Source organism: Tasmannia lanceolata, unplaced genomic scaffold (assembly GCF_043159265.1).
Source record: "Tasmannia lanceolata isolate RefF3 unplaced genomic scaffold, GAP_Taslan_0.1 ptg000006l, whole genome shotgun sequence".
NCBI lineage: Eukaryota > Viridiplantae > Streptophyta > Magnoliopsida > Canellales > Winteraceae > Tasmannia > Tasmannia lanceolata.
In genome coordinates, this window is record NW_027518683.1 from 137,200 (window position 1) to 200,000 (window position 62,801).

Here is a 62,801-nt window from a genome sequence, read left to right on the forward strand (position 1 = left end):
CTAAACCACTGATAAGCCTGTATAAACCACTTATAAACACTATAAACTACTGCTCACCCTGTATAAATCACTTATAAACACTTTAAACCATTGTTAATCCTTATAAACCAATTATAAACACTATAAACCACTGGTAAGCCTTAATAAACCACTACTTAGGATTATAAACCACTACTGAGGATTCTTAACCAAAGAAGCTATATAAACCACTTATAAACACCCACTTCAGTAGTGGTTTATCGTAGTGAAATAGTAGTTTAACTTAAGAAATTAGTGGTTTACAGTAAAATAACAATGATTATAAAGTGGAAAACAGTAGTTTAACATGGAAAACTTTCATTCAAGTTTATAAACATGCCTTATAATTGAAAGAGAAGGGAGAGGGCTAGAAATACACCATTGAATGGAGGCTTTGTGCAATGGAATGATGGTTTCTAATGAAGATTTTTGCGATTTCGGAATCTAATAACATTTTTTTGCAATAGTTGTTGTAAATGGAGGCGTTTTCCAATGCAATGAAGGGTTAGGGAGACTTTGACATCTAAAAATGAGGTTTTCAGCAATAGAATGGAGCTTTTGGCATCTAACAATGGAGGTTTTTGAGTTTCAAAAATGGAGGTTTTTGGGTTTTTCATACGTACGTAGGTGGGAGGAAGAAGAAGAAGAGAGAAAAAGGTGGGTTTTGGGATTTGTATTCTAAATGTAATCATTTCAAAAAGGTGATTTGATAGGGAGAGAGAGAGAGAGAGAGAGAGAGAGAATCAAGGGCATTTTAGTCATATGCACTCTTGATTGGTGATTTCCAAAACACCCCTCTTCAAATGTCATAGTCAGTAGAAACCCCTTCTATTTGGTCATTTTCCCTATAAAATTTGAATGGAAAGTCAACATTTGCGGCTCTCTCTCTCTCTCTCTCTCTCTCTCTCTCTCTCTCTCTCTCTCTCTCTCTCTCTCTCTCTCTGCATGTCTCCGACCTTATATGCTCTGTGGTCCCACTTCATATAAATGTTGTGGAATTTTTTGGCATTGGGCAGTGATATATTCACCCCCCTTGCACTACAATATTCACCCCTATACAACCCACACCATAGGATGATCCAAACCGTCTGTTTGATGGCCACATTTTAAATAGGTTGTGCCCCAAAATTGCTTTCCATAGGATGATCCTAGCCCTCTGATCTATAGAGAAACTCCATATAATCAAACCTCTATAGATCAGACGGTTAGGACCATCCTATGGAGATGATTTTTGAAGTGGAAGTTTTTGGCATTGGGCGGTGATAAATCCACCCCTTTCTACTACAATATTCACCCATTTTTTTTCAAATTGGACTATATAGCCCACACCACAGGATGATCCAAACCGTCCATTTGATGGCCACAATGTAAATAGGTTGTTCCCCAAAAATCTTTTCCATAGGATGATCCTAGCCCTCCGATCTATAGAGAAACTCCATACATCCATTTTGGGTAGTGTTGAAATGAGCCTCATTTACTTAATTACTCTAATTCTTTTATCTAATTCCGATTCTTAACTATTTACAAATATTGCTTCACTTTTGTATTTTATAATGTACTATGTAATACGAAGCTAGCAAGCTTGGTACTTTGTTTTTTTATCAAGAAGACCGACGCTATTCATGCCATGCAAACTGATTGAGAAAGTCATATGTTTCACTGAAAAAATAGAACCTGATTATGTTTATTAAATGAATTTGAGGTATTTGTTTTTAAGGGATAAATTGGCTTCCAGTAGTTTAGTCACATTTTTTCTTCCATCTTTGCTTTCGGATTGCCATTTAAGAGGCTTTGTTATGGTATGATCGTGTGCCTTGCTACCTTTTAACCTCTTTCAATCAAAAGTTCTTTATGTTGTATATGTCCGATTGAAATAATGATAATCAATGCATTTCCTTTTTTTTGTTGTTAAAGAATGGTAGTAAGACATCTTTTTATAACTATTAAATTTTTTCTAGCCCGCGCATCGTGCGGGGTGCTTTACTAGTATATATATATACACGTCCATTTTACCTCCATAAATCGTAGTGTTGGAATGATCATATAGAGCTGATTTTTTGGGCACACCCTATCTATGTGAGGGCCAATCAAATGAATGCTTTGGATCACCCAAACAATGTGGCCCCCACTATATTTTAAGCTAGCGTGTAGATAACTTTTCTACACTAGTGTGTAGAAACTGTTCTCTCTCTCTCTCTCTCTCTCTCTCTCTCTATATATATATATATATATATATATATATATATATATATATATATATATAGGGAAAGGTGTGCGTACTCGGTCGAGTAGATAAGCTTATCTACTCGGTCGGGTTAAAAACAGTGGGGGCCCACATTTTTGGGGTGATCCAAACCATTCATTTGAAAGGCCCTTACCTAGATAGGGTGTCCACAAAAAATCAGCCCCATAGGATCATCCTAACCCATGCAACAGTGGAGGGAAAAATGGGGAAAAATGGACAAACACAGCTCGTCCACAAATCTGCCCATTTTTCCCTCCGCTGTTGGATGGGTTAGGATGATCCTATGGGGCTGATTTTTTGTGGACACCCTATCTAGGTAAGGGCCTTTCAAATGAATGGTTTGGATCACCCCAAAAATGTGGGCCCCCACTGTTTTTAACCCGACCGAGTAGATAAGCTTATCTACTCGACCGAGTACGCACACCTTTCCCATATATATATATATATAGATAAAGAAAACGGTTCCTACACATATGTGTAGAGAGTTCTCTGCACACTAGCTTAAAATACAGTGGGGGCCCACATTGTTTGGGTGATCCAAGCCATCCATTTTAAAGGCCCTCACATAGATAGGGTGTCTACAAAAAATCAGATCCATAGGATCATCCCAACCCTACGATTTGTAGAGGTAAAATGGATGTCTTTAAACCTTTACAAATTAGTCCATTTTTTGCCTCCACAGTTCGAATGGTTAGGATGATCCTATGGATCTGATTTTTTGTGGACACCCTATCTATGTGAGGGCCTTAAAAATGAATGGTTTGGATCACCCAAATAATGTGGCCCCCACTGTATTTTAAGCTAGTGTGTAGATAACTTATCTACACATATGTGTAGGAACCGTTTTCTCATATATATATATATATATATATATATATATATAGAGAACATTTCCTACACACTTGTGTAGGTAAGTTACCTACACACTAGCTTAAAATACAGTGGGGGCCCACATTGTTTGGGGATCCAAACAATTCATTTGAATGGTCCTCACATAGATAGGGTGTCCACAAAAAATCAGATCCATAGGATCATCCCAACCCTACGATTTGTGGAGGTAAAATGGACGTGTATAAACCTTCACAAATTAGTCCATTTTTTGCCTCCATAGTTTGAATGGTTATGATGATCCTATGGATCTGATTTTTTGTGGACACCCTATCTATGTGAGGACCATTCAAATGAATGGTTTGGATCACCCAAACAATGTGGGCCCCCACTGTATTTTAAGGTAGTGTGTAGGTAACTTACCTACACAAGTGTGTAGGAAATGTTCTCTCATATATATATATATATATATATATATGAGAAAAGTGTAGCTACACATACGTGTAGCTAACTTAGCTACACCGACCGCTTAAAATACAATGGGCCCCACATTGTTTGGGTGATGCAAACCATTCATTTGATGGGCCCTCACATAGATAGGGTGTGCCCAAAAAATCAACTCCATAGGATCATCCCAACCCTACGATTGGTGGAGGCAAAAATGGACGGGTAAAAACCTTCACAAATCTGTCCATTTTTTCCTCCACAGTTTGAAGGGTTGCGATCATCTAATGGAGCTGATTTTTTGGGCACACCCTATCAATGTGAGGGCCTATCAAATGAATGGTTTGGATCACCCAAACAATGTGGGCACACTGTATTTTAAGCCGTCGGTGTAGCTAAGTTAGCTACACGTATGTGTAGCTTCACTTAACTCTCTCTCTCTCTCTCTCTCTCTCTCTCTCTCTCTCTATATATATATATATATATATATACGAAAAAGTGTTAATTGCTACTCGGTCTTATAGCTAAGCTTATCTACTCGGTCGGGTTAAATACAGTGAGGGCCCACATTGTTTGGGTGATCCTAACTATTCATTTGAAAGCCCCATTCATTTGAAAGTCCCTTACCTAGATAGGGTGTCCGCAAAAAATCAGATCCATAGGATCATCCTAACCCATCCAACAGTGGAGGGAAAAAAGGGAAAAAATAGACATACATAGTTTGTCCACAAATATGCCCATTTTTCCCTCCACTGTTGGATGGGCTAGGATCATCCTATGGGTCTGATTTTTTACGGACACCCTATTTAGATAAGGGACTTTCAAACGAATGGTTTGGATCACCCAAACAATGTGGGCCCCCATTGTATTTAACCCGACCGAGTAGATAAGCTTAGCTACAAGACCGAGTAGCAACACTTTTCCGATATATATATATATATATATATATATATATATATATATATATATATAGAGAGAGAGAGAGAGAGAGAGAGAGAGAGAGAAGTTTCTACACACTAGTGTAGATAAGTTATGTACATACTAGCTTAAAATATAGTGGGGGCCACATTGTTTGGGTGATCCAAAGCATTCATTTGATTGGCCCTCACATAAATAGGGTGTGCCCAAAAAATCAGCTCCATATGATCATCCCAGCACTGCGATTTGTGGAGGTAAAATGGACGTGTATAAACCTTCACGAATCTGTCCATTTGTTGCCTCCACAGTTCGAATCACTTCAAACGAACAGGTGATGCAGGTGCATCTCGCACGATCACGAAGATCATCAGAACATTAATCGGATCGTCCGAGACAAGACGTCTAAATCAACGGCCCACGTTGATCGCTAGTGTTTGATTTATTAGACCTTTTTTTTTTTTATTGGGACGAATTTTAGTAGGAGTAGTCGTCCAAAAGTAGCTTGGATACTTCTAGATATTTTAGGAGAGTCAGAGAAATGTTAGGAATTTAGAGATAATTTAGGGGTTTTAGGATTTTGATGAATTGGAGAGATTTTAGAAGTTTTCTTTTGTGTTTCCTAGTTTAAGTTAAGGCAGGAATTGGTTGCAAAAGTTGGACGTAGACGTTTTTTTTTATTATTTTGGTTGATTTAGGATTTATTTCTATACCAAAAGTCTAAAAATAGACTTCCATGTAAACGAATTTTACATCATCTTTATTGGAATAAAATTTGGTTGCCTCTTGTTGCTTTTTGGAGAACTTACACTAGAGCTATCTGCTGCTCTTTTGACCCTCTATGATAGAGCCATCTGCTGCTCTTTTGACCCTCTATAATAGAGCCATCTGCTGCTCTTCCCTCTCATAATTTTAGCCCCATATTATTACCCGATCTCCACCCAGCAAAACCTATTCTAAAATCAGCCCATTGATTTCGCTATCCACCCCTGCATTATTTGGTATCAGAGCATCAATCCGATGTGTCGCCCCTACGTTATTTGGTATCAAAGCATCAATCCGCTACGTCGCCCCTACTTTATTTGGTATCATAGCATCAATCCGCTGCGTCGCCCCTACGTTATTTGGTATCAAAGCATCAATCCGTTGTGTCGCTCCTACGTTATTTGGAATCAGAGCTTAGGAAAACAAGAATTCCATCTTCTTGTAATCTTGGGTTGTAAGATTAAGAGCCTCACCATGTCTCCATCATGAGCGGATTTAATCAAGATGTTAAAAATTATAAGTGAGATAGAAGAACGAGAACGGGTTCGCGGTGAATGACTTCAAGCTTAGATCAATGCACTTACCAAGCAAATCAAGGCGAGTAATGATGGACCAGACCGGCGTGTTTAGGAACATAGTTTGAGCGAAGCAGTTTCTCCTATCGTCATAATAGATCCACAAACGCCAAACGAACACCTTGAGGATTCCCTTGCACAAAATAAAATTCAAGGAGATGAGCAAAATACCAATGATAGTGAATTGATTGAAAACGATCTCACACCAGAAAAACATCCTGTCCATCTTCACGAATACAAAGCCACAGATTCCGATCGAAGTGAAAGCTAATTTTCCCGTCGCCACCAAAATTCGAAGATTACATCGAGAGCCTACTTTCCGATCGAATCAAATCCCACCGACAGTCAAAGCATGCCAAAATAATTTCCAAGTGGAAATATCAAATGAATGCTTTGGATCCCCCCAACAATGTGGGCCCACCCCTGTTTTTGCACTCGAGTTTAGAAACCCTTTACTCTATATACATACATACATACATACATACATATATGTAAGACTCTCAATCGGGATGGGCAAGCTCGAAGCCCGCCTGTTCGGCCCGCTAAAAGTCCACCCATAGTTAAAATGAGAACAAGCCAAACCAAGCTTGGTCAAAAGTTGAAGCCCGAACTCTAATTTGGGCTGAGCTTGATCAAGGGTCGTCCAGCCTGTTATAGGCCCGGACCCGATAATATATTAACTATATAATTTTTCACGATTTCTTATGCCCTTAAAAATCAGGAGATATTAATTAAATAGGTTACTTAAACATTAATATCCTATAGGCTATAGTTCGACATTAAATAGGTTTTTTTCTCTCTTTATTTTGCCCCTCTTCAGCCCACTCCATATGAACGGTTTGGATCATCATATCCTATAGGCTATAGTTCGACCTCAGATTTATTAAATGAATAAGACAAATCTGGCAAAAAATCAATCGGTGTGGCTTTTCTCACATGCCAAAGCCAACAAGTTTAATGGCTTTCTATGAAATTGGCTTTTCTGTGCTTGGCTTAGTCTTTTCTCGTGCAAAAAATAAGAGGTGATGGGCAAGCCCGAACTCGGCCTAAAGCCCGTTGTGGAGTTTGGGCTGAGTTTGGGCAATCAAATTTTCTAATTTAGTCAGGCCCGAACTCGGCCCTAAGCCTGTTGTATAGACATAGGCTGAGCTTGAGCACCTCAAGCCCGCCCAAGCTCGGCCCGATTGACAGTATATATATATATATATATATATATATATACACATATATGAGGAAAATGATTGTGAGCTTGAAGCTCATATAGCTTATATGAGCTTGAGGGCCCAAATACATGTGAGCTGATTTTTTGGATGGGTTAGGATGATCCTATGGAGCTGATTTTTTGTACACACCATATCTATGTAAGGGTCTTTCAAATGAATGCTTTGGATCATCCTAACAATGTGGGCCCACATGTATTTGGGCCCTCAAGCTCATATAAGCTATATGAGCTTCAAGCTCACAATCATTTTCCTCTATATACACACACACACACACACACACACACACACACACACACACTAGTGGGACACCCCGTGCGATGCACGGGGAGTAGGAAAACATTATATTTAGCTTCTCATGATAGACAATAGAGAAACTGCATATTACAAAAACCTTATAGATCAGGTTGCGATCATCCCATCGAAATGATTTTGGGGGCACAACCTATTTGCGTCGCGGCCCATCAAATGGACGGGTTGGATCATCCTATGGCGTTGACCGCAAACTTCATTTGAAAAATCTAGGTGGGGCCTACAATTTGGCCTTAATGTTAATGCACGACCCACACCATAGGATGATCGAAACCATTCATGTGATGGGCCAGAATGTAAATAGGCCGTGCCCCAAAAATCATTTCCATTAGATGATCATAACTCTCCAATCTATAAAGGTTTCTGTAATATGCAGTTTTTCTTTAGATCAGAGGGCTATGATTATCAAATGGAGAGTTTGGATCATGGGGCGATGCGTACAATGCACTTTGAAAAATACAGGTGGGGCCTACCTCGTTCAAAGATTTGAAGAAATTATTTTTTGGGCCCACCAACTGTGGGGGATAGACCAGTGCAGATTTGAAGAGATTAATTTCTTGGCCCATCAAAAAGATTTTGAAAAATATGGGAGGGTTTGACCCGACCCGTAAGGGTCCGGGTGATACGGGCCAGGTCAAAATGAACCGGGGAAATTTACGGGTCACGAATCTTGGACCCGTACCCTGCTCAAGAACTGTACGGACCACATCACAGGTTGATCCAAACCGTCCATGTGATGGAACACAACATCAACAGGTTGTGCCCCAGAAATCATTTCCATACGCTGATCCTAGCCGTCCAATCGATAGAGGTTTCCATAATATGTTGTTCCTCTTACATTGGACGGTTAAGATCAACCTATGGATTTTTTTATTACAAATGCATAAAAGAGGGGGGTAAGATTGAAATGATGTGGCTTTCATGGGTGCCTTTGTTAAAAAGCATAAAGGAGGGGGTAGGATTGAAATTATGTAGCTTTAACGGGTGCCTTTGTTAGAAAGCATAAAGGAGGGGGTAGGATTGTAAATATGTGAGTTGAATGGGTGCCTTTGTTAAAAAAAGTCAAAAAAGTGATGTGTAATTCTCACATATTTTTGGGAGAAATTGAAATAATTCCCTTAGTTTCCATTCCTCTATATATATATAATATATACTAGTAAAAAACCCGTGCGATGTACGGGCCGACAAAGAACTGTACGGACTACGTCATAGGTTGATCCAAACCGTCCATGTGATGGAACACAACATAAATAGGTTGTGCCCCAAAAATCATTTCCATAGGCTGATCCTAGCCCTCCAATCTATAGATGTTTCCATAATTCCTCTTAAATCGGATGGTTAAGATCACCCTATAGATTTTTTATTAAAAACCATAAAGGAGGGGGTAAGATTGAAATTATATGGCTTTAATGGGTGCCTTTGTTAAAAGCATAAAGGAGGGGGTAGGATTGAAATTATATGATTTAATGGGTGCCTTTGTTAAAAGCATAAAGGACGGGGTAGGATTGAAATTATATCAGTTGAATGGGTGCATTTGTTCAAAAAAGTCAAAAAATGTGATGTGTAATTCTCATGTAATTTTCAAAAAAATGGAAAAAACTCTCTTCTTTTCATCCCAGCTTATTGTAGTAGATATATATACTAGTAAAAAAAACCCATGCGATGCACGGGCCAACAAAGAATTGTACGGACCACATCATAGGTTGATCCAAACCGTCCATGTGATGGAACACAACATAAAAATGTTGTACCCCAAAAATCATTTCCATAGGCTGATCCTAGCCCTCCATTCTATAGAGGTTTCCATAATATGTTGTTCCTCTTAAATCGGATGGTTAAGATCACCCTATAGATTTTTAATTAAAAAAGCATAAAGGAGGTGGGTAGGATTGAAATTATGTGGCTTTAATGGGTGCCTTTGTTAAAAAGCATAAAGGAGGGGGTAGGATTGAAAATATGTGGGTTGAATGGGTGCCTTTGTTAAAAAAAGTCAAAAAAGTGATGTGTAATTCTCATAGAATTTTTAAAAAATTCAAAAAAATCTCTTCTTTTCTCTTATGCTATATATATATAATATATATAATATAGACACACACACACACACACACACACACACACACACACTAGAAAAAGACCCCATGCGATGCACAGGCCGACAAAGAACTGTATGGACCACATCATAGGTATGTTGCTTTGGTTTTGACACAAATTCAGTTTTTAACTCTTCGCTTTAATGAGTCTCACCTGCACTAACAGATGAAGCATTCATCATATGCAATCTTGATTAAAGTCACTTGAGATGTTTCAAGAAGGATACTGATTAATGCTTTTAATCGTATTCCTCTTAAGGAAAACATGGCTATATGCCTCAAATAAATCAACTTTACTCGGGTAAAATGCATGTTAAATCAGCAATATCACTTTCCAATTTTGCCTCGCCTCCGTGCGTCACACTAGTACATACATCTGTATACTATATAGCAGAAGAGAAAATGAGAGAATTATTTGAATTTCTCCCAAAATTCTATGAGAATTACACATCACTTTTTTTTACTTTTTTAACAAAGGCACCCATTCAACCCACATATTTTCAATCCTACCCTCTCCTTTACGCTTTTTAACAAAGGCACCCATTAAAGCCACATAATTTCAATCCTACCCCCCTCCTTTGTGCTTTTTTAATTATGGGAACCTCCATAGATTCGAGGGCTAGGATCAGCCTATGGAAATGATTTTACAGGCACAACCTATTGATGCTGTGTTCCATCACATAGGCGGTTTGGATCAACCTATGATGTGGTCCGTACAGTTCTTTGTCGGCACGTGCATCGCACAGGGTCTTTTACTAGTATGTATATATATTGAGAGAGAAAACGGTTCCGACACAAATGTGTAGAGAGTTCTCTACACACTAGCTTAAAATACAGTGGGGGCCGCCCACATTGTTAGGGTGATCCAAGCCATCCATATTAAAGGCCCTCACATAGATAGGGTGTTTACAAAAAATCAGATCCATAGGATCATCCCAACCCTACGATTTGTGGAGGTAAAATGGATGTCTTTAAACCTTCACAAATTAGTTCATTTTTTGCCTCCAAAGTTCGAATGGTTAGGATGATCCTATGGATCTGATTTTTTTTGGATACCCTATGTATGAGAAGGCCTTAAAAATGAATGGTTTTGATCACCCAAATAATGTGGTCCCCACTGTATTTTAAGCTAGTGTGTAGGTAAGTTACCTACACACTAGCTTAAAATACACTGGGGGCCCACATTGTTTGGGTGATCCAAACAATTCATTTGAATGGTCCTCACATAGATAGGATGTTCACAAAAATTTAGATCCATAGGATCATCCCAACCCTACGATTTGTGGAGGTAAAATGGACGTGTATAAACCTTCACAAATTAGTCCATTTTTTGCCTCCATAGTTTGAATGGTTAGGATGATCCTATGGATCTGATTTTTTGTGGACACCCTATCTATGTGAGGATCATTCAAATGAATTGTTTGGATCACCCAAACAATGTGGGCCCCCACTGTATTTTAAGCTAGTGTGTAGGCAACTTACCTACACAAGTGTGTAGGAAATGTTCTCTCTCTCTCTCTCTCTCTCTCTCTCTCTCTCTCTCTCTCTCTCTCTCTCTATATATATATATATATATATATATATATATATATATATATATATATATATATATATATATATATATAGGAAAGTGAAGCTACACCGCCGGTGTAGCTAACTTAGCTACACCGCCGGCTTAAAATACAATGGGCTCACATTGTTTTGGTGATCCAAAGAATTCATTTGATTGGCCCTCACATAGATAGGGTGTCCACCAAAAATCAGCTCCATAGGATCATCCCAACCCTTCAAACTGTGGAGGCAAAAATGGACAAATTTGTGAAGGTTTTTACACGTTCATTTTTGCCTCCACAAATTGTAGGGTTGGGATGATTCTATGGAGCTGATTTTTGGTGGACACCCTATCTATATGAGGGCCAATCAAATGAATTCTTTGGATCACCAAAACAATGTGGGCCCATTGTATTTTAAGCCAGCGGTGTAGCTAAGTTAGCTACACCGGCGATGTAGCTTCACTTTCCTCATATATATATATATATATATAGCTAGAGAAAAAAGGAATTTCTTTTCTTTTTATCTGAGATTTACACGTTAGCATTACTCTTTTACCATTAACCCCTTTGCTGATATCTAGCATCTATCTCTATGAGAAATTATTTGAGGGTAAAATCGTAATCTACATACGAAAAGTAGCGACACAGGGTACCTGTCGATGACAATTACGAAAAAAACTACCAAGAAGAGGTAAAGACATATGACAATGACGAAAGAACTACTTTATATTACTCATGCAGGACACTTGCAAAATATTGACGGATTCCGAGCACCCGAAGAGGAAAAACAATTATGGAAACCACTATCGATTGGAGGGCTAAGATCAGCCTATATCGATTGGAGGGCTAGGATCAACCTATGGAAATGATTTTACGGGCACAACCGATTGATGTTGTGTTCCATCACATGGACGGTTTGGATCAACCTATAACCCCTCTATAGATCGGAGGGTTCAGATCAACCTATGAAAATTATTTTTGGGGCACAACCTATGTAGGCAGTAGCCCATCTAATGGACGGTTTGGATCATTCTATGGTACGGGCCATACAGTACATTTTAATAAAGTGAGGAGTGCGATCATCAAAATACTGTGAGTAGTGCCATTATAAAATATGGTAGTGAGGACATTAGCACTATATATAATTTGAAACCATCGTTGTTACTTGGATGTTCCCACGCGGGTCGGGTTCAACCCGAATTTGGGTTGGATCGGGTTAAGCTTTTTCGCAAATCGGGTTGGATTGGGTTGGGAAAAATCAACCCGAATTGGAAAACGGGTTGGGTCGGGTTGGGCTGTTGGGCAACCTGACCTGACCTGAAACTCGAATTTGGGTTCCATCTGAAGAAGTTATGTATATGAGTTTTTTTTTTTTTTCAACATTGAAATAGTCTCCACGGTCCACAATGGACGGTTTGGATAATCCTATGGTGCGGGCCATACCGTACTTTAATAAAGTGAGGAGTGTGATCATCAAAATATAGTAGTGCGGATAACATTTCCCTTTGTTAATTATTTGTCCCTGTTTGGTTTGGATTTTGAGAACCGATTGTGAGTTAAAAACTGATTATTTGTGACTCACTATTGGTTCTCAAAATCCAAAACAACCCGGCTTGAGTTGAGGTGGTCAACAATTGGCACCATATCAAATCGGGTCAACCTGACCCAACCCAACCCGAATTGGAAATCGGGTTGGGTTGGGTTGGGTCGGGTTGAGGAAATTGCAAATCGGGTTGGGTTGGAAAATATGGGTTCCTCGGGTTGGGTCGGGTTGAGACCCAAGTTGCACCCCTATCGATGACGAAAAAACTACTTTTCCTTATTTACTATGTTGGGGTCAAATTACGGGAAGTTTGATATTACGAATGCAGAACACCTGTAAAAATATTGACGAATTCTGGGCACCTTAGGAGGAACAACAACTATGGAAACTTCTATAGATTGGAGGGCTAGGATCAGCCTATGGAAATTATTTTACGGGCACAACCTATTTATGTTGTGTTCCATCACATGGACGGTTTAGATCAACCTATGATGTGGTCCGTACAATTCTTTGTCAGCCCGTGCATCGCATGGGGTTTTTTGCTAGTATATCTATATAACAAAAGAGAAAATAGAGAATTATTTGAATTTCTCCCAAAATTCTATGAGAATTACACGTCATTTTTTTGACTTTTTTTAACAAAGGCACCCATTCAACTCACATATTTTCAATCCTACCCTCTCCTTTATGCTTTTTAACAAAGGCACCCATTAAAGCCACATAATTTCAATCCTACCCCCTCCTTTATGGCTTTTTCATAAAAAAAAAGTGGACAAAGTCATGGTGGCGTTTTTGTTTTTGCAAACATTACGGATTGGGTGCATATGTTACATAATACTACGGATTCAGGACACCTTTCAAAATATTGATGAATTCCGGGCACCTTAAGAGGAACAACATATAATGGAAAGCTCTATAGATTGGAGGATTAGGATCAACCTAGTATATATATATATATATATATATATATATATATGAGAAAAGTGTTCCTGTGCAGCTATACAGGGAGTTACCTGGACATTAGTAGCATAAAAAGCCACTGATTGGTCCCTTTTTTGGACCCCGCAAAAGTGGACCCGGCATACGAACCAATCTGTGGCTTTTTAAGCCACTAATGCGCAGGTAACTCCCTGCACAGGTAACCCACATATGGAAATGATTTTACGGGCACAACCTATTTTTGTTGTGTTCCATCACATGGACGGTTTGGATAAACCTATGATGTGGTCCGTACAGTTCGATGCACGGGCTTTTTTACTAGTATATATATATATATATATATATATATATATATATACTAGCAGAAGAGAAAAGGAGAGAATTATTTGAATTTCTCCCAAAATTCTATGAGAATTACATATCACTTTTTTTGACTTTTTTTAACAAAGGCACCCATTCAACCCACATATTTTCAATCCTACGCCCTCCTTTATGCTTTTTAACAAAGGCACCCATTAAAGCCACATAATTTCAATCCTATCCCCCCTCCTTTATGCTTTTTAAGTATGGAAACCTCTATAGATTTGAGGGTTAGGATCAGCCTATGGAAATGATTTTACGGGCACAACTATTGATGTTGTGTTCCATCACATGGACGGTTTGGATCAACTTATGATGTGGTCCATACAATTCTTTGTCGGCCCGTGCATCGCACGGGGCTTTTTTACTAGTCTCTATTATATAGCATAAGAGAAAATGAGAGAATTATTTGAATTTCTCCCAAAATTCTATGAGAATTACACATCAATTACTTTTTTTAACAAAGGCACCCATTCAACCCACATATTTTCAATCCTACCTGCTCCTTTATGCTTTTTAACAAAGGCACCCATTAAAGCCACATAATTTCAATCCTACCCCCCTTCTTTATGCTTTTTTAATTATGGAAACCCCTATAGATTGGAGAGCTAGGATCAGCCTATGGGAATGATTTTACGAGCACAACCTATTGATGTTGTGTTCCATCACATGGACAGTTTGGATCAACCTATGATGTGGTCCGTACAGTTCTTTGTCTGCCCGTGCCTCACACAGGTTTTTTTTTTACATGGACGGTTTGTGATGCACGGGCTGACAAAGAACTGTACGGACCACATCATCGGTTGATCCAAACCGTCCATGTGATGGAACACAACAGAAATAGGTTGTGCCCGTAAAATCATTTCCATAGGCTGATCCTAGCCCTCCAATCTATAGAGGTTTCCATAGTTTAAAAAGCATAAAGGATGGGGTAGAACTGAAATTATGTGGCTTGAATGGGTGCCTTTGTTAAAAAGCATAAAGGAGGGGGTAGGATTGAAAATATGTGGGTTGAATGGGTGCTTTTGTTAAAAAAAGTCAAAAAAAGTGATATGTAATTCTCATGGAATTTTGGGAGAAATTCAAATAATTCGAAACTGTGAATGGCTTCCCTCTTTGAAAGGTGTAGATGATTCCTTGTTGGGCATCCCTATTGATCCCATGGGTTACCCTAGGACCTAGCACTACCCGTACTGACCCTGAACCGGGACCACTATGAGATAGATCAAAGCCATAAGGTGGGCCCATAGACCAATATGATCCCTCAGGTATAACATATAAAGGGTCCTAACTGACAAAATGGCCTTATCCATATCCTTGTCCACGGGCTATTCTATAAATGATCCTATTCAGTGTGTGAACCATTCAACGCACCCATACTACCTTAGGTTCCACGGCCCTAATGATCAAGATAAGTCACCCCAACTCGTTATAAAGGCAGCTCCGATGCTAGTTGTGTACAGAAAGAGATGTCTAGTCTCAACCCCAACCACAAATGTTTTAGATCTACAAAGAGCTAGAATATCACATCTCCTTGCCCCTTAGGATCTATGAATCCATGGACATGACCATTCCTATGATGCTGCCCAAGGAGGAACGTGTGTCAAAAGTAAACAAGCACATCAAACACTTCGTAAAGTACCCGGTAGATGTCATAAAATGAAATGAAAGAATATATAAAACATTGGCTTTTAGCGCATACACTCTAACAAGCACATCACACATTCCTTTTTTATTACCCAATAAGATGTCATGAATTTCATTTATAAATTAAGGTTCAATACAATAATTATTGGCCTTTAGGACATAAACTCTAACACAGTTTGCCCGCTCCGGAGTCAATAGGTCGCGCCTTGAGCTTTTAGATTTTCCTTCCCCTAATGGTTGATGATAGATGTTGTTTTTGTTCCATTTACAGCTTGATTTTTTATCTGATCTTTTGTTTCTTGATGTATGTTGACCATCTCGTACCTCGGGGATTGTCACCTTCTCTTGCTTTTTAGCAAAATTCTCATTTCCATTCAAAAAAAGAAAACTAAACAGAAAATTTCTATAAAAAACAGACATGGAAGATCAATATATTTATGTTTTCATGAAGATCCCATAAGCTAATGGTAGCAAATAGCAAGAAATTCAATTCTACAAAAATGTGAGACCACCAAGGACAAGCTTCCATTTGGCACTGTCAATTAATTCATTCTTCATTAATGTGGTATCGATTAAGGAAGAAGTATTGCTATAAGATTCTAAATATTATTTCATGTTGAAGATATCACAGAAGAGAGGGGAGCGAAGCATCACTTGCTTAATTATTTTGGATTGAATGAACTGCCAGAGATATCATCATAAAGGAGATCAGCTAATGAAGTCGCTGACAAGTTGGCTAAAGCGGGTGCTGTCAAACAGGCTCTAGAGCTTTACGACTTTCTGCCCCCTTAATTTCTTATTGTATTGTTTTTCTTTTTCCTTTTCTCTTTTGTGTAATTCTGTTTTAGTGGGGTGTGCGGGGGGACTTTTTCGGTCTCTCCCTTTATAATATATTCAGTTACCATTCAAAAAAAAAAGAAGATATCATCATAAATATGGATTAGCCGAGCAAGGATAGAAGAGATTCAGAAATGAGATAACAGCTCTTCTACCATTTGCTTCCTTTTTTCAACAGATAAATGTACACAAAAATTGAAAAAAAAAACACATAAGCAAACTTTAGATCAAAATAAAAAATAAAAAGGATGTAGATAAGGAGACTGAACATACATGAGGAGAAAAGAAACGAAACACAATTTTGTCTGAAAGGGTAATTATTTCCTTCTTATTTTCGGTATCAAGAACAGATCCCCTCTTTGTGATATTTGCTTTTGAAATATTGCCACTGTCCAGTTTGCAAGGTGCCTTGCAGTAGTCTGCCAATTGAGTAAGATATACAAATTCATAAACTCAATCAACCGAAACAAAATTGACTGCATGCGCTAATCTCGTAAATTTACAAAAAAACATAACTATATAGTTTATTGATTTTATTTTATTTTATTTTATTATTATTATTATTTATTTATTTTGAGTTTTGGGGGGGGGTGTAAAATATTGAAGATTTTCACTAATCTTTGCTTATCTTACAATCAAACCTAATGAGTGTTTATATAGAACACTCAAGAGGATAAACATAGAAACTAGTATCACAAGATTTATGGAAAGAGATTTGACAAGATATGAGAAGATAATCTCAATACCTAATCTAGCCTCCCTGCATAATCTTCCCCAATTAATCCAAATCAAATCTTGGAATATGTGATTTTATTCTACCTAATCAAACCATAGTTGCCTAATCTAACCTATTGGTGAGATATCACATATTCTAACATGCCCCCTCAAACGTATATGGATTGAAAATCAATATACGTTTGATTACAATGAATATGTCCCAAAAAATGTAAAAATTTGCCAATTTTGTTGCACGTTGTCACGATTGATGTTTGCTTGATGTATGTTGCCAATATTGTTGAAAATGATGGCCGCCTGTAGTTGAAGAATGTGTCGCATTAAAAGGTAAGCCGCAAAGAGCTTCAATGAACTGAATTGGACTCAAGCCTGAATGGGCGAGTCATTAGTCCGATTAGAATATCGAACCTTCTGAAAATGGGTCACAATGGACCAATGCCGGAATGGGCAAGAAATGAGTCACAATGAACGAATGCCGGAATAGGCAAGAAATGGCCTCTATGGGCAAAAGAAAACCTCAATGGGCAGACTTCACGGGTCAGCTTGGGATACAAATCCTTATGAAAGAGAGAAATTGCTCTCTCAGGCACGAACCTCAAGGAGAGAGGCCCCTCAACTGAGTAGAGCTCCTATTTCGGGCACGCACCACAAAGAGGTACCTCAACCGAAATAGGCGAAAGACAAAAATATAAAGAAAGAGAGGAAAGAAATAGAAGAGAAAGCGACAATTAGCGGCTAGGAATGGTGGCAACAATTATCGGCAAAAAATTGGACCTTGGAAAAAAGTGTGCAAATATCAAATATGTGTTTTGAACATGCAAATCCCCTTTTTTTATATTTGTGAAGGTGTTGACAGCAAAATAAGGAGACCGTGTAATTGGCACAAGATGATGAGAGGGGTGCATTCAACAAGATGAGGGGTTATTGAAGGCAACCAAGAAAGTCTTGAAAATTAGATGAGAAAAGAATGCAAGGAGATTGAACAAGAATGCTAAGGAATTATGCTAAGGATGCAAGGAGATTGAAACTAATGAAGCTGGTAAGGAAGACAGTACTAGTGGTGTTAATTTGAGAAAGAGAATGTGGGAGCAATGGTGACCGGGCGGACGGCTACATCGGCCGTCCACCGGAGAGAGGAGCTATTTGTCTTGTAGTCACTCCAAGATCGGTGGCTTTGATACCATGTAAAATATTGAAGATTTCCACTAAGCTTTACTTATCTTACAATCAAGCCTAATGAGTGTTTCTATAGATCACTCAAGAGGATAAACATAGAAACTAGTATCACAAGATTTATGGAAAGAGATTTGACAAGATATGAGACGATAATCTCAATACCTAATCTAGCCTCCCTGCATAATCTTCCCCAATTAATCCAAATCAAATATTGGAAGATGTGATTTTATTCTACCTAATCTAACCTATTGGTGAGATCTCACATATTCTAACAGGGGGGGTTAATTTGAATCAGAGAAATCTAATTGAAAATATATTGCTCATTATAATTCTCAACTTTCCAAAGCAATAATATAGGTCACAGAAGTTTTTGACATAGTATTAATTGGAGAAACCAAACCAGACGGGTATCCAGAACGGGGCGCCATGGTGTTTGTTATTTGAAGATGACATAGTATTAATTGACAAAATCAAAGCAGGAGTTAATGCTAAGTTAGAGTTATGGAGAACTACTTTGGAATCCAAAGGTTTTAGACTGAGCAAGATTAAGACAGAGTATATGGAGTGTAACTTTAGTACTGTAAGGAGGCGGGGCAAGGATATAGTAAATATGCCTGGACAGGAGCTACCTACAAGGGATATCTTTCGCTATCTTGGTTCAATCCTACATAAGGAAGGAGAGATTAAAGAGGATGTTAACCACAGAATAAGAGCAGGTTGGTTGAAGTGGAAGCATGCTTCAGGAGTTCTGTGCAAACGTAAAATACCTACCAAGTTGAAGGGAAAGTTTTATAAGACAACTGTGAAGCCAGCCATGTTGTACGGCTTAGAATGTTGGGCCACCAAGAAGTAGCATGTGCATAAGATGAGTGTAGCAGAGATGCGAATGCTTAGATGGATGTGCAGCCACACAAGGTTAGATCGAGTTAAAAATGAAGACATCCGTAAAAAAGAGGGGGTGGCACCAATTGAGGAGAAGATGAGAGAGCACCGCTTAAGATGGTTTGGGCATATCCAACATAGGCCTTTGGATGTTCCAGTGAGAGGAAGTGACTCATGCCAAGTTGATGGAGTCAAAAGAGGTAGGGGCAGACCGAAAACAACTTGGGTAGAAATAGTGAGGAAAGACTTGAGGGTTAGGAACATAACAGAGAACATGACCTTGGAAGAAAATGATCCATGTAGACGAACCCAACTAGTGTCAGGATTAGACTTAGTCAATTTGAGCCTGGGAGATCCTTTCACCTTCTTCATGAAATTTTTCTAAAGGATTCATTAGCCGACCTCAACTAGTTTGGGGCAAAGGCTTAGTTGAGTTGAGTTTGCAGGCAGAAGTTTTTGACGGTGTTCTCAAGCATTGATCATGACATTCAAAAACTTAAGGAATGTTTAAGAAATCAGAAATCGATAATTAAAACAAGAGAGAGAGAGGGGTGGAGGAGGGGAGAAGAGATGATTAACACACCTGAATGGGTTGAGATTGTTGGACGAATGCGAGGAGCTTGACATAGTTTCCAATGTGGGAAGTTGCTTGCAAGAGATCAATCAGAGCTCTTCACAGTGTGGATAGCATTTTAAGAATTGTCATACCTAATTGAAGAAGTGTAAACAAAAGACATGAGAGTGCATATGTCCAGTAAGTATTTTCCCACCCGTTCTCCAGTCAATCACCAAAGTTGCCCTGAATTTGGTGGAATGCTGACAAAGTAGGAATCTTCTACGAAGTGTTTTCATGGAATGTTCTCTATTAGAGTTCCAAGTATCATAAGCGTCGAACTGGCCTAGGAAAAAAAATCTCGCACGCAACCAAAATGTTTTATCTAGTGATCATATTGATACCAATGACCTCCCTCCTCTATCACCCTAGAGGAAGGCGATCAATTACAAACAGCAATAAGAGTGATCTCATCTGGTTTCCTTCAACATTGCCATCTGTATTTCCAAGAATGAAACAACTTTGCTTTCTCTGCCAAGTCCAGTCCTTGCACAAAAAGCCGACACTGTTATGCCCAAGAAGGAACTCCTCCCCTACTCATTGTAAGTCTTTGTGACCAAACCTGTCACCCACTTCACTATGTGATGCTCCCATATTTCACAATAGACGACTTTAAAAGTAGGATTGCTCCTAAATCAAGGTTTTTACAGCTCAAAGTCATCCTTTCATAGCCTTCTTCTCTAGGCATCCTAGTTTCCAAGGCCAGGTGCGAAGCTTGTGAATAACATCTACTTATTTTGTTTCAGATAGAGATAGAATTATGCATAGGAAAGCGTCAAAGGTGAAGAAGCATGCATCAAGGGGATATGCTCCATCTAGTTTCTTTGAGTCGAGTCTTTCCCAACAAGCAGCTTTTTGTAATCATGTACCATGAAACCATTTTCCACTCTGCTAATATGAAATGACTTCCTCGGCCCTTAAATAAGAAAAGGCTAACTGGATAATCAAATGGAGGAAAATTCATCAGGATCGTTTGGAGTGCAAGTTGACGGCTTCTAATTGCCTCTCCCAATGCATACAGATCCAAGACAATTGTGTTCCGCATGAAGCTAGCTTGTTCATCTGCTCAAAGATCAGGCAAGAGATCGCATGCTTATGTATCTCAAAAATCGATGAGAATTTGAAGGTTTTGTGGATGCCAACACAACTCTGCTTTATCCCCTTAACAAACAGTAGACAATTTATCTTCTCGGCTCCTCTGAAACTGGTAGGAATGGAGACCTATTATTGGGATGCTTCTAGAAACTCGGTGACCCAAACGCTATTGGAGCCGATATATAATATTGCACGGGCCCCATTTTACCAGTAATCTCTGCAGGAACAAGAACCAGCATCGAAATGGTGAAAGCGAGTCCTATCTCTCACAAGAATTCTGCACGAGCATAGCTTGGAAACATGCTTTATGAACGAATGACAGTCACTACATATCCTCAGATTCTTAACAATTCGGACAGTGGAACCTGGAGCGGCATTTATCATGGCAAATGCTACTGCAAGTTTCTCACTGTGATAGGAGAGCCAAGTTTCTTTATCTTCTTCACTCAGATCCAGTAAAACATCTGCCGTAACTGGAAAATATCCTTGTGATCTCAATCTTCTTCTCATGCCATCCAGCCACGAATGGATTTTGCCAGTTTGTGGGTGGGAATGATCTCCAGCAATAAATTCATAAACAGCTCCATCCAATTCGATCGAACTAGACCCAGGATCTTTTCGTATGCCATTTCTCTTGATAATTTTTCTCATCTCTGAAGCATCAGCCCATCTACCTGCGGCTGCATAGATATTTGATAGAAGAACATGACAACCAGCTTGGAGAGACCTCGATTTGAGAAAGTCACAACGCACTCTGTCTGCTACTCTAACATTCCCGTGAATCCTGCAAGCGCCAAGCAATGTGCCCAATATCATTACATCAGGCTTCATGGGCATGTTTCTGACAATTTCTTCTGCTTCTTCAAGTAACCCTGCTCGCCCCAACAGATCGACCATGCATCCGTAATGCTTCAATTCAGGCTGAATTCCATAACTCTTTGACATGTTTTCAAAGTGTTGGCGTCCCTCGTTCACTAGTCCTCCGTGTGTGCACGCCATTAATACCCCCATGAAAGTGATGTCATTGGGCTGAATCCCCAATCTCTGCATCTCACCGAAAACTTGAAGTGACTTATGAGCATTCCCATTAACGGCCAAGCCGGTGATGAGAGCATTCCAAGCAGAAATGGTTCTCCGATCCAACTTCCAGAAGAGCTCAGTCGCAGTCTCTATACTTCCACACTTGGCGTACATGTCGATCAAGGCCGCCCCAAGGTTATCACTCAATCGCATCCCATTCTTTTCTATGTAAATGTGGATCCACTTCCCTTGATCCAATGCTGCCAGTTGGGCGCAGACGGATAGCACGCTGAGCAGGGTGACCTCGTTTGGTCGTGAATGGTTTTCAATCTGCATCTCTTTAAACAGCTCCAGAGCATCTCTGCATCGGTTGCTCTGTGCATATCCTGAAATCATGCAACTCCAAGAGAAAACATCTCTCGCAGGCATCTCGTCGAACAGATGCTGTGCGTACGCGAGCTCTCCGCTCTGTGCATAAGCTGCAATCATCGAATTCCAGGAGACTATGTTCCTCTCAGGCATCTCGTCGAACAACTTGCGAGCCACCGATAATAGCCCGCTTCTGGCAAAGCCCGATATCATTGAATTCCATGTCACGGTGTTTCTCCTTATGGGCATTTTGTCAAACAGAGACTGGGCGACATCCAACTCGCCACTCCTGGCGTATCCGGATATCATGGCACCCCAACTGACCTCATTTCTTTGGGTTAGGGGCATTTCATTAAACAATCTGCGCGCAATGTGGAGAGCCCCGGATTTGACGTAGCCATGGATGAGAGTGTTCCAGGAAACAACATCCAAGGAGGGGGTGGCACGAAACAGACTGGTGGCAGAATCCATGTCGCCGAAGACGGAATACATATTCAAGAGAGTATTGAGAACGAAGAGGTCGTGGGGGAGGAGGCCGGATTTGAGGATGTGATCGTGGATCTGCTTCCCTTCAAGGGGGGAAGCGGAGGCTTTGAGGAGGAAAGGAAAGGTGAAATTGTCAGGTTTGAAGGAATTGCGGAGCATAGTAGAGAAAGCTTGGAGAGAGAGGTGAGGGAAAGGGGTGCGAGAGTAGGCTCGGATGATGGTGTTATATAGAAAGGTGGAGGAGGAAGAGGGAGGGGCGGCGTAGAGGAGGAGGAGGCGGGCATAGGAGAGGAAATGAGGTTGGGAGGCGAGGAAGCGGACAAGGTTGGAGAGGGGCTGCTGGTAGAAGAGGACACCTGAGACGAGGAGTCGGGCGAGAATGGGTTGGAGCTGTTGGACTCCCTTGCAGGCCACCACCTGCGATTCCAATCCACACATGCTCATCACGAGTCGGGGGATAAACAGTGGTAATGCAACCAACATTGAAGGACGATGATATGAGATCGAAAATTTAGGATATTTGATCCAACCCATTCATTTGTTGGACCCTGATGTAAATAGGCCTTTACTCAAAAAAATAAAAAATAAAAAAACACATCTCCACACACCCAACAAGTTACCCAATTGTTTAGTTCTTACCCATAAAAAAAAAAAAAAAAAAACAAATTGTTTAGTTCTTTAAGTAAGGTAGGACACACTATGTTTTTTTTTTAAATATGAGCACCTAGGTATATTTTTTATAAAATTCTTCGAACCCACCTTGTTTGAATAGGCCTCGATGAAAATAGGCCTTTCCGATAAAATAATCTCCATAGGACGATCCTAACCCTCCAATCTATTGACGGACGACACCATATGTAAACCTCTACTAGAATCATCCTAGTAGAGGTTTATACACGTCCATTTTAACCTCCACAAATTGAAATGTTATAATGATCCTGTGGAGATGATTTTTTGGGTACACCCTATGTCTGTCAGGGCCATCAAATGATTGCTTTGATCATCCAAATAACATGGGACCACTGTGTTTTTGGGAACACCATATCTATATATTGGATTTATACGCGTCCATTTTAACCTCCACAAATCTAAGGGTTAGGATGATCCTACGGAGCTGATTTTTTGGGCACACCCTATCTATGGCAGGGCCCATCAAATGAATGCTTTGGATCATCCAAACAATGTGGTCCCACTGTGTTTTTGGTCAGCGGACTAGAGAAGGTTCTCTAGCCGACCGACTAGAGACACTTTCCTCATATGAGCAATAGCAATTTATGTCGATAGCTGTTTTACTCTAATAGGGAAAAATAGTAAAATTAGCACAAGAAGAAAAACAAAATTTTGAAAAACTTGTAAATTCAAACGAAAAGTAGAAAAGGAAGAAGATTAAAAGGTAAAAGGAAAAAACAAAATTTTAACTTTGTCCAAGAAGAAGAAAAAACACAAAAAAAAATACGAAAAATACGAAAATTCGGGCAAGAAGACATTCATACGTCAATACACGGGATACCATACTAGTAATGTCCAGAGCCAACTAAACACATGCACTAACTAACACTGACAATAAATTAAGATATGTATTAATATCTCTCTATGCTATCTCTTGAATTTCTAGTGCCTATATATATATACAATAAGCTGGGATGAAAAGAGGAGAGTTTTTTTTATTTTTTTGAAAATTACGTGAGAATTACACCTCACATTTTTTGACTTTTTTGAACAAATGCACCCATTCAACTCATATAATTTCAATCCTACCCCCTCCTTTATGCTTTTAACAAAGGCACCCATTAAAGCCCTATAATTTCGATCTTACCCCCCTCCTTTATGGTTTTTTAATTAAAAAACTATAGGGTGATCTTGACCATCCGATTTAAGATAAGAGGAATTATGGAAACATCCATAGATTGGAGGGCTCGGATCGGCCTATGGAAATGATTTTTGGGGCATAACCTATTTATGTTGTGTTCCATCACATGGACGGTTTGGATCAACCCATGACGTGGTCCGTACAGTTCTTTGTCGGCTCGTGCATCGCACGGGTTTTTTACTAGTATATATATATATATATATATATATATATATATATATAGTAGAAGAGAAATTAGAGAATTTTTTGAATTTTTTAAAAAATCTGTCAATTTAACACGTCAGTGTGCAAGGTATTTACGCTTTTTTGCCCTCCCACAAATCTGTATATACTAGCTATGGGACGGTGAAAATGACATTTTCTTCTCCTTTTTTCACCCACTACAGATATTTCTCTGCTCCTCACCCACTACAGATATTTCTCTGCTCCTTATTTCAGAGATATTTTTATACAGATGTCCTCCATTCCCCTCTCGGTCGTCAGAGATATTTTTATACAACTCTCTTTCTCTAACCTCAGATGATAACCATAAACACCATAGCATCCTCTCACCTCAAATCAAAACCCTAAACGTATTAAACCCATTCACGTCAACAATCTGAGACGGGGCTTAGCTTAGGGTTATCAATTGCAGCAAGTTTCAGGAAATCAAGGGTTTTCAGTTCTGTTTCGTTTCCCTCTGTGCTCGAACAATCTGAGACGGGGCTTAGCTTAGGGTCTGAAGCTTTCCTTGGAAATATCGGCCAACCATTCTCCCCCAGAAATCAGCATGTCGGTGTTCTTCAACCGCTTCAACTTCTTGCCTGGAATGGTGAGTTTCACAGCTCCTCTAAACCTTATTTCCTGGCTATAAAAAGCTTTAGGTTTGGTTTAATCCCATTTTAATTTAGTCTATTAGGCCCTGTTCTTTTTAGATTGATTTTCACGATATATTATCGTAATATAATTCCCATCCATCTTAGAATTCCATTTCTCTTCCTTTCCGTTTTTCCTTTCCTTTTTTTTTCTTTTTGGCTGTGTTAGTGGGGTTTAGTTGTTCAAATTAATTGGTACTATTATCAGCATTAAATCTGTATATTAATTGTATTCCTAAGATGGATTAAGAAAAAAAGTTGGAAGGTAGTGGTAGGATAGAAAAATCGATAAATAGAATTTGAATATTTTGGCCTTTTAAATGCTATCTTCTTCTACTTGGATTTATTTAGTTTATTTTCTAGCTTTTCTTTCTTACTGTTACTAATTCAATTTTGTTTCTCACAACGATATGTAGAAACATTTGGATTGACCCGCCCAACTACTTGGGATATGCTTTGGGACGAGAAGAAGAGGCATAGGTAGAAGAGATTTTGAAGAATGTTAGCAATCCAGTATATGCTATTCTTAGTGTTCTTGAGAAGTATGCCAGCCTCAAATCATATTTCCCTCCAAAATTTCAAGTAACCATATTGTGTTTGATGAGAATTAAAAATTCATATTTTCTGTATGCTAAACCAAATTTTATCACTAAGTCTCTGTTTCTTTCAACATAAAAATGGAGGAAAATTTTGTTTTATGTTGTAAAAATGAACGTAAAACAAATTTTACTTCCATTTTTACGTTGAAAAGAACGGAGCCTAAATGAATATACAATCTTTTTCATTTCAGGTACGTTGAGATTCATGTGTTATATATTACTAAAACAAAATTGCATCTTTCAGATCGCTGGTCCATCTTGGTCATCCTCTGTGCTAACTTTTGGAACCTGAGCACATGTTTGCATAAATGTCTGTCCGTGCCCATATCTATAGGCCTCATATTCTTATGAATTGACGTTTATTTTCAATTGGATAAAGACAAGTTAGAAAAAAAGTTCTTGATTCATTTGCCCTGGCTTTTGCTTTATTTATTGGAAACTATATGTTGGTATTGCATGAGCTTTAGACCCATCAACCCATATTCAGTTGCATGATTAAATTTTTAATACAGCAGCTGTTGCTATCTCTGTTAAATTTGGGGACCAATGGAAACATTTGACAATAGGTCATTTTATGCTTGTGATTCTGCATATTGGGCAGCCTATGTTTTAGGAGCACTGCAACTAATTGTGGTGGTGAGTAAGGATCACTTATCAGGTCTGCCGCATTTCATATTTTTTGTAATTGATGTCATAATTTTCGATCATGCCATTAGTATATATGTTGGTCCATGCCCAAACTTCTCAGACAGATCCCATACACGCATTCTGACATTAGAATTTCTACTTTAGTTTCTTTTAATGCGAAAGAATATCTCTTTCTCCATTAACTTTTGTATGTTTGCCTATGACATGATGCTACCAGGCTACTGAGTTTATCAATGTTACTTTGGTAACTTCTGCCTTGCTAGATCATGCCGTGCTCAATGTCTATTACATATCCAATTGTCTTGGTATTGTACTCATGAGATATAAGTATTTAACAATTATCATTTTCTGCCACTAGCTCTTTGATTGAACTGACATTTTTTAATGCAGCTTCAAGATAAAGTAATTGTTCCTGATTTTAAGAGTGCGGATGTAGACACCCCATTTTGACCGAACCCCTTTTGCACTTGATTTGATTAAAACCCGAGTAAATCTATGATCTGGTGACCCAAATTCTTCCCTAGGGTAGGTTAGAGACCCATTTAGGTCCCTCTAAAATTTCAAAAAAATCCGTCGCGATTTGCCTAGCGAACAAGCGAGGTAGGTAGCTTAGTGTAAAATGGTGTAGCAGAAGGGGTGCGCATTATCCTGGCTGGGAGGTGGCCTGGTGGAAATAAAGCATGTATAATCTGCAGGGAGGGGTGTCCCTGGGTAATGGAAAAGGATAAGAATTTATTTCTTAATATTTCATTAAGACTTTTACTTGTGGGCCACTCATTTTGTTATAAATCAGTTAAAATACACATGAGGCTTGTCTAATAAACTAAAGGGGGTTAAAAATTAACCATTTTTCTATAAATAGATGGTCACCTCTCTCTTTTGGGGACTTTTGATTTTCGTTCTTTTATTTTTTAGAGAGAGAAGCTGTGAGGGTTTTAGAGAGAGAATTTAGATCTAGAAACCTAACTCCTTTTTCATCTTCTCCGGCAAGAATCCGATCGGATTCTGGTCACTTCCTCGCCATCGGCATACTCTTGTGTTCCGATCAAGACCTTCTTTGGTCAAATTCCGTTGGAGATCTACCGGTGGAATGCAATCCACACACTTCAGGAGAAGGTCAATTCGGATATCACCGCGTTAAGAAGAAGCAAGGAGGCGGAGATGTATGGGCTTTTCAACATGCAAGGGCACTGCGGCGAGGGGAGGAGGAGTTGAATCAGGGATTGAGGGATAATGAGGGGAGGGTTTTCAACAAGGGGAATTTCAAAATTGACGATGTTTTCGAGCCTTGTGATGCTCTGTCGAATCAGATGCTCGATTCTACAGCGGCGGATTTGGCAATTGAGGATTTGATCTATTCATTGGATAAGGCCGTGCGGGGAGGGTCAATCCCATTTGATTTGTATTTAAAGGATATCAGATTGCTCTCTCGCGAGCAGTTCTTTAGCCGTGCCATGGCTGCAAAGGTTAGGGCTGCACAGATGCAGGCTCAGGTGTTGAGTATGGCGGTGAGGGCATCACAATATGATTCTGTGTTCGTATTATGTACAATTGGCTGTGATATATCTCCATGGGCTCAAACATTCAAGGAAATGGTGCTTTCTATGACATATTTTTGAGTTCTAGGAGAGATTTTAGCACTTGTGGGAAGTTGATATTGTAGAAAATTTTCCATCGCTGGCATCTCTTGGAGAATTGCCTTATTAAGGATTTTGATGAATCTCGGTCAATTGCTCAAAGAAAGTTGTTTACAGCAGCTCCGAGAAGAGGAAATTGACTCAAATCTTTTCAACAGAGAGAGAAGAAGAATCAAAAGCAAGACTAGAGGAGGCAACTCTACCTGTCATACTTGAAGGCAAGGATGTACTGGCCAAGGCAAGGACCGGCATTGGAAAGACTGTAGCATTTTTGCTTCCTGCAATTGAGGCCATTGTAAAATTGCCTCCTCCTGATCGTGATCAAAAGAGACCCCCAATAAATGTGCTTATTATATGCCCAACTCGAGAGCTTGCAACTCAAGCTGCTACAGAGGCTAATGCACTGTTGAAGTATCATCCATCTATTGGTGTCCAAGTTGTAATAGGAGGCACAAGATTACCCCTGGAACAGAAACGCATGCAAGCATACCCTTGCCAGATTCTTGTAGCTACACCTGGAAGGCTTAAAGATCATATTGAGAATACACCAGGATTTGCAACTTGTCTCAAGGGCGTAAGAGTGCTTGTTCTTGATGAAGCTGACCATTTATTGGATATGGGATTTCGAAGAGATATTGAAAAGCTCATTGCTGCTGTTCCCAAACAGCGACAGACACTTCTATTTTCTGCTACAGTTCCAGAAGAGGTCCTTCAAATTTGTTACATTGCTTTGAAAAGAGACCATGAATTTATCAATACAGTTGAAGAGGGTAGTGAGGAGACGCACTCACAGGTTACACAGATGCATTAAGTTGCTCCGCTAGACAAGCATTTTTCAATACTATATGGAATTCTGACACAGCATATTTCAGAGGATGTTGACTATAAGGTTCTTGTATTTTGTACGACTGCAATGGTCACAAGACTTGTTGCCAACCTTCTTTCCGAGTTGAAACTGAATGTGAGGGAGATCCACTCTAGAAAGCCACAGAGTTACAGAACCAGAGTTTCTGATGAGTTCCGAAAGTCTAAAGGTGGATGTGCCGACTGATAGAGAACAATATATTCATCGACTTGGTAGAACCGGTCGGGAAGGTAAAGAAGGGAACAACATATTGTTGCTGGCACCTTGGGAGGATTTTTTCTTAGCTACTGTCAAGGATTTGCCAATGACAAAGGCTCCATTATCTCCAATTGATCTAGACACCAGAAAGAAAGTAGAACGAGCACTATCCCATGTAGAGATGAAGAACAAAGAAGCAGCTTATCAAGCATGGCTTGGCTACTACAATTCGAATAAAAGTGTCGGCCGAGATAAGTACAAGCTCGTGGAGCTAACAAATGAATTCAGCAGAAACATGGGGCTCGACAACCCCCATCCATACCTAAAGTTGTCCTCTGCAAGATGGCCTCAAGAGCGTCCCAGGTTTGCACACTAAATAGAGCTGGTGAAACTTGAATAGTGATATCTAGGCCCTGTTTGTTTTGGATTTTCAAATCCAATAATCAGTTTTGAACTCACAATCGGTTCTCAAAATCCGAAACAAACGGGGCCTTATCGATGCTGCTTGCAGATTTTAAAAGGCGATGAAGGCGTTAGCCCAAGCCCATCACTTTAGGGGACTTATTAAGTCCTAGTAGCATTCTCCCCTCTTTTATTTAGTAGGCTATGCCAGCCTTTTAGATGTCTTTAGACACTTGTCCCTTCATTGCGAGGGCTATGAAGGAGTCATCCCGAGCCCATTATTTTAGAGGACTTGCATAGTCCTAGTAATGTTTTCCCTTCTAATCTTTTCTTTATTTTATGAGATTGTTTAAGTCTTTCAGGTTTCTTTCCTTTGTCATTTCAAGCCCATCTCTAGGGGGACTTGCACAGTCCAAATAGCATTCCATTTTCTCAAAAGACTTGCCTAGTCTTTTAGATCCAAATCTTTGGAGACAGGCATTGTCTCATTAATGAATCAACCTAAGTCAACCCCTAGGAGACTACCTCTAGTCTCACAGGTCTTAAACCCTTTTCTAGTCGAAGACCAACTTGGTCTGTCAGTTATCTCATTTTCTTATCATTGTTTGGGCAATGATAAGGTTACTTGGAGCCCATCCTTATGTTTAGGAGACTTGTCCAGTCTTGCTAGCATTTTTTTCTATCCTACCTCTGTGTCTAAGAGACTTACCCAGTCTCATTCTCTTGCTAAACCTCATCTTTGTGCGTCGTTTGGTTTTGGGAGAACACCTTACTCGGCTTGGCAGCATACCCCTACCCTTATGGGTATTGGGTTGCACATTTGTTGCACCCTAGGGCTAGGCAGCAGTCCGGCCCGGCTGGGTGTTTTTCCTTTGCCAAATATGCACAGGGTCTTTTTTTTCCTTATTACTTGTGAGCTTTATTTTTGTTTGATAGTCCACTAGCATAGGAATCCGTCCTTAGTCTAGAGAGTCAGTCCTCTTGTTCAGGAATAAAATTCTATCATCATAGGGGTTAGGATTTTATCCAACCTTTCATCAGATCATGTTCTTCTATCCGCTCTTACAAGGTATAGGATGCTGTCCAACCCTTGCAGAGTCGTGTTTCTGTCTTTTTCCCCCGCAAAGCATAGGATGCTGTCCGACCTTTGCGGGATTCCAGAAGTCTACCCTACCCTTATGATGATAGGATTCTATTCTCTGGTGTCAAAAACATTTCAAAAATACTTGAAAACAACAAAAATATTTCAAAAACACTCAAAAACATCAAAAACATTTGAAAAACCAAAAATCTCAAAAATCTTGAGTCATTAGGAGTAGTTAGAAAATCTGTTTCGAACTACGTTGGCTTGATCCTCTTTCAAGAGGTACGTAGTGCAGCTTGGGATCCACATCCCCAGGTCCAGCCAAACCTTTAAAAGTAAATTTGTCAAACCTTCCAAAAATACAAAAAACTTCTTCAAAACCTTTTTCAAAAGATCTTCCCCTAGGGTTAGGAGTTTGTCCTAGATATTTGGGGTGTTTTAGAGTTAGGGGGCTGTCTTGATTTGTATTGATATGGTGTGTCCTGTCATGTGAGTGTCCCTAGAGTTAGGAGGCATCGAGTCGATCGGTTAGACATTTAGTCGAACTGATGGCTAGACTAGGAAGCATATAGTCAACCCGTGGTTTTCTTTATGATGCACAGCTTAGTTACACATAGGATGTAGGGCCCACCTGCATTAGTTTAAGGCTAACCAACTTGCATTAGTTAGGGCATATAGAGAGTCCTAAAAACTACAATTAACTTGAATTTAAGCAATCGTTCAAAAAGCTTTAAAAATTAGTCGAGTCTAGTGGATCGAGTCTAGGATAGCGGTTCTATATGGTTAGGCATTGTAGTTAGAATAGGCCATCGAACTACGTTGACTCCGATTCTTCCCGAGGCCGGGATACATAGAGCAGCTAGGATGGACGGCCATCTTGGTCCGAGTCAAGTCGCATTAGAGTTAGGATTTGTCTTGTCCTGTCATATATAGGATTGATTTGTGCTTTATGTTTTGATGTGTCTTCTTACTTTCTTGTACTGATACTATACCTTTAGCTGTAGCTTGCATGTGTATGTCCACCAGAACTTAGACACCCATTAGGCATGTCACTCATAACCTAGCTTTGCTTAGGTGACACATTTTTCATTTCATTTTGTGTATGCTTATTTCTTTACCTCAGGAAATGCATGCTTAGGTAGACGATTCCTGAGAATTGTTCCTATTTCATATGATTTTTACCCAAAATTCTTTGGATTTAATAATAAATGGCATAAGAGACCAAGTGCTTGCACTCGGACGAATTGGAGGCACTCTTCGGACCTTCTCCATTTGTAATCAGGCACGAACCCATTCATTTCTGGTTATCCATGGTATACAGAGCATATTTTTTTAGGGATCCATGGCCGTATACCATGGATGGCGACTCTGAGTTTTATTTTTGTTTCGAGAGTTCCTTGGTAGAGCTCTCCTTCACGTGTGGATGATCCAAAGAGGCCGCTGGGGGCTCGTCCCCCACCTCTCTCCCGGATCGGGGTCCACAGCGGATTACACAAACCATTGTGAAAATCATATGTCATCAACTATCTATTATTTGAGACACATTAACTTGCAATGCTTTTGACTGTTGTAGCTGAACTATTTGTCAAGGGAGAGAGTTCAAAGATCACCTGAAAGGCGGAGGAGGGTTGAGTCAGTGCCTCAGAGATCTCAAGACAAGCCCAGTCCTATGGTAAGTTAAGAGACTTTAAACTGCGTCGTGGTCCATGTTTTCTTTTTTTTCGCTTTTTAAGTTCTATCCATGTTGGATCTTCACTATTTGCTCTTTTGCTTTTGCAGGTGAAAGGTTAGGGAATCATATACTTACTGAGGCAGTCACCACCCTGATAATCATTACTTCTACTTCTATGTTCAAGAATATGGATGATCCACTTCTCATTGCTTGATAAAAATTTCAAGAAGCTAGAGTAATTACTTTTTTAAAATTTTAACTGATTTTCTGCCTTGGAATGTCAAGACCTCCTCATTGATTGTAAAAATACAGAGACTAGAAAGAAACATGGTGAATAGATTGAATGATTTTAGCCTTTTTTTTTTTTTGCTTTGTTTTTTTCAAGGTAGGAATGTTTGATGGCTGTTTCACTGATATGCAGATTCAGTTGTGTTATGACTCTGTTCTTTATCACATTCTAAAAGAATATTGTTGCATGTGTTTTAATCAAATGTTATTACTTTTTTCCCATTGTAACACCATTTTCTTCTATGGTCTATATTAATAATGTTACCTTTTAATCGGATTATCGTGTTATTCTTATGATTGTGCTAGCTATCCTGTCCCATGATTGTGCTAGCTATGATGTAGCTACTGCTTCTAGATCCTCTATTCCATTAGGTCAGGATGCCTTTGTAGAGTTTGTTAGTTGGTAGCAGTCTTTACTGAGTTGGTAGCAGTCTTTACTTCAACTGAGTTGGTAGCAGTCTTTACTTCAACGTAGTTCATTCCTAACTTTGAGAAGGCTTATAGATCCAATAGTGTGCCCAGGAAATACAAAGTAAACGAATGATTCTTGAGTTATTGGGCAACCATATTAACCAACATGTCTGTTTTCTGCACAGGGGAGTTGGTTACCCATATTTTATCCATTTTTCAACTGGATTGATCAATTTGCGGAGCATTGTATGATGATTTGGTGTGCTATGGATCTTTCCAGAGTGGACATGAGAGACCTCTTCCTCACCTGTCCAATATGGACTTTGGTCGTTATTCCTTCAACTAGATCTTTTTGGTGATCAACACACATATTTTCAATCCTACCCCCTCCTTTATGCTTTTTAACAAAGGCACCCATTAAAGCCAAATAATTTCAATCCTAGCCCCCATCCTTTATGCTTTTTTAATAAAAAATCTATAGGGTGATCTTAACGATCCGATTTAAGAGGAACAACATATTATGGAAACCTCTATAGATTGGAGGGCTAGGATCAGCCTATGGAAATGATTTGGGCACAGCCTATTTATGTTGTGTTCCATCACATGGACGATTTGGATCAACCCGTGATGTGGTCCGTACAGTTCTTTGTCGGCCCGTGCATCGTACGGGGTTTTTTACTAGTATGTATATATATATATATACACACACATTTTTGAAGGATTAGTGGCAATATTGCATAATAGTTTCTTTTAACCCAAATCCACCACATTAGCAAACCTCGGATGACATCTTGTTAGAATGTATTAGATCAGATCTTTCTACATTCGACCATTGGATTATTGTAATTCAGAATACATAACTAAATAACCACCTACTCTACAACTACAATAATCCAATGGTCAGAACTAGAAATATCAAATCTAATACATTCTAACATGTCAGACGTATTTGGATTGGAAATTGGCATACATCTGATTATAATAAAATATCCCTCAAAAATGTAATTAAATCCACCAATTGACGTACATTGCTGGTAATGAATGTCTAGTGATGATATTGATCTAAGACTGTTGACGAATGTCTGCTAATGTTGATTGACACCGTTTGCCGAAGAGAATTTCACTTGCAAGATGAGTGGAGAAAAGCCTTAGTGGGCTAGATGGAACTCGAGCCTCCATGGGTCATTTTTTATACCTATCCTCATGGAATGTGGTCACTATGGACTGGGCCTTAGTAGGCAAGTGCGGCCTAAGTGGGCCTCGGCGGTTAGTTTTATGTACCGATCCACTTGAATTTTGAATTAAGCTCCCAGTCGGGAACCTCAAGAACTGAGGCACCTCAACTGTGAAGAGTACCTATGTCGGGCAAGCACCTAAAATTAGGTACCTCAACAGAAATAGGACGAAGAAAAAAGAATTTAGAGAAATAAGAGAGATAGAAGGAAGAGACGATGGGTGTAAAATGGCATTGAGAAGAAGATAAAGGAAAGATATTTTAGATGAACATGGCTTAGGAAAAAGAGAAAACTAAGAATAAATAAGAGAAGCAAAGAGAGAAAACTAGAAACTGAATATAACGATGGCAAATCAGGTAGCGTAAGGATTTTTTTTGAGGAGGGTGTGCATATCAAATTTGGGGAGATGGGTTGAGCATCCAAAGATTGAATCGCGGGTTATGTGATAAAAACAGTGATCTATCCCATATGATAAAAAGGCAAGTTTGCAATATTGGAGTACGGCAAGAGCCTTTCTTATCAAAGCAGTTATTATAAGGATCAATTATTGTTGCATGCTGGAGAGTAGAAAAAATGACGAGAAAATGTTGAGTTTTGAAAAAACACTAACAAATGCTACTTTATTAAAAGCTACTTTATTAAAAGAAATGTTGCTAGGGACGAAAATACCCCTCAACTTACTTTAATCTTTCTCTTCTTGGTTTTACCATTTTACTCTTTTACTTGCAGGCTTTACACTATTTCATTTCTAGGTTTTACTCCAACGCATTTTGTGTGAAACGACGAGATTTTCCGGCGATAGAAGCCTTCTTCTCCGGCGAAACATCTCATTTCTCTGGCAGCAGATGCTCCTTTGTCCTGAGGGATTCTGAAGATCAACAACTATGCCTTTCTTGAAAGCCAAGAGCACCGATCTATCAGTGTTTATATCGTCATGTGAGCAAAGGAATAAAATAGAATGGGAAGATGAGAAGGAGAAATTGGATTATGGACATGTTGAGAAACCCCATTTGATAATTTTTTATTGTTTTACTGTGGCTAATGGAAAACTCCACTACCTCTCTTAACTTCTAAACTTGTAAAAGAGATGCTTTGGCAAAGTCATATGTTCATCATTTTCGTGCTATCCAATGGACATCAAATGATTAGTTATTTTCAGAGATCTCCCCCTCTTCTTCTCAACGCAAAAACAAGTACTCGAAGCCAAAACAGGATATTCGAAGCCAAAATTTACTTGGTCGAAGTGAAAAATGTGTTTTCTGTAACATTCGTCGTTGTGTTTTTCGCTTCGACTAAAGTTTTTTAGGCTTCGAATAACTGATTTTTTTGCTTCGACTAACATGTTTTTGGTTGCGACTAAAACTTTTAAATTCCAGTAACATTTGAAACTTTTTTCGTCTTTAACTAATATATTTTAGCTTCGAGAAATATTTGTTGGCTTCGACTATCATTTTTTTTGCTTCGACTATTATTTTTTGGATTCGACTATCATTTTTGCCTAACTTACATTTTGCTTCAAGTACCATTTTGGCTTCCACTACCCTTTTGCCTAGTGAAAGCTCTTTGGGCAACTGATTTTGGCTACAGCCACTAGAAAAGGGGAAATACTTACAAAGATAATGAGATTTTGGATATTTGGAGGAAGAAAAAGAAAATGAGAAAGGGGCGTCTCTAGAGAACTCCTTCTAACCTCTCAAGACAAATGAGCATATGCCGGAGAAATGAAGATGTTTCGCCGGAGAAGAAGGCTTTTATCGCCGGAAAAGATAAAGTGTAAAAACAAAGAAGAGAAAGATAAAGTAAGGTTAGGGGTATTTTCGTCCTAAAAAATTCTTTTTTAATAATGTAGCATTTGTTAGTGTTTTTTCAAAACTCAACATTTTCTCGTCATTTTTTCAACTCTCCATCATGCAACAGTAATTGATCCTTATTATAATATTGGTTTGTGGTTTGCATGCAATGTAGTCGTTGCCATATCGATTTGCGTGTAGTGATAAGGCTCGAGGCTAGTTCTATGGGTTTGAAAAGTGGGGAATAAGAGAAATAGGCTGGTGATGATCGTGTACATCAGAGATAAACGAGTATAAGGGGTGGATTTCGACAGAGCATGATCAAAGTGAGACTGGAATCATTTTACTGTGGAAGCAACGACATAGAGAACGGGCGTAGATTTGGTCGCGCCAAAGGTTGAGTACACCCTGAAATCTGAAGAAAGGGGTGAGTGGATTTGAAGAAAATAAAAGCAAGTAGCAAAATGAGGGAGTTAGGTTTGTGAAGAGATGGTGGGATGGAGCAATGGGTAGGGATGTTACACGTACCATGGCTGGATCTGGATGGACAGTAAGATTCGCCATCGGTCGGAAAGCGAATCTCTTGTGTTGAGATCAGGGCAGTATCGGATGCTCTAATACCATAAAAATGTATGAAAATCATTGGAAAATCAATACCTTAAATCATAGAGCAAAGACCTATCAGAGCATAAGCCAAACAACTGAATCATAGACGGAGAAATAAATCCTCTCCTTTACTTTTCAAAGCAGCTCATCCCTTGTGGCTTTATAAAATAGGAAAAGGACGAATTAATTTCAAACAGCAGTTACGTACAGTCGCAAATGGGTGGCACATTCAAATCAAATCACCACAGGCGGGCACTGTACAAGCAGAAGACAATTTTTGTCGTTTTTCCTTGTTACATTTCATTTTACATTTTCATTTCCTTGCTCTCCACCATATTCCTGCTTCAACTTGGAAGAAGAAGAAAAGAAAAAGGAAGAACAAGAAAAAATATGAAGAAAAAAGAGGAAGAAGGAAAGGAATACGAAGGAAAAAGAAGAATCGATGTTGGAAAAAATAGAAAAATATAAACACATTTGCAGAAGGGCGGGCAGACTTGCAAAAGATTAGGTTAACCCGTCTAGAGATTAGGCCGACCCATCAAAAGATTAGGTCGAACCTATGTTTTATGAGCGCACTCGAACTTTTGACGAGTCGACCTGATTTTTCTGCAACTCAACTTGATCTTTAATTTGGTGGGTCGACCCGATTTTTTGATAAGTCGACCTGATCTTTTGTGAGTTTAGTTTATTTTTTGCAGTTGTGTTTTTTTTCCTTTCATTTTTTTTTGACTTTTTTTGTGTTTAATTGCTTGCTCTTTTTTCCTAGTGACAAAGGAAGACAGTCACAAAACACAAGAAGGCAGCCGTGGCTGAAACAAGGGGTGGACTTATCATAAGCCAATCATGAATCAATTCTTTGGTGGTCCCTACTCATAGGTGTCATATCCGAAAAGTTGTAAACATGGCATGATCCTAACGGGTGTGAAAATATGCTAGTTCTTCTAAGCTCATTTTGAAGCAATTGGTCAAATAGTTAAAATGATCTGATGGGGCTAAAAATGTAAGGTTGGAGGATGATGAGATGGCATCCTGTATAAGTCTAGGAACATAATTCACGTCTCAGAAGAATTGAATCGAGATGGAAATTGAAACCAAGAATAATGTCACTAGCTAAACCAAATAACACTATCACTATCTAAATGTCCAACACAACAATGTTGGACACTTCATTAAGGCATTTATCTAATTTTCTAGAGGAACAATGGATAGATTTTACGTAAAAACAAGATCCAGTAAGAAGAAATTAAAGAAAAAGGCTTTAGAAGGATGAGTTTAGATGGAGTGGGTCATAATATGTCAATCCTTTCATTCTCTCTCTGCCTCTCCTCCTCTTCTTTCTTCCACTCTCTCCGTATAAAAGATACATATACGTAGGAGACGACATCTCTTATTTTATACGTACTCACTCTTAATGTCGATTTCTGCCTCTTCTTACGTGAGACAAAGGTGACGAGAGAGATCCAATATACGTATTCGTATTTGTCTTACATACGGTGTTCATACGGAGTGGAGAGTCGCACGGCATCGAGGCACACTGCATGAGAGGAGAGCATTGAGAGGAGAGAAGTAGCAGCAGCTCCCATCTTCCTTCCTCTTCCATCTTGAAACCCTCTAAAAACCCCTCAAAACCCTTGAGAGAATCACCTCTTTCGAGCCCTAAATCGCCCGATTCATTCCCGACTCGTTCACTTCATCTCTCCTCCACCCCTCCACCTTGCTCCGTGATTTCTAAATTGAACCTCCGTCGACCGATTTCCCTCTGCTTTACAAACATCTCTGCCTTACAATTTGATAAAATTACGCTATTTGAACAATTCGAGCGTTTTTTTCTTCTCCCCACCCCCCCTTCCCTCCTCTCGGTTTCGTTTCTCGTGTGCCTGAAATTTTCATTCGTAGGCGAGGCGAGGCGAGGCGCCTACTCGTCCTCGTTTCTCTGTTTATTATTATCTCTTCTTTTTCTTTTTGGAAGCTAGGGCATCGTAGAATTTCGATATTTCAATCCTTTAGGGTTAGGTCTGGCGCCTGGTTCCTGTGTTTGAAATCTCACGCGACTCCAACGGGATTGGTCCCGACCTAGGCCTGCTTCTCACACGGACGCTAGCCTCTCCCTGTTTTTTTTTTCCCTAGGGTTTTCCTTTTTTCTCTTCTCTCGAATTCGCCGAGTTTCAACCATCTTTGTAACCTTTGTGGAGGTTTCCTTATAATACATTGCTTCTGCTCTCACTTGTTTAATTGTTTAACGAAAATGATCTGAATGACAGTCCGTCCACCATGTCAGGGGAAGATTCTTTCAAATGGAAATCATGCTTCAGTTAGTTTCTTAGTAGAAAATGGCCTCTGAATTTCGACCCAGCAATTGTTGAATTTCTCTACTGCTTTTTCGATTGCATTGCCATTTCATTTTCTTCTCTCTTCTCAAGGTGTTTGCTTAAATGCCAAGGATAGCCATGTGCTTGGAATTGCATTGCAGGTGGCGGCATGACAACTGAGAGAGATTCGTTCCAACAGGAGATGAGCGGACATGAGTAGGCTGTCATTCCGGCCACGTCCTCTCGACATTCACAAGAAGCTTCCCATTGTTAAATCTGTCAAGGACTTTGAAGACGATGAGACCACAACTTCCACGCGCAATTCTCAGATACTGCGCCTCGCCGCTGAGGCTGATAATGAGGTAACCCTTCTGTCTACCATATCGCCTCTCTCCTTCTCAACTTCTTCTTTTTAAATGCTTAGCTAATTGAATTTAATATCATTGCATCATTTTCTCACGTGCACACCCTGTTAATTTGTTTAGATGTTCTCACCACCCAATTATGCATTATAGTCAGAATTGTGGCTTGGGATAGAAAATCTTTGCTTGCTATAAAGTTGACATTCTAAACTATGCATTCCCTTTATAACTTTTTTGAATATTGTGTCTTGTTCAACCGCACTGATTCTGGGTGTTGAAAATTGAAAAGTTGGAATCACGATGCACCAATGACTTGGTTCTTATTGGGCCTATTACTAATAAACACGCTGGTATTTATGTTGGTTTTTGTATTTGCATCAAACAAGTTTATGCGCTGCGATAGAGAGCTTTTGTTGGTATATAGAATGCTAATCAGAAGATATTTAAATATTACAGGTGCATCATCTGCCTAGTAAAAAGATTGCTTCTGAAATTCCTACCCCACAATTTGTTGTGGTCGATACATATGAAAGAGATTACTCATGCACCTTCACACAACCCACCTCGTATTTACGTGGGAGGGGAGGTAAATTACTCATGGAATTTTCTTTTGGTTCCTTGGCGAGAAGTACTTTTTCTCATTGAAATATTTCCATACTATTTGCAGCTAGGTCTGAGATCGGAGAGTTTGTTGAGTATGACTTGGACAATGAGGACGAGGAATGGCTTCAAGACTTCAACAATGAAAGGAAGATTCTTATGCCTGAAACGTAATATCGCATTCTAAGCCTTCAATGAATGTATTAATGCCACCTTTTGGATTTAGGCCACCACATTTATAATGTCACATCTGACTATTGGCAATATTTCCACTTCTTCCGGTAATGTGTATTTATACCATTGCAAGCCTCAATCATTTTTAGAATATTTGTTCTTTTATAAGTTAAAGTTGGACCTGAACCTATGTTGTCTGGATATGGATAGATGTGTGAGGTACTGTCAAGAATCGGGTATGGGATCCCTTAAACCCCCAAATCTTGGGATCTGCATATGAAAAGGATCCAATACACATTTTTTTCTTACGATTAAGGATCTTTAAAACAATGTTACAGGGACACATTTCTAATACCAAATTTGAAATTACCAAATTTTTGTCACTCTTCATCTCAAAATTTAATCGGTCAAATATTAAAAAATGATTAAAAATAATCAAAGTCAGTGAGCAATATTGAGCTATTCCAAGTTCCAACCACTCAGAAGCTAATATTGCCTAGAAAAGACAAGAAAGTAACTAATGCTTAAATGCTCTTTTAAGGTAAAATTAAAGTATATTCAAGAAAGTAACTAATGCTTAAATGCTCTTTTAAGGTAAAATTAAAGTATATTCAAGGCATGGAATTTGGAGCATGAAGCCAAAGTTTAAAGAAGAACAAAGATCCATGGAGCATGAAGAAAGAGACTGAAACTACAAGCATGAAGATTGAAGTCTTAGTAGTCAAAGTTAGTTTGTAAACTAACCCTTCATGTATCTTGTGGTTAATGACACTAAGTGCAGTCAAACTTAAAATGACTAAGAAATGACATTAAAGTCATTACGCATAAATGGGAAGAAATTGAAATTGAAAGTGAATGAAACTGGTCAATAAAGGAATTCACGGTTGATCATGGATCTCCACGGTCGACTGTGGCGGTGGACGATTGACCATACAATGTATTTCCTGCACTTAGCAGTTTACAATGGCTATTTGCACGGTTGACTGTTGTTCGTATGTAGTTTATCCATTCTACCCGTTGGAAGTGCTATAACGGCTATTTCTCTTCCAACCTCTATAAATATGACCCTTGGGGTCCCTAAACATCACCACTAAACACTTGGGCTTACCTTTGATCAACATACCAAGTGCTAGATCACCCTTGTGCCAATAGTTGCAAGATCTTGAGGGTTTAGCTAGGTTTTCTTTGTAAATCATTTTCAGGGTTATTTGTGTGAGCTCCTATTGTACATCTACCTATGTGAGAACGTCTTTCATTTTTATTTTATTTGGTGAGAAGGCACTGTATCAACCTTCGGAGTCGATGCTTGGGGATAAAGCTTCGGAGTTGGTGGGAAGGAACCGGATCAACTTCATTGTAACGGTTTGATCTCCACCCGTGAGGGAATCGGGTTTAGTGAATCCACAGGGAGGGGACATCCTTGTGAGCAAGGATTGAAATTTCGGTTTCGGTGAAAATCATATAATTTCGGCCTAAATTTTTAAATTTCGGTTTCGGTTTTAAATTTCGATCCCTGCCGAAATCCGAAATGTCGGTATTTTAGCCGAAATTTAAAACCATGCTTGTGAGAGTGGACGTAGGACGGGATTTGGCTGAACCACTATAAAAACCGGTGCACACTTTCTATCTCTTTCTCTTTATCTTTTTGTGCATTGATTTTTATTTTCTTGTTCTTTACTTTAGCATTTGTTCTTGCACTTATTTGTAAATTGTTTTAAACTTTTAGTAGAACAAAAGTTTTAAAAGACCCAATTCACCCACCTTGTGGGTTGCCTTACCTGAGCCAACAATATCCATCATGTATTTCGATTGGCAAATTTATATGCGGACTCATTGGTGTGTAGAGGTCTCTCTAGAGGATCATTGGTCGCTAGAGAGCATTTCCCCTTTTGAGGATGTTGTTCGAATTTCATGCTTTGATGTCTGTTGGTGTTTGTGGCTGCTCGTGACCATCTCGGTTTTGTTTAGCCTTCTCTCTTTCATCTTTTAATAAGGCCTTTTTAAATTTTAATTTTTTTATGGTCTAGTTTAATAGATGAATTCCTCAGTAGCTAGCGTCTAACGTCTCTGTTATATAAAAGTGTTGGTTTGCGATTCTGGAATGTGTCACTAGGTGAAATTCTTTGTAGCCAGTGTCTAATATTAGTGTTTCAATGTTATCTTTGCTCTTTATTATTGGAATGCTATTTATCATACTTAATACAAATGCTGGCTCTAATTGATTCCAAAATATTCTTTTGGCAGTGTTTTTAACAATTGATATTCATCTGTTGCTTTCCTATATTTCTCATCTTAGCAACTTTCTTCTTGTTGCAAATAGTCATGCACACATGCTGGTCAATACAGGTTTGAGAGTCTTTTGTTTAAGCTGGAAGCTTTGGATCATAGGACTCGGGAAAGGGCAGGAATTATAGCACCCACTTTGGGTTCACCTATTCCTGTTCTCCTCCAGCTAGATGCTGCAACTGAGGTGAACTTTTAATTCATTGCAGGAATTGAGTCTGTTTAATAATTAATGTGAGATTTTTTTGTGTTTCTTTCACTAGTTCTTACTAGCACAATCTTAAGGGATGAATGAATTTCTCCTTCTATTTTTTATTTTATTTATACTTTCTTCTCATCTAAATAAAGTATGCTGTTTTAGAGGAAATATTCATCCGGTTCTCATTGTCAAGTTTGTTGTCTGTTAGTTTGGATGTATGCTACATGACTATGCTCCAGATGCCTATCATCCATCTAAAGTCATTCAAATAATTCTGTTAAATTATTAATTTAGACAGGTATCTGCTAAAGGAACTTCCTAATTAATTGTTGTAATCAACTCATGCACTCTAGTCAGGAATTTTATTTTCTATTTGCGTCAGACAATATGCTACACTAACAAGGAAACCATAGTGCTCGTTCTTGCTAGAGATTGTTTATGCCAGCTACTTTATTATTGCAGTACCAATGGTAAACATGTGCAGTATGACTAAAGCTAGCACTTAGGGAGCCTTTTTATTTATAGAAAGAAAATTTTTTGTTTCTTTATTTTTAATTATAGGCTGCACTTTGGACGTGTATCCATGTTTACGCCTGTAATTGTTTGAGGTAGTGAGACACATGATATACAGGAAAGACGCTGTAATCTTCATTGAATTGAAAGACTTGCCCAGAGGCCTAGTTTCTCGCAAATGCAATATCTTGGGTACAGGTGCCCTTCCATGGGCAAATTAAAGCATCGTCAAATTGTTCATCCCCTCTGCAAGATCCCTGTTTTTTCCATTTCTTTTGCTTACAAAGCAATTCTTTTGAACAATTATTTATCCATGGAAACCTTTTGCCAAGCCTTCAATTCTTTTGCAGCATCATATGTTAGTTTGCCCTTGGCAGATGCATGAGGGGCACAGGAGCCCCTTATTGCTGCTTTATAGACACGCACCTTCTTACTAGAAACAATACAGGGATGCATGAAGATAATATGGCTACTTTGGAAGCATTTTCCCTTTTTGTTTATTTGTGCATATTTTGTAGTCAGTCTCTACATTCATGCATAATGACTTTGTTTAGTGTTATTGTTATATTGATTTCATGGTTGCGTCTTATTTAATTGGTACATTTGCCTTATGCTGCAGGCCTTGCAATGCCAGTCCATAAGATACGCGGTTTTCCAGTCTATCTATAACTACTGGAAAGCAAAGGTACATGTTACATCTTCCATGAGTATATAGCTAATAATTTTCCTTTTAATGTGCAAATATTATTGTTTATGCAGATTTAATGCTTCTGGTGCATCTTTGCTGAAATAGTGGAGAGCTTATTTGTCATAACAGGAAACATGGTGCTTTAAGTCAGTCAGTTTGGTTTTGCATGTTGGGTGCAATGTGTGTAAACTGCAATCCAAAAAGCCTCCAGTTTGCAGTATACACAAATTGCACCCAGAATAGCAATTAGGTTCTACATCCAAATTATCCCCTCAAGTTTATATTAATTTGATGTACTAATTATGCTCAAAATCGTTGCTTCTGTTGTATCATGCATTCTTATGCATGCTTTCTTGTTTTTTTTTTTTATCAGAGAGAGCGATGGCAAAAGCCTATTTTGCGGCGCTTGCAGGTGTGTTTTATTCTGTGCCTGAGTGTAGAATGATATTTCTGATGTGTTCTTGGAAGCATTTCATCTCTGTCCTTTGCAAGCATAGCCAATCCGTTCTCCTATTGATATGATATATGTGTTCAGGTTTATTTTGTACTGCAATGACCAAAAACCTTTTATACGCTTAACATGTTCTCTTCTAACATTAGATGGACCATCAGTTGGTTTGGCAAGCAATTGAAGTAATGGTTGCTTTACCCAACACAGTCTAAAAATATTGTATTTCATAAGAGGGCCAGACCGAATTGAGCTTGTAATTTACTTTGTACCTCTATGAAATTATTAAAACACATAAAAATGTGGTTGTAAGATTAATAGGACCTTTTCAATCTTATTCTAATTTTCCACATCTAAATTCAGCCAAGTTTTAACATTCCATGGCATATTTATATGGTAGTGTATTCTACTGAACAACTTGACCATTGAGACATTGGGGGAACTCAGTTTTACAATGTTACCTGAAATTGAATTCCATCTCTTTCCAGTACATAGAAACGAAATTCAAAGCTTTTGAGAATCATGAAACCTTAAGCCATTCCATTTCATTTCTATATAGTAGTAAATCATATAGAACAACTAAACTAATCAGACATCGGGTGAAGACGGCCTTAGTTGCACAACTAAACTAATCAGACATAGGGTGTAGACGGCCTTAGTTAGTTGCAGATCTGTTTCATCTCTTTCCAAAGATCTGTTTCATCTCTTTCCAATACACAAAAAACTAACTTCAAAGCTATTGACAATCATGAAATCTTATCCCATACAATTTTTTTACTGAATCGTACCATATCATTTGCAATTTTTATTTTTATTTTGGAATGGCAAATGAAATGAAAAACTCATTTGCAATTTTTGTCACATAAGACTATGAGTTCTGATTGATTTTTCAATGTAGTCAAATAATTTGTACAATTTGATTTACAGTAGGATCTTATCAACACTAAGCCAACCCATCCACATGATTGCAAGGTTCTAGGCTCATGACCGCCTGGTGATCTTTGGCTTTGATCCGCCTTAATGGTGCAAACCTTGGATGACATGTTACTTTCTCAGAATTTAGGAGCTTTCATCTGTCTTAATGGTGCAAACCTAGGGTTCACAAGTTGCTTTCTCGGAATTTAGGAGCATGAACATAAGATAATAATCAAACCCAGCTAGTGTTTTCAAAGAGTTTCTAAGCTTTAAAGTTCATCCATAAAAAACAAATCAACTCATTCCAAACATGTTCCATACAATAATTCCAAAAGAAAACAGCTAGCTAACAAATAAAAGAAACCAGATCTCAGCCAATGCTGTTTTAGAAATCATATATATAAAAATATTTGACTATGGCCCAAACGATGTCTACGAGAGGTAAGGGGAATAAAGGTCATTAACAGGATGAATGAGGGGTAATGAAGGTGACAAAGGTTAGGGAATGACGAAGGTAATGTGGCGAAAAGGTGAAGGGAATGGTTTGGCTAAGTAGGAAGAAAGAAAGGAAAAGGTTCAAAGGGTGAGAATGTAAGGGTAGGCTATAGGAAATGTACAGGAGAACGGAATCCATACTTAGGATGGCTTGTCAAGCTTCGTGCCTTCATCATCCGCTATATGTAATGGCTGAGAGGAGAAACAGAGAAAAGCTAATCTCGAAGGAAAATAAGAAAGTGGGGAGAAATAAAGGGAAGGGAGCAAGGGGAAGGCTCACAATAATGAGCTAGAGGGAATAAAGTGAAGAGAAATACAGGAGAAAGGGGAAAAGGAAGTGCATCTTAGAAACCCGTCCGAGAGGGATGAGGGAGAGGAGAGCAATAGGGCGGAGGCAAAGAAAAAAAGGAGCGGAAAAGGAGGGGTGTTGCTGCAACCCCGACATGAGGGTGAGAGCAGGGAAAGATAAGAAGAAGGAGAAAGAAGGAGAAAGAAGAAGGAAAAAGAAGAAAGAAAGGGCACTGATTCAAACGTCATGAATCATGCACAACTGGTTTGCCGTTCGTGTGAAGAGTTTCTGATCACTCAGTTCGTTATCCGGCGAGATAGTTGCCCCCTGACTTCGAGGGGCCAAGCCTTTTTTGCTCCTCTTCAGGCGGTCAAAAATATCCGCGAGATAGTTGACGATCTTAGTTAACTAAGAAGATAACGGAGAATGGGAGTAAGGGAATACTTCGGAAAACGACTAGTAAGTCCTCCAGATATTTTTTATCTGGGAAGGAATATAGCTAACGGAACTTGTAGCTGTGGCTACAGAATAGAAAGTCTTAAAGACCTATACCAAGACATAATAGAGGCTGTTATACGGTTTTTGAAGTTTTGCAATAGCTGGAGATTGACAAGGATTGTTGTAGGAGAAACCTAGTTCTACTGGGCAATGACCGTAGGTCTCCATCTCCCCGATCATTACCGAGAAGCCCTCGTGAATATGAATCAATTGGACCTGTGTATCCTGTGAGTATTACAACTTTGGATCACGTACTAGATGCCGCAGGTGTTCTAGATACAGAGAAAAGGATAAGGGAGAAAGAGACGGGCCAAGAATGGATAAGGGAGAGACCTTTATTCCTCTGTCATGGAAACTCTGGGGAAATATCCAGAAATTGAAGTGGCTGGCAAAGTAGTGGAAGACCGTAAAAAGGAGCTCAAAAAATGCCTGATTGGGTGTATGAAAGCTGTTTCATGGGACCTAGAAGAAATTTGGCAGTGGGCTATTAAAGAATGGCACCTACCGTTACTGCCAAACCACTTGTCATTAATAATCAGGAGGTGTTGTTTAGATTTGATTCGGAGCAACAAGCACTGTGGATCCTACGTGAAGGGGGTGAAGCCTCGGGGCCTAACTTATCCTCCTTGTTCTCTTGGAATCCAGCGACACATTCTGGAGCCAACACATTCAGATTCTATGATATCCCTCTCCATGCTTGGTCATTATCAACTGTTGAAGCTTTGGGGAAGCTTTTTGGGCATGTGACCAAAGTGCAATTATCAGGCGACCATGACTACTGTGTGGCCTTTGCCTCAGTAAAAGTCCTAACAGAGCATTGGAAGTTGATACCACCTTTTGTAAGTTTAAAGTGGATAGTAAATCCTTCCTAGTTCAAGTTAGTAAATGCCATATCCCCTGTAGATCTTGATCAGGAGTAATCAATCTGTAATGGTCTAAATCGATCCCTGACAAAACGACAGTCAAATACTACCTCCAATCATAAGGGAGGTAAGGATCCTAGGCTAGGAATAGCCTAAAAAAAGGCAAGGTTTAGTTTCAAAAAGATCTTGCGTAGTCGAAACCCTAGAAATTCAGTGGAGAGACATCTCATCTGGAAAGGTGAAAATGAACGGAAATCGCATAGCTTCCTTGAAAATAAAGTTTCCTCTTTAAGACGTCTTGATAAAACCAAAATTCCGTACCCTCCCAGAGAAGGTTGGAAAGTTGGGTACAAGTCATAAGAATCGATGGAGGAGAAGTGCATCAAATAGAAAAAACCAAAAAAGGAAACACTTTGTTTCAAATATAATTAAAATGATAGATGACTATGAGAAGTCAGGGGTTGCTGGCTATCAAATGATGAGGATCGAAGGAGTAAGCATCATAGAGGAAGGGAGCATCAGAAAAGAAGTCGGGGACATAAGTATGGAAGACCTCACGATGTGTCCCCATCGAGAAGTGAAATTGCAAAAGAATTCTAGAAATTCCAGCTCTTAAAACTTAGGCAGGAAGCAATGGCCTTTGAAGACGGACCTTCGGAACGGCCGGTTCTAGCGAATGTAGGCAGTGTCCTCCCGCCCAATCAGCAACATGAAAAGCACGGGCAAGAAAGTAAGGATTGACCGGAGGCTAATCAGGCAGGAGAAAGGGGAAAGGAGGAGTGAAGGTTCCAAGACGGCGAGAGACTCCATGGAAGTGGAGCTCAGAGGGAAAATTAAATCCTGTTTTGAGAAGGGGGAGCACATATCAGTATAAAAAGGGTCGGAATCTTCTGGGGATGAGACTTCAACAGAGGAAAAAGGAATTTCATCTGATTCAGAGGAAAGAGTATCCTCTGAGGAGTTTGATAAAATGACTAAATTGGGAGATCATTTGGGAATAGGATATCAGGAAAATATAGAAGAAACAAAGAAAATGTTCCTAGATATAGAAAAAAGGGACTCTGGGTTAAAAAAAGGAAAAACCCCGGGTAGAGGTAGAAGGGAACTTAATGCTCTCAAAAGTTAGAGACCTCGTAATGTTTTGGGACTCCGATGTCGGATAAACAGTAGAACAAAGTCGGATAAACAATAGAGCAAATTGGTCTTCCTGCTTGTCAATTTTTGGGAGCACTCAGAAGAAGATATTCTATGGCGATAGGATTTGCAGATTCTGCGGCCTTCCAAATGAAGGACCAGGCTTCCATGGGAAGCTCCTGTGCTGGTTAATTTTGTTTGGTGTTTTTGAAAACTGTAAAGTAAAATGTAAAGATGTTTGTTTAATTCCAGGAGGAAAGGATTTTCTTTTCACCTAGGAGAACGCTCCTGGGTAGTTCATACTATGTACATCCAGTGGGACTACCGGTCCCCATTGTGTTTTTGCTAAGTATGAATATATCAGTCATTTAAAAAAAAGAAAAAGAAAGAAAGACAACAAGAAGAGGAAGAGGAGGAGGAACAAGGAGATATATATATATATATATATATATATGCATTAATGCAGGATGGGTTCGTTTTCATCAAATCCAAATTAGGGTTGATTTGGGGGGGGGGGGGGGGTTGGGGTTATGGATTAGTTGTGGGTCATAAGGGAGCCGACCAATAGAAAATAAGAAGGGAGCAAGTGGGGCTTTAGGGGTTAAGTGAGCCGACCAATAGAAAATAAGAAGGGAGTAAGTGGGGCGTTAGGGGTTAAGTGGTGGATTATAGGGGGAGGTGGGTAGCCAATTGGAAATAAGAAAGGCTCAGGGGTTTTAGTGGTGGAGCATGGTTTTAAATTTAGGCCGAAACATTTCGTTTCAACCGAAATTTTTTGATTTTCATTGCTACCGACATGAAATCCACTTGAATTTGTAAAAATACCAGATTTTGTCCGAAATTTTATGACTTCGTTAATGTTTCGGTGCAACGTTTTAGATAAACAATGTAAAGACACATTTCGATAGGATTCCTAACAAAAATTAACTCCATTCGCAGAAAGGAGAAGAAGGGAGTATGGATAACTACATGGTCATAAGGGAGCTGACCAATAGAAAATAGAAAGGGAGGAAGTGGGGCTTAAGCGGTTAAGTGGTGGACCATAGGGGGAGGAGGGTAGCGAATCAAAAATAAGAAAAGTCAGGGGTTTTAAGTGGTGGGCCATGGTAGGACGGCCAAAGGGGTTTAAGTCCTTTATAAGCGAGTTTGGGCTTGGGTTTAGGGCCCATGGTTTTAAATTTCAGCCGAAACATTTCGTTTTAATTGAAATATTTTGATTTCGATTGCTACCGAAATGAAATCCACTTGAATCCGTAAAAATACCAGATTTCGTCCGAAATTTCGTGACTTCGTTAATGTTTTGGTCGAAATATGTGAAACATGCAACTTTTTAGATTTAAAAAAGTAAAGTTTTTGTCGAAATGACATTTAGATAGAAATCCTGACAAAAAGTCAACTTCATTCGCAGAAAGGAGAAGAATTCTTTGTACCATGTAGCCCTAACTTGGGCCTATATATGCATCATATTACATGGTAGAGCTCTTTAGTGGAGACTCACCACCTTCTCCCTCACTCTTCTTCTTCCCCTCTACCTTATCCTTATCTTCTAACATGGTATCAGAGCAAAGATCCTAAAGAGGAAAAGAAGAAGAGTCCATCTTCATTCCATCTCTGTCTTCCTGTTTTTTTCTCTCTCCACGCAACCCTCTCTCTCTCTCTCAAATCTCTCTCGTGGTCCAAAACCCTAAAATCTCTCTCCCTTTTTACGTATTTGCGCATTGCACATTACGGAAACCCCAGAATCTCTTTTGGGTTTCCATAATCTCCATATCTCTCTCTATCCCTAAAATCTCTCTCCTTCATGCACAGACTCTTGTTCGCAACCCTAACCTATTGCCGTACCCACATCTCCTTTTCTCCTTTGTTGTAAACCCTATACCCCATCATTCTTAGATCTCCAATCCAAACCCCAATATCCACAGATCCCTTCCTCCATATCCCCATTACCTCATCATCCACCACTTATTCCTCATATTTTCTTACCACGATCCCATCGGAAGAAGAAATATTCTTCCCAAATTCCTTTTCCATTCCCAAACCCTAAATCTCCATCCACAACCTCAAATCCTTCATCCCAAACCCTAAATCCCTAGACTCTAACCTCTTCTTGTGCATCCTTAAACCCCATTACCCCAACTCCTTTGTAAATACCATTTGTAAATCCATCCATCCCAAAAAAACACAAAAGATCCCTCTTGTATATTCTTTTTCTCCTTGTCTGCCTCCGTAAATTCCTTTCTTGTTCTTGTTTTGTTCTAAATCCATAAATCCCAACCATTCAACAAAATAAAATAAAAATAAAAAATCCATGGATCCCTTTCTTTCTACATCTTAGTCCCTTCTTGAGTAGTTTCCTACCTCCTCCTTTATGGTTTGAGCTTCCCTCCACCCCATCCAAATCTTGTCATCTCTTTCTTCATCCTAGTTGTGTTCTATGTCGTTTGTCTTGATATCAAAGGTGCACACCAAGTGTTTGATGTCTAAAGTGGTGTGGTGCGTTGAAGTTATTCTTTTCGGTGCAAGTTGAAGGCATTCAGCCTAATATAGTTCCATGGATGGAGTATGGTGTTGTTGGTGACTCCAGATTGATGTAGGAGCGACTCCGTTTTGTTGTTGGTTGGTTGTTTGGGTGGTTGATGGTTGGTTGTTTGGTTGGATTGTTGGTTTTTTTGTTGTATGAGTGGATTGTTGGTTGTGGTTGGTTCTTGGTTGGTTCCTTCCGCTTGATATTGTTGATTCTCTCATTGAAGCTCAATCCTTTGTCACAGCAGTGTTGCCAATTTCTTTGCATCTTTTTTTTAATGCCCGTACATGTCCATTTGTATCTGTTTTATACCCAAAAAAATGGTCAGAGAGCAATTAATCATTGAGAAAAGGAAACTGCATAGAACAGGTAGATAACTGCTTAAACTAATTTGTTGATTGTATATTATCTATCCATGCCCTTTGGCTAGTTGATTAATTTGTTTTGTGGCTCATTTTCAGCACAAATGATGACCTTTGTTCTTGTGTAACTTCCAATAGTGTCAGCTAATCTTGTCAATCTTCATAATGTTTCTGTTTTTGCAGCCGCCTCCACCAGTTAATGATACGAACCCCTACAATGTATTCAGGCCCAGGGAGAAAGCTCACCGTCTCCACACAAGAAGAGTAGGTGTTAGAATTTGCTTCATTTGTTGGGGGTGTTTGGTAGTCTGATAAGATGCCACAAAACTGTACCTTTTTCTCCCATTCTATAGAGGAAAATGGATCGATACAATTTCTTTGACTACTTCTACTTGCTTTTTGTTTTTTAGATGCAAAGGCGGGAGAACAATGTTCCATCCTTTGAGAAGCTTCGCCAGGTAAAGAGCACTATTATTGACTCGTTGTAGAAAAATATTGCTTTCTTTGGGCTTCGAGTGAACTCAACATTTCTCTTATAAAAACCATGAAATCTATCTACATTTCCTCCTTAATTGGTTTCCCAATAGGGCTGGCCTTGGTTGGGGCCTTGTGAACAATTGGACCTCACAATCTTTTGGTGCTTTCCTTATCTGTTTACAAGGCAAAGGAAGCAGCTTGGATCTTCTTGCTAGTTCTGCAAGCTTGGATTCCCTTTTTCTATTGTGCCTACTTAGTCTTGTGCCTACCTTATTTAAAGTTGTGGAAAAATATTCCTTTTTTTAATGGTAGTATTTATTAGTAATGAAGAGAAAGAATCCGACCAAGAAGGGTCTACAGGGTTGCCCTCGCTTTTGCTCTCCAATTTTCTAGAAGTAATGTAAATTCGAGTTCAATATGCCTACACTGATTTTAAACATTAAGGAGTTGTTTGGTTTTGAAGGCAATAGCTCTAATAGCATGTGAAACAACCAATTACTCCAAAAGCTTAAGCTGTTAGCATTAGTGTTACTAATCATTTATACTTCAACCCTCCCCCTCACAAGTGGCCCCTCTTTTTTTCTGGGTTGGCCGTACCCATCTAATGCCACCGCCCTTGTCTCTAAGGAGGCCTCCAATCCCAGCCGGACTAGGATTATCGATGCTGGAGCCATCAAAGTTAAGCTTAAGCTAGCCTGGTTTCAAGGGGGGGGGGGGGGGGGGGGGGGGGGACCATCTAGACGAAATATGCTCCTCTCTTTCGGTGCTGGATAACAACTCCTTCCGGCAACACTTCCGAGCGGCAGCACAAGTTGAAGCCTGGAATGATCGTCACCCAGGATATAGCAAGAGCGTCAATCTTCATATAGACGAATTCAGCACTTTTGGATACATTCCGGACGAGCTTTCCTCTCCTTACAGAAATTAATACTGCAAGCCTCCAAAGAATTCTGCCTTCTTTTTTTTTTTTTTGGCTCCAACACTGCATACCAAGACTCCATGAGATCGTTCAAATGCCGTGGAAACACCCATGATATGCCAAATCTGTCAATGATCTTGCACCAAACCTCTCTGACAAACTTGCAATGCATACGGAGATGATTGACAAACTCACCCGCTTCCACATAGAGAGGGCAATGATCGATGATCAGCATATTCCAGTTACGCAGATGATCTACCGTCTACTCTAAGATCCTGGACAGCTGTCCATCCAATGAAAACCATACGAAGGTCCTTTTTATTTTCTCTAAATCTCTCCATTAACCGTCTAATCAAGAAGATAGCTTCCATAGTCGATCGTCCGTGCATGAAGCCAAATTGATTCTTTTACACCTTAGTCTCTCTTCTTAGTCTATGCTCAATTACCCTCTCCCAAAGCTCCTTATAAATAGGTACTAATGTACTCTTCCTCCACTCATCAAGCATCTTCTTAGTCTTCAAATATTGTTAGTTAACCAAACCAAACCCACATCACCCAAGCATCTCCAGGTCTCAATAGGAATATCGTCAGTCCCCCTAGCCTTATCTAATTTCATATTTTTCATAGCTACTCTTATCCCTGATGTTCGGATTCTACAAACAAACCTCCGGTTTGTATCATCAAAAGCGTTATCAAGTTCTCCCAAATTCTTTACAGGTTCTCCATTAAACAACTTATCAAAGTAACTTCTCCACCTCTCTTTAGCCTCATTTTCTTTTACTAATAATATTTGATTCTCGTCTTTGATGCATTTTATATAATTCAAGTCCCTGTTCTTCCTTTCTCTCATCTTAGCAAGCTTGTAGACATCTTTTTCACCCTCTTTCGTCCCTAACCTGTGGTACAAGTCCTCATATGCCTTGCCTCTAGCTTCCCTTACTGCCTTCTTAGCTTCTTTTATAGCCAATTTATACTTCTCAAGGTTCTCCTCATTTCTACACTTATGCAAACATTTATAACACTCTTTTAGACCTAATCGCCTTTTGGACCTCCTCGTTCCACCACCACGTGTCTGTAGATGGCATCCCACTTCCTCTAGATTCTCCAAGTACCTCTCTAGCCACTTTGTGTGACTAAACACTCTCCGGGTATGACTTTACAATCTTTACACGCAGCTCTGTCCTCTCTCCTAGTGAGGATAAAATCTATTTGGCTACAGTTGGTGCCACTGCTAAAGGTTTTCAAGTGTGAATCTCTTTTCTTAGAAAAAGTATTTGTTAACATCAAATCATATGCCACTGCAAACCCCAAAATATCTTCTCCTGCCGCATTCCTATTGCCAAAACCCAGCCCTCCATGAACCCTCTCAAAACCTCCACTAGTTCTTTCCACATGTCCATTTAAATCTCCTCATATAAATAACTTCTCTCCATGTGGTATTCCTTGGACTACTTCATCCATATCCTCCCAAAATTGCCTCTTGACAGACTCATTTAATCCTATTTGAGAGGTTTACCCACTAATAACGTTAATCGTCTCTTCAACTAATACTAATTTAATTAGAATAATTTATCACCCTTCCTTTTAACATCTACAACCTCATCTCTTAGGCTCTTATCTATTATGATCCCTACACAATTTATGTTCCTCTCCTTCCCTGTATACCATAACTTGAAACCCGTATTTTCTATTTCCCTAGCTTTTTCTCCTACCCAATTAGTCTCCTAAAGACAAGCTATATTAACTCTCCTTCTACTCAGCGTATCAACTAATTCCCTCAGCTTTCCTGATAGTGAACCTATGTTCCAACTGGCTAAATGAATCCTACTCTCTTGGACTAGCTTCCTCGCCCCCCACACCCGTCCAGTAGAGTGCGAGGACCCTTGCTCATTTTCCACCACACCTGGGCTGATGTGGCACATCACTAAGGGAGTGACGGCCCAGGACTAGCCTCCTCACCCACCCCCCCATGAAAGTGCAAAGATCCTTGCTCATTTAACACTACATCCAGGCGCCAATGCAGCGCGTCGCTAAAAGGGTTACGCCCCAACAAATTTTCTATAGGATTCATTTCATAGAAGAGTGGCAAAGTTTACGGCCAGCTGCCAACCTGATGCTAACCCTCCTCCTTTATCCTGGCTTGGGACAAGCTGTGAAAAACACAGGCGGAGTGAGGAAACAAAGAACCAACAAATACACAAAAATTTTACCTGCTACGAATGATAGGGACTTCTAAGAAAACACATAACAATGCGCCTTTAGCATGTAGAAACCAAGAAATATCTTCTCAAATAGGATCAAACAAGATGTGCAGCAAACATCAAGAAAAGATGCGAGAAACAAAATCACACAAAGCAAGAACACAAGATTTATGTGGTTCTGCTATGTGCCTACGTTCACGGGATAAGAGTTTCACTGTTTCGGTTTAAGATTACAAAACTTTCCTTGTCAGCCAAAAAAACTCAAAGAAAACCTCACTACCTATAACCCTAATATGTGGCTTATATATCAATGAAAAATTTCCTTGTCAATTCGTCCCACGTGTGCATCGCGCACACTAGTCCATCAAGCTTTTGAGGAATGCCAGAATACAAGATATCATCTGCACAACATAGCTAATGTAGGAAGATCTGTCCAATGCCAAAAATATTATTTTTCTTACACTAATAAGCATTTTTCTTACCAATAATATTTAATCGACCAAGGAGGGTCCTTCTTAGAACCGATCATGTCAATTTAAGACCTTTGCTATCTGATTCTACCCAAACATTCTAGAATCTAAAGGCTTTACAATATCTAAGGTCATCAAGAATGCTTTTAGCTTCCGCCTGGATATTACTTCCCTTACATAATAACGAAATAATGAAAAGATAATCCTGGCAACTTGATTTTTAACAATCCCACCACGCCAGATACGATGCCCCATCAGTATTCAATTTTAGCTTACCTAGTTTGGGCCTTTTCAATGTCGCCAAGAGCCTTTTCTTACTAAGAAGAGCAACATGAAGATGGAGAGAATGAATTGGCAAGCCTTTTTTTTCTCAGGCAATCACAGCTTTAATTAGCAAATTGATTGGCACCTCTTCTTTAGGCATGACACAACAAATACACTTGAAGGAAGAGGGATGAATATATCCTTCAATTGGCTATCAACAGGGACTGCGTTCATAAAAAAATCCAAATGAAGCGTCCAATTTCCATTGGAAGATTCTTCCAGTGAATGTAGACCACATTCTGTTAGGAATTTTAGTTCGCACCATATTCCATGCTGATTTAGTAGTGAAGTTGCCCGATTTATTAGGAGTCCAAACCAGCACATCTTCAGTATCAGTTATCCTCACCATAGATGCTTTGATGACATTAACAATTCCTTGTGAAATATTTTGCTCTACCTGAGAAAGATTTCACACTCCGGCTTCATTTATTACTTCCTTGACCAGTCACTTGAGATTTAATTGCTCCCAGTTGGAAACCTGATTAATCAATGGGTAGTTGCCAAACCATTTATCTGTCCAAAAGGCAACACTATCTTTTCTTATGATCCATCTATCGTTACTAATCAACTCATACCATAGCTTGGAATCACTTGTTTTTCTTTCCATACGATAGAAGCTTCTACCCTTAACCAATTGAGCTAGAGTCTCAACCCCACCACACGGCACACCTGTTCACATTTAAATGCAGGTTAGGATTACATTGTTTGGCGGTCAACCGAAAAAACTAAATTGATTGTCAGATGATGTGTGCTTTTATCCTTTGATTGTCACTTTTATTTCCTTGTTGGCTAATGTTTTGCTTTAGTGCTCACAAGTAATGAAGTAACTTATGTTTAAAGTGATTCTGCCATTGTATTGTCGGAAATCTGGACTCTGGAACTGGTTCACTGTTTTAACGTTCCTTTTACTTTTCACATCATATTGAACTTCCTTTTTTACATTTTCAACCAAAAAAAAAATTGCTGAGTTCAATATGTGATTCAGGTTAGGCGCAACTTGGACCAAGCTAAAACAGTATTAGAGGCTTTGATTAAGGTATTGCTATGTGCAGACAATTTTAAAATTTTGTTAATAAGTTTTGCTTATGAATATTATTGGTTATCACTAGAAAATATATGTTGCATCTGATAACATAATTTTCCTGCAGAGGGAAGAGAAGAAGCGAGAGGTCATGGAGAGTGAAGTTAGCCTTCAACGAATTCAGATCAAGTATAAGGTATGCACCTGATGTGATGTGATGTCCTCTTCTGCTTTGTGATGTAGATAGTAGGCCCTATAAAAGGCATATTTGCCCATCATTATTTATTTACATGTTTTAGTTTTCCATGTTATTTAGTTTCTAGGATTTTGTTTCCATGTTTTTAGTTTTAGGGCTGGTTTCAAGATTCAGATGTTATATAGGATTTTTCTCTGGGTTCCAAACCTCCAGTGTATACTTTTTTTTTTGCCTTTTTATTTTCCATGGAATTTTATTTCCATCCCATTGCTTATATATAGGCCTCATTGTATTAGTAATTTGAAGCTTTTGATGAATTAAAGATTGATTGAGATTCTCCCCTTCAATTTCCTCTATTCTTCTCCCCCAAGACTTCTTCTCGTCTATTCTTCTCCTTCTCTTCTTCTATTCTTCTCTCTCTTCTCTTCTTCAATTCTTCTTCTGCTACTCTCTCTTATTCTTCTCTCTCTTCCCTCTTCTTCTATTTCTCTTCCCGGTCCTACATCACTTTGGTTGTGTTAATATTTGTGAGAAGATTTGATGAAAACAACTTGCGGAAAAAAATCTAATTATTTAGTTTAGAAAAAAAAAGGAACTTTGCATCTCATTTTCAAAAAAAAATAAAATAAAATTTGCATCTGAATGATTAATATTTTCATTGGAACTTTAACTTCCACAAATCTGGGCTTGACCTTTTAGCCTAAATAACCACATGAGTAGAATCTCCTACCGTTGAATATTCATAAATTGTCAGAAGAGCGCATCCTTACACTTTATTGGAACCTTCAACCCCAATAGGACCGGAGAATACCCCTTGACAATTTCATCCAGCTAGTTTCTGAGACCTGTCCCAAATTTCCTTGGGAGCTTCCTTCAAAGATAAATTTGATTCAATTGGTGGGAGGAAAGTCCATCTAGCTACAATTCTCTCTGACCTTTTGATCATGCCACAGGAAGCTTTATAACCGGGTGCTGGCTACACCCAAACGATGTAGCATGATCAGTTTTCCTTATTAATAATTTAGCAACTGATATTTGATGTCAGTATTGTAGGGGTGGTAGACTAAACTGTGTAAACGCCTGAATTGACATTGTTTTTCCTATACCCTTCCCTATTTTTTATGTCACTTTTGTTTCCGGGGAGTCTTTTGCAGGGCAATTTATGCATGGTACTATAACTTATTAGGACTTGTCACATCTTTTTCATATTTTGGAGTACTAGGGTTACCATGACATTAGATATGGCAGTTTTAGGTTACCATGACATTATATATGGCACATTAAGACATTTACATGTGAGTCTTGCTCTGAATTAGCAGTTAACTGATTAATAATTTGAATGGGTTTCCAGCATGAGACTCAGCTCCTTGAAGATGGGCTAGTGCTGCCTGGCTTCCCATCCTTCCCTTGCAGATTTGGTTCAAGTGACTCAGACGACATGGCAAACAGCCGCCCGCGTACTCGACCAGCCACCACAGCACTGAATTCGCCTTTCCCAGACTCATCCAAGCTGATGATGGTCCCACCGGGACGCATGAAGCAAGAGTTGAGATGGCTCCATAGGAGGAGGGTAAATATATTTTTTGCTGAATCATACTTTCCCTTTTCCCATTTCTACTTGTTTTGTCAGCTATGGCAAAAGAGGTATAATCCAAGACTCAATTATCGAAGCAACGATCAAGGTTTTAAAAGCCAAAGATTGGCTTATGAGTTCTAAGTTTTAGAAGTCAAAGATTGGTTTTACTTGATGAGTTCAAGAGGTCAAGCTGACCCAAAACTCGGTTGAAGTATAAAAAGCTTATGTTGAACCGAGTTATGAGAACTGCTTATCAAGTTTCTATACTTGGTTTTCGGGTTTTTACAACGAAGGAGTTTTCACATTAGCTAACCCAACCAGATGCTTAGATCGACTGAGTTGAGCATTATTGAGTTTCTCCAGTGCTGGGTCAAATTAATAAGACTGCCGAAGATGGTGTATGTTCCACACTATTCTATACCACTATGTAACGTAACCAAGAAATACAAATTGTATCACAAAGGGCTGTTTTCAATATATACTTAATGTGCCACTCTACTTGTAGTGCATTGAAGATGCATTATTTCTGATCTGTAGTGTGAAATGTGGCTTTAATGCAGGGTGGTGTACATGAACCCGTTTTGCTGTTCACCAGACCTCTAGATCCAGAGAAATTGGGTGCTGCTGGCATTGTGCAGCCATCATCAGATCCTCCTCCGGTGGTGGTGGAAAATGGCTCAACAACAACCTCACCACCATATCGTTTTCATGGAAGGGTTGGTCGAGGAGGGCGGATTATCTTTGATCGTCGATGGACTTCAAACAGCACTTGGCCATGACAACTCTTCAAGTCCCAGGCCCTCACCACATGGTTGAAATATTTTTTGAGATTTTTCTACCTTGCTCTCTAACTCAGTGCAATCCAGAAACCGGGCCAATGTCAATAGAGAAATCCACCAAGAGGGTCCGGATTTGCTTTTGCAGTAATTTGCCAGGGCCCTAGCAAATCGGAGAATGAGAATATTCGTCTTGCGATGATGCTCGGCCCGGACATTCGATATGCAGAGAGCAGCAAGGGCCAATCACCAAACAAACAGGTGGAAATCGCTGGCGGCACAGTTCGGCAGACTGAGCCCTCAATCTGAGTGAGACATGTTTGTCTCTGAAGCTTGCCCTTAACCTTTGTACAATTAGTTTCATATGTCCTCAAAAGAAACCAGCATTATTTTCTCATTTCTTGTTTTTCTTCCCATTTTTTGCCCCTTTACTTTCTCTGTTGTGTTATTGTCTCAGCTGCAATATCATGCTCAAAAGCAGGCCTTTCTTTTTCAGGCAAAACGTCGAGCAATAAAACTGAAAGAGAAAACAAGTGGTACTGGTAGGAGGCAAAAAGAAGGAATAAATCCAAAGAGTCCGACGACATCCCGGCCATATGAGTGTTGTTTTAGTTAAAGAGGGAGTGAATAGAGGATGGGGGTAGTTAAAAAAGGTGGCACGAATATTTGTATATTTAAACAACAAAACTGTCGGATGGGTCTTGAGGTACTTTCGCCTTGCTCTTCTCCCTCTCTACTATTCCATTGACATGCCCCCCACTTTGCCCTACAATCAGGAAAAATAGCTTCATGAGTCTCATACGAGCTCACCGAGGGCTAGTTTACTCTTTCCTCTGTTTTTTTATTTCACCAACAGTCTTTCATCGAGGAAAATTCGAAACAAAAATAAAACCGGCCCAACTAGACTGAGAGGAAGAGCTACATGAGAGAGTATTACTAGCCGGGAAACGCATTTCTGAGGGGAAACTCTTTACGAGGGATTTTTTTTTTTAGTATATATGGTGGATGGCAAAAACAGTGGGGTCCACATTTTTTTTGGGTGATGGGTCCTGATGAAAATGCTATGGTTATTGCTTATTTGAGGGATGTTTCAAATTTCTATGAAAATTTGATAATATAGAAAGAAAAACCCTTTTTCTTTTTGTTTTCTCGGTAGAATTTGAGCGGGAGAGGTTCGGATCATTTTTGCAGGTTGCATGTCAAACGGTGCCCCTACTCCTGGATTTCATTCGAAACAGATGGAGGAAAGCTACTTCACACTGCGTCAGAATCTAAGCCCCCGCCTTAGCCCCTCATTGGGAATTTCTTCCCCTCGTCTCTGAAATCTATAACCCTGCCTTATTTAGCCCCTGGTGATCCAACCCTCCCTTGAAAACGGCTGAAACGAAGTGGATGATCCGAACAAGCTGAAAAGTGAAAACGCACCCTTTGGACAAATTTTTTTTTTTTTTTTTTAAATTACCAACGTTCCTGAGGTTAACTCATATAGCTAATATGAGGTGGCGCTAACCAAACATAAGGGGCCCACGTTGTTAGGATGATCCAAAGCATTCATTTGAAAGGCCCCATCATAGATAGGGTGTGTACAATAAATCAGCTCCATTTGATCATTCTAACCCATCCAAAAGTGGAAGGCAAAAGGGATAGACACTTTTTTCCCACAAATCTGCGCATTTTTTCCTCCACTTTTGGAGGGGTTAGGATGATCCCCAATGGAGCTGATTTTTTGTATACACCCTATCTATGATGGAGCCTTGCAAATGAATGGTTTGGATCATCCAAACAAAGTGGGCGCTTTATGTTTTGTGAGCACCACCTCATATAAGCTTATTTGAGGTTAACCTCTCTCTCTCTCTCTCTCTCTCTCTCTCTCTCTAGAGGAAGGGGAGCCTGACACGTAAGGCATGAAGAGTAAAACGCCCTTTCCTCTTTATTATTATTATTATATATATATATTGGTATTTCATACGAAAGTTACATGAAGAAGGGACCGGGAGTCCCCCATAAATACATCGTATGATGGCCAAGGGGAGAACCCAAAGCCCTACAAGATCAAAATCTATCCCCATTTACATTCTCCGTCCAAAACAAAAAAAAAACATATAACTCCCTAACAAACTTTTGCGATCTTCCTTGAAGATCTTGATTAGAGCACCCATTATAGAACTCCCAAAAGAACTTTTGCGATCTTCCACGAAGATCTCGAAGAAACACCTTCTTCTCATCCCGATTCTCCACATCTGTCTCCATTACACAAGGTCAAGGCAAAAACTATTTTCCTACATCTCGTGTCGAGGAATTCCAAAATAAAATTATATCTGATCCTATAGCCAAAAAACCTTTTTACCAAAAACTTTCCCAAAAGAAAACATCTCCTAAGATTACAACAATAAAAACTTAAAAGACTTCAATCCAAAAACATAATAAAACAATCCCAAAAAGCTCCAACCCAAACTATTTACAGAGAACGAACCGAGCTTTGAGCTCTCTACTGCCTCGCACAACCCTTTGGACAAATATGGTACTTTCTAGAGTCAGGACACACCTATTATGGGCCCCACTTAAAACAATGTAAGCATAATTTGAACATCTTGTACGTGGGCCCAGTCGAAATCATATTCACTTGAATAATGTATTTGAATATAAAGGGAGGGAGTATGGGTCAACCATATTTTCTCGACCCATTTTAGGCAATCTCGTAAATGACAAGTATGATTTGCAAAGGGGAGGTGTATCAAAGGAGATACTGAAGAATGCAAATCATGCTGACATGGCCCACGAATGGAGATCAGACTCAAATGGCAACTCCCAGAAGGTTATATTTCAGAAGTGAGAATTGTCCCTACCCCTCCTCTGACAAAGCTTTCTTTATTATCCTACTACAAGAAACAGTCATCAGCACTAGAAAAACACAGTCAGGCAAAAAAAAGGGGGGAAAAACTCCATTAAGGGTTGATTCCCTTCCCTCGCCAAAAAAATTATCCACATGATCAGTTGCATTCCTAGGCACAAGCAATTTTAAACTAACGGATCTGCCGCCCGCACGACCAAAATATAAGATGAGAAAAGTAAACAACAGAGCTTCCTTTCTGCTCCAACAAGACTCATTATTCATCATACAGATACATCAACTCAGCTGGAATTACCTCTTACCGAATAATATCCAACTTCCCAATAAATGTTCATTGTTTCAAGCAAAGATGGTGATGGCAGTCAAAGATGCCTTGCCTCCATCCTAGAGAAAGCTGGCTAGTGCAATAATACAGGTCGGCTTTCTAAGGAAACCGAATGCAAAGTTCAGTGATGCAAAGAATACAAATCTCTATGACAGATTTCTCGTCTTTTTTGTTTTGGTGGGT

The 62,801-nt window shown here is 39.3% G+C and overlaps 1 protein-coding gene and 2 pseudogenes across 5 annotated transcripts; 2 read left to right on the forward strand and 1 right to left on the reverse strand.

The window, feature by feature from the left end:
* Positions 1 to 16,418: 16,418 nt before the first annotated feature.
* LOC143879133 (pentatricopeptide repeat-containing protein At2g29760, chloroplastic pseudogene) lies at positions 16,419 to 23,175 on the reverse strand (annotated as a pseudogene). Its single transcript, XR_013251123.1, has 2 exons — positions 19,668 to 23,175; positions 16,419 to 16,710 (listed from the first exon to the last, which is right to left on the reverse strand). The product of XR_013251123.1 is annotated as a pentatricopeptide repeat-containing protein At2g29760, chloroplastic pseudogene (transcript).
* Positions 23,176 to 26,536: 3,361 nt separating this feature from the next.
* Positions 26,537 to 29,856, forward strand: LOC143878099 (DEAD-box ATP-dependent RNA helicase 31 pseudogene; annotated as a pseudogene).
* Positions 29,857 to 38,092: 8,236 nt separating this feature from the next.
* Positions 38,093 to 60,582, forward strand: LOC143879134 (uncharacterized). 4 transcript variants are annotated; one of them, XM_077381322.1, is made up of 13 exons: positions 38,093 to 38,272; positions 39,297 to 39,497; positions 39,954 to 40,083; positions 40,165 to 40,267; positions 42,618 to 42,741; positions 43,886 to 43,951; positions 44,328 to 44,366; positions 51,666 to 51,746; positions 51,893 to 51,940; positions 56,859 to 56,909; positions 57,022 to 57,090; positions 58,442 to 58,660; positions 59,227 to 59,839. In XM_077381322.1, the coding sequence occupies exons 2-13, from the start codon at positions 39,348 to 39,350 to the stop codon at positions 59,443 to 59,445; spliced, it is 1,299 nt and encodes a 432-aa protein (XP_077237437.1). In that variant the 5' UTR covers positions 38,093 to 38,272; positions 39,297 to 39,347; the 3' UTR covers positions 59,446 to 59,839. The 4 variants fall into 4 exon arrangements, 2 of the variants coding, with proteins under 2 accessions (XP_077237437.1, XP_077237436.1); XR_013251125.1 differs by adding an exon at positions 59,900 to 60,582 and having other exon boundaries at positions 38,094 to 39,497; positions 59,227 to 59,760; XR_013251124.1 differs by adding an exon at positions 59,939 to 60,582 and having other exon boundaries at positions 38,094 to 39,497; positions 59,227 to 59,760.
* Positions 60,583 to 62,801: the final 2,219 nt, after the last annotated feature.

What these genes read in the sequence shown, in the direction of transcription:
- LOC143879134 (XM_077381322.1), top strand. Translation starts at nt 39,348, where the DNA reads ATGAGTAGGCTGTCATTCCGGCCACGTCCTCTCGACATTCACAAGAAG. An exon ending in ACCGTCTCCACACAAGAAGA is followed by an intron (nt 51,747 to 51,892) that starts GTAGGTGTTAGA and finishes TTTGTTTTTTAG; the next exon opens with ATGCAAAGGCGGGAGAACAA. An exon ending in CCTTTGAGAAGCTTCGCCAG is followed by an intron (nt 51,941 to 56,858) that starts GTAAAGAGCACT and finishes TATGTGATTCAG; the next exon opens with GTTAGGCGCAACTTGGACCA.